The 70,862-nt window shown below is 47.2% G+C and overlaps 17 non-coding genes and 2 pseudogenes across 17 annotated transcripts; all 19 read left to right on the forward strand.

The window, feature by feature from the left end:
* Positions 1 to 25,402: 25,402 nt before the first annotated feature.
* Positions 25,403 to 25,566, forward strand: LOC134986740 (U1 spliceosomal RNA). The gene has a single exon (XR_010192567.1). It is a non-coding gene; the product is annotated as a U1 spliceosomal RNA (small nuclear RNA).
* A 152-nt stretch (positions 25,567 to 25,718) lies between these two features.
* LOC134986674 (U1 spliceosomal RNA) lies at positions 25,719 to 25,870 on the forward strand (annotated as a pseudogene).
* A 682-nt stretch (positions 25,871 to 26,552) lies between these two features.
* LOC134986728 (U1 spliceosomal RNA) lies at positions 26,553 to 26,716 on the forward strand. Its single transcript, XR_010192554.1, has one exon. It is a non-coding gene; the product is annotated as a U1 spliceosomal RNA (small nuclear RNA).
* Positions 26,717 to 26,868: 152 nt separating this feature from the next.
* LOC134986677 (U1 spliceosomal RNA) lies at positions 26,869 to 27,031 on the forward strand. The gene has a single exon (XR_010192505.1). It is a non-coding gene; the product is annotated as a U1 spliceosomal RNA (small nuclear RNA).
* Positions 27,032 to 27,702: 671 nt separating this feature from the next.
* On the forward strand, positions 27,703 to 27,866 carry LOC134986724 (U1 spliceosomal RNA). The gene has a single exon (XR_010192551.1). It is a non-coding gene; the product is annotated as a U1 spliceosomal RNA (small nuclear RNA).
* Positions 27,867 to 28,018: 152 nt separating this feature from the next.
* Positions 28,019 to 28,181, forward strand: LOC134986697 (U1 spliceosomal RNA). Its single transcript, XR_010192525.1, has one exon. It is a non-coding gene; the product is annotated as a U1 spliceosomal RNA (small nuclear RNA).
* Positions 28,182 to 28,855: 674 nt separating this feature from the next.
* Positions 28,856 to 29,019, forward strand: LOC134986745 (U1 spliceosomal RNA). The gene has a single exon (XR_010192572.1). It is a non-coding gene; the product is annotated as a U1 spliceosomal RNA (small nuclear RNA).
* Positions 29,020 to 29,171: 152 nt separating this feature from the next.
* LOC134986680 (U1 spliceosomal RNA) lies at positions 29,172 to 29,334 on the forward strand. The gene has a single exon (XR_010192509.1). It is a non-coding gene; the product is annotated as a U1 spliceosomal RNA (small nuclear RNA).
* Positions 29,335 to 30,008: 674 nt separating this feature from the next.
* LOC134986709 (U1 spliceosomal RNA) lies at positions 30,009 to 30,172 on the forward strand. Its single transcript, XR_010192537.1, has one exon. It is a non-coding gene; the product is annotated as a U1 spliceosomal RNA (small nuclear RNA).
* A 152-nt stretch (positions 30,173 to 30,324) lies between these two features.
* LOC134986702 (U1 spliceosomal RNA) lies at positions 30,325 to 30,487 on the forward strand. The gene has a single exon (XR_010192531.1). It is a non-coding gene; the product is annotated as a U1 spliceosomal RNA (small nuclear RNA).
* A 671-nt stretch (positions 30,488 to 31,158) lies between these two features.
* Positions 31,159 to 31,322, forward strand: LOC134986737 (U1 spliceosomal RNA). The gene has a single exon (XR_010192564.1). It is a non-coding gene; the product is annotated as a U1 spliceosomal RNA (small nuclear RNA).
* A 153-nt stretch (positions 31,323 to 31,475) lies between these two features.
* LOC134986686 (U1 spliceosomal RNA) lies at positions 31,476 to 31,638 on the forward strand. The gene has a single exon (XR_010192514.1). It is a non-coding gene; the product is annotated as a U1 spliceosomal RNA (small nuclear RNA).
* Positions 31,639 to 32,308: 670 nt separating this feature from the next.
* On the forward strand, positions 32,309 to 32,472 carry LOC134986738 (U1 spliceosomal RNA). The gene has a single exon (XR_010192565.1). It is a non-coding gene; the product is annotated as a U1 spliceosomal RNA (small nuclear RNA).
* A 960-nt stretch (positions 32,473 to 33,432) lies between these two features.
* Positions 33,433 to 33,594, forward strand: LOC134986671 (U1 spliceosomal RNA). Its single transcript, XR_010192502.1, has one exon. It is a non-coding gene; the product is annotated as a U1 spliceosomal RNA (small nuclear RNA).
* A 152-nt stretch (positions 33,595 to 33,746) lies between these two features.
* Positions 33,747 to 33,909, forward strand: LOC134986720 (U1 spliceosomal RNA). The gene has a single exon (XR_010192546.1). It is a non-coding gene; the product is annotated as a U1 spliceosomal RNA (small nuclear RNA).
* Positions 33,910 to 36,532: 2,623 nt separating this feature from the next.
* LOC134986743 (U1 spliceosomal RNA) lies at positions 36,533 to 36,696 on the forward strand. The gene has a single exon (XR_010192570.1). It is a non-coding gene; the product is annotated as a U1 spliceosomal RNA (small nuclear RNA).
* Positions 36,697 to 36,847: 151 nt separating this feature from the next.
* Positions 36,848 to 36,989, forward strand: LOC134986710 (U1 spliceosomal RNA; annotated as a pseudogene).
* A 695-nt stretch (positions 36,990 to 37,684) lies between these two features.
* On the forward strand, positions 37,685 to 37,848 carry LOC134986764 (U1 spliceosomal RNA). Its single transcript, XR_010192590.1, has one exon. It is a non-coding gene; the product is annotated as a U1 spliceosomal RNA (small nuclear RNA).
* Positions 37,849 to 38,000: 152 nt separating this feature from the next.
* LOC134986723 (U1 spliceosomal RNA) lies at positions 38,001 to 38,163 on the forward strand. Its single transcript, XR_010192550.1, has one exon. It is a non-coding gene; the product is annotated as a U1 spliceosomal RNA (small nuclear RNA).
* The last annotated feature ends 32,699 nt before the right edge of the window (positions 38,164 to 70,862 follow it).

Here is a 70,862-nt window from a genome sequence, read left to right on the forward strand (position 1 = left end):
AATTGTCAAGTCAAGCGGAACGTGACCCGTCAACAGCTCCTCCTTCACATTCTCCCGCAAGTGGGGGTTCGAGGAAAAGGCTAAGAATTCCGAGCCCACCCGCTGGCGGTGATGCAGGGCAGTCTGGAGTGAGTGCTGACATCTGGTCCGGACTGAAGGACCTGGCAACGATTACTGACATGTCATCTACTGTCACTGCATATGATTCTGTCACCTTTGAAAGAATGGTGGAGAATTATATGAGTGACTGCATCCAGGTAGGCACGTCAGTATGTATACTGGCAGGAAAAAGAGGCAATTTGGAGGCCCTTGCACAAACTGGCTTTATTCTACCTAAGTTGCCCTCCCTCCAGTGTGTACTCCAAAAGAGTGTTTAGTGCAGCCGCTCACCTTGTCAGCAATCGGCGTACGAGGTTACTTCCAGAAAATGTGGAGAAGATAATGATCATCAAAATGAATTATAATCAATTCCTCCGTGGAGACATTGACCAGCAATTGCCTCCAGAAAGTACACAGGGATCTGAGATGGTGGATTCCAGTGGGGACGAATTAATAATCTGTGAGGAGGGGGATGTACACAGTGAAAGGGGTGAGGAATCGGAGGATGATGAGGTGGACATCTTGCCTCTGTAGAGCCAGTTTGTGCAAGGAGAGATTGATTGATTGATTCTTTTTTGGTGGGGGCACAAACCAACCAGTCATTTCAGTCAGTCGTGTGGCAGACCCTGTCGCTGAAATGATGGGTTCATCAATGTTTTTCTTTTCAATCTAAGCCCCTGCAGTTTTCTGTAAGCATCTGCTTCGCTATGATGATCAACAAGTCACATGGGCAAACACTCAGGGCTGGAGGCGTAGATCTTAGGACCAGCTGCTACAAGCATGGCAGAGGTGTCACTATCACTGGTGACACCCAGAGAGGTGGCGAAGGAGATTGTAATGCAGTGCGCGCAGATAAGCAGCGCAATGGTAAAAAGGAGGCATGGTCTCATAGGTAGGGGCGTGGCCTGAATCACCATTTTGTTGCTCCGGGTATCCCGGGGGTTGGGGGCTGCACCCGGGGACTAGTGTGTGAGTGGTGCTGGCTCCTGCACAGTGACAGAAACTGGGTGTTGCACGTAATGTCACAATGAAACACCCATATTCTGTCACTGAAGAAGAGCCGGCACTTTGGTGTCACCGCCCTTGGCGGGTGACACTCGGGTGTGTGCCGCAACCCTGTTGTGATGCCACTGACCCATGGGAAGCTTTACGTGGCTTACCCATGTGTTAGTAGCCCCAAGCATCTTTTGTGTTAGTCCCTGAAGAAAAACTTCAAATATTGTTTACAATTTTGTAATCAATGGGCCTAATTCAGTAAGGATTGCAAATTCTGCTAAGTAACAGAATTTGCAATCCTTTGGTTCGCATGCTGGGGCCACCCATCACAGGGCATGGCCACCCAGCATGCCGCCTCCCTTCTTGACCACGCTGAAATTGCAGTCTCAGTGCAGTTCAGCGTGATCATAAAAAATGGGTTAGCCTCCTGTTAGTGCAGACTGTACGTGTGCGCAGGAAGCCGCCACCATTTTTGTGATCGCAGCGGCTGCATGTGATGTCATGCAGCCGCTCTGACCACGCCTCCTGTTTCTCCGTTGCCGACCCCATTTTGTAGCCCTGCCCCTGCACCGCTCCATCTCCGACTTTGAAATGGATTGTTGCTGACCCCCCCCCTGCACCGATTGACAGTCAGAGGTGATCGCATTATCTGCGGGGTGCCACAGAAAATGCAGGCGCATGCGTATGCTCTTAGCAATTTTTGCAGTTGGATTGCTTATTGCGATTACAATCCAACCTGAATCAGGCTCTATTACCTATCACAATGCACTGCAGGTAGTACAAAATGGGGTTAATATAGGAGAAAAACCCCCAGAGCTGTGCTCCTTAACTGTCCCTGGTGGCTAGTGGAGCAGCTGCCCAGTAATCAGTGTCCACGCCAGTGCGCACACGGCCCGCCCCCTACAGCCACGCTGGATCTCGGTATAGTGTGGGCACAGAAGCCCCTTACCTCCCTTTCATCAGCGGCCTCGTGATCCCGGAGGGCGGTGTGTGTGTGACTGACCTTAGGAAGAAACCGGAGCCTCCGCTGCAGTGACCCAGCAACCAGGGCACGGGAGTATACTGCGCCGCTGGGAGTGATGGAGCTGCAGTAAAGATGTCTATTAGACCTAGCCTGCTGCAGCCCTTGTTGATTCTTATAAAAAAAGTTCTTCTTTTCTTGTCAAAATTAATAGCTAAGAATAGGCTGCCTGAGGCAGCCCCCTGTTAAGTGGCCTGCTACTGAAGGCACCAACTACAAACTGAGCTCCCTGTTCATGGAAGCGAGGTTATAGAGCAGGGGGCGCTGAGCATCTTGGGAACAGTCAAAAGCTTTGAGCCTGTTGGTGCCTCAGATCAAGATCCTACTCTACACCCCAATGTGAATCCTTGTGGAGTCCAGTGTACCCCACAGAAGAAATGAATGTGTCACACCCATTGGCAGCAACATTAGAATAGCTGCTGATGGGCACAATTGAGAAAGGAAGGGGGGAAAACATTTGAATCCAGCACATATATGTAATTTGAATATGTAATTTGTACCTTCCTACTTTAAAATGTAATGGATGAACCTCACCCTGTGAGAACTATCTTTATGATCAAGAGATCTCATATGCAAGATAAGTATGTGTTGGCAGAGGCGCTCACTGGGCAGAGATGCTGATCGCATCTCTGGCATGTGCCGGTGCACTGCGGCACCAGCACACACACACACTTCAGACCTGATCTCCTGTTGTGTGAATATGCACAGCAGAGATCAGGTCTGAATTAGGCCCTATATACAGCTGCCAGTGAGGCAGGGATCTGCTGCTGCCAGTGAGGCAGGGATCTGCTGCTGCCAGTGAGGCAGGGATCTGCTGCTGCCAGTGAGGCAGGGATCTGCTGCTGCCAGTGAGGCAGGGATCTGCTGCTGCCAGTGAGGCAGGGATCTGCTGCTGTCAGTGAAGCAGTGATCTGCTGCTGTCAGTGAGGCAGTGATCTGCTGCTGTCAGTAAGGCAGGGATGTGCTTCTATAAGTGAGGCAGGTATGTGCTGCTGTCAATGAGGCAGGTATGTGCTGCTGTCAATGAGGCAGGTATGTGCTGCTGTCAATGAGGCAGGGATGTGCTGCTGTCAGTGAAGCAGGGATGTGCTGCTGTCAGCAAGGCAGTGATCTGCTGCCCACTATCTCCCTATCACCCCTGCCTGAGTCACACACTGTCCCTGTCCCCCCTGCCCCAGTTACCCACTATCTCCCAGTCACCGCTGCCTCAGTTAACCACTATACCTGCGACCCCTGCCTCAGTCACCCACTATACCAGTCACCCCTGCCTCAGTCAACCACTATCTCCATATCACCCCTGCCTCAGTCACCCACTATCCCTGTCACCCCTGCCTCAGTCTCCTACTGTCCCTGTCACCCCTGCCACAGTCATCCACTATATCCCTATCACCCCTGCCTTAGTCACTGACTATCTCCCAGTCACCCCGGCCTCAGTCACCCACTATCTCCCACTCATACATGCTTCAGTCACCCACTATCTCCCAGTCATCCCTGCCTCAGTCACCTACTGACACCAGTGCAGACATTTCTGCTGCGGCCTCTCCACTCTCCAGCGTGAACGTCCTGACGACTGAGGAAATCCGCTTCCCAGTTGAGGACTCCGGGAATGAACACTGCCGATATTGCTGGCAGATGACGTTCTACCCAACTGAGGATTTTTGATACTTCCAGCTTTGCTATGCAATTTCGAGTGCCGCCTTGATGATTTGTGTACACTACCGTGGTGGCGTTGTCCGATTGTACTTGAACAGGCCTGCAAGGTGATATCTAATTAGCACACAGGTAAGGAATTAAGAAAATCTTTATTTAAGGGTGAAGATGTTTCTCACAAAATCGTTGCCCCAATGCATCATTGAAATTCAAGCTGGAAAGATGATTTTAATATATCACTTGTACATTTTGTATTGCTCTTCTGGTGACAATGTAGTTTGTTTTTGTCAATTACCCTTTTAATAATAGGGTAAAGAAAATTAAGTGGATTTTTTAAAGAAAACTATACTGTCAATATACTATTAAAACAAATTAAAATGGTAAAAGTTATTGTACTTTAAGTAAAAATAAAAGAGCAAAAATATCAATCCCAGTTTTGATTACTTAAATTAACAAAAAAAAATGCATATAGCAGAGGATAGTTTCAATCTGCCTACCTCTGGGTTATGTGCCCAGCATGCTTCCATTGCTGTACTCTGCTGCACATGTAAGTGCAATAGATCCTGAAGCACTCACTCATCATGGGAAAGTACCAATGTGTTTCTTCGTTGGTTGATGGAAGAAACATCTTACAAAAACTCTCCAGATTATTGACTTTTTAAAGTTTTTCTAGGAAACGTTTTAGATGAATGCTTATTAGCCTTTGTCAGTATGGACTTTTGCAAAGTGTCTCTGTGGCGAAATCAGTTAGTGTGTACGGCTATAAACCAAAAGGTTGGTGGTTCAATCCCACCCAGGGACGTAATTGACCTTGTTATCAGATTTTGGTAATCTTTAAGTAGACAAGTCAAAATTTTAAACCCCCTCTTATGGTGTAGGGTACCTGGCCTTCTCTGATGTAATCAGAGTTAGATTTGATTCAGTGATTTTATAAAAACAGCTAGGAAGCACAATTTAGCAGTGGGTTGCAGAGAAAAAGAAATATGCTGGCAAAAAAATCCAATTGAGTGATTAAACAGCTCTTAATTTTCTGGCTTTATTTTTATGCTAACAAATTTGTTCTCTGAAAAGTGTCCACAAAGCCAAGTCTCTGATTAACACCTTTGTAAGGATGGTTTTTCACCTATTACTAAATTAAATTTGCTTCATTGGAAAGGCAGCAAGATGCATCCTCATTTCAATGTCTACTGAAATAATACGGGTTGACACCAGGAAACATTAACGCCACTGCATCCTTGCTGCTTTCTCATGTGGAAGTCTGTTTAATGTGAAAACAAGGTGATATCTAATTAGCACACAGGTAAGGAATTAAGAAAATCTTTATTTAAGGGTGAAGATGTTGCTAACAAAATCTTTGCCCCAATGCATCATTGAAATTCAAGCTGGAAAGATGATTTTAATATATCACTTGTACATTTTGTATTGCTCTTCTGGTGACAATGTAGTTTGTTTTTTGTCAATTACCATTTTACTAATAGGGTAAAGAAAATTAAGTGGATTTTTGAAAGAAAACAATACTGTCAATATACTATTAAAACAAATTAAAATGGTAAAAGTTATATTACTTTAAGTAAAAATAAAAGAACCAAAATATCAATCCCAGTTTTGGATTACTTTAATTAACAAAAAAAAAATGCATATAGCAGAGGATAGTTTCAATCTGCCTACCTCTGGGTTATGGGCCCAGCATGCTTCCATTGCAGTACTCTGCTGCACATGTAAGTGCAAGAGAACCTGAAGCACTCACTCATCATGGAAAAGTACCAATGTGTTTCTTCGTTGGTTGATGGAAGAAACATCTTACAAAAACTCTCCAGATTATTGACTTTTTAAAGTTTTTCTAGGAAACGTTCTAGATGTATGCTTATTAGCCTTTGTCAGTATGTACTTTTTGCAAAGTGTCTCTGTGGCGCAATCGGTTAGTGTGTTCGGCTATTAACCAAAAGGTTGGTGGTTCAATCCCACCCAGGGACGTAATTGACCTTGTGATCAGATTTTGGTGATCTTTAAGTAGACAAGTCAAAATTTCAAACCCCCTGTTATGGTGTAGGGTACCTGGCCTTCTCTGATGTAATCAGAGTTAGATTTGATTCAGTGATTTTATAAAAACAGCTAGGAAGCACAATTTAGCAGTGGGTTGCAGAGAAAAAGAAATATGCTGGCAAAAAAATCCAATTGAGTGATTAAACAGCTCTTCATTTTCTGGCTTTACTTTTATGCTAACAAAGTTGTTCTCTGAAAAGTGTCCACAAAGCCAAGTCTCTGATTAACACCTTTGTAGGGATGGTTTTTCACCTATTACTAAATTAAACTTGCTTCATTGGAAAGGCAGCAAGAAACACTAGACTAATTGGAGGTGCGCCCTAAAGCAAATTACAATGTTAGGATTAGGGGGTTCGGAAAGACCTCTAGTGTATACTGTCACGATCCGGGTATCTGGACGCCATAACTTACCTTTCAGATGCCTCCTAAGGCTGGCTCAGCGCTCCAGGACCGGATCCCATCTGTTATTCTGATGTCCCCATTCCTGCCTCCTCTCCTGTCACTCTGAGACGCTGTCACAGCGGCGCCATGTTACATCTTGAATGGCATCTCCCGCGGCCTCCGCCGCCATCCCTGAGTTTCTGCATGCAGGATGTCAGAGTGGCGCTTATGTCAGCCGCGGCCTCCGCTGTTGCCCGCGTGGTTCAAATGTGCACTCATCAGTCTGGCGTCTCCTGTTTACTGTGGCCGGCGCCGCCATTGCTGTTAAAGTTCCCACATGGATTATCAAACCAATCTTCCCTCCAAGTGTCTGCATGGGCGCAGCCATGTTGGATTCTGTCACCTGTTCATTTCCACCAATCCGCTGTTTCCATTGTAATCTGCATAATTGCCTAGCCAATCCCTTCCTTGCTGCAGGTATAAGTATTCTGTGCCTGAGCAAGGAAGGCGTCAGTGATTTGGTTGTCAAACCTAGTTCCAGTTTGTCTCTCTCCCGTGGTTGTTTTCCAGGTTCCAGTTACCATCTCCAAACCTCCACTAAAGAGACCCGCTCTAGTCTACCACCTGCGGTGCAGCCTGACTCTCCAGTCCTCTGGGACTCATCTGTTTCCAGTTACAGATTTACCTGCTTCCAGCCTAGCTTCCAGCAGAGATCAGCTCTTCTTAAAGTGCCGGTATCATTTCCGCAGATTACCACTCACCACCGGCACTATTATTTCACCGCTCTCAAACGCCATATATCAATCATATTTCATCGCTCTCAAGCTTCATTTATTATTTGGCTGGTTCCATCCAGCAATCCACTCCGTGCTTACATCAGTTTGGTTTCAGCCAGTACCCACAGCAGCCATTTTATCCACAGCAGCCCAGCTTTTCCTGGAACACCAGCTAGTATGATCCTGGGCTATCTCCATTGCTACAGTCGGGCCTGGTAAGGACTTTCCAACTAGAAGATAATAAGAACTGTCTCATACTACCAGAGCCCTGTGGTCCTTGTCCTCCTGTAGTACCCAGGAACTGTATTATTTCTCTGCTGATTTTATGTTTCTCTTTTATTACTGCTGTGATGCATGGAGTTTGTCAAAATAAACATCATTGACTTTTATCCTGGTTGTCGTGGGCACGCCTTCGGGCAATTCTTCTACATTTAACTTACATGTCCAGGGGTCTGATACAACCTCCCAGGTTCCACTACACCTCAGCCCCTACAACTGAGGCTGCCTCCAGTCAGCTCAGGCCCTCAGTTGTGACATATACACTGTATATACATTTTAAGATAGGAAGGTACAAATTACATATTCACATTGCATCTATGGGCTGGATTCAAATGTCCCTTTCCTCCCTCAATCGTGCCCGTCAGCAGCTATTCTATTCTATATAAGGAGCCACGAGTCGCCACCATTTTCACTTGTGCATTGGAGATGATAGGGAGAGGACGTGCAGCGTTTTCTCAGTTTCTGTGTTCAGTGTGCTGCAAATATCTGTGCTCAGTGTGCTTGCAAATATCTGTGCTCAGTGTGCTGAAAATATCTACGTTCTCTGCCTGAAAAATGCTCCATATCTGTGCTGCATTGTATTATATAGTATGAGGACAGGGCAGAATTTTGCTGACCACCAGTATATAATATATAGCAGTACGGTACAGTAGGCCACTGCTCTACCTACCTCTGTGTCGTCAAGTATACTATCCATCCATACCTGTGGTGTATTTTAGTAGTTGTGCGCAGTATATATAGTAGGAGGACAGGGCAGAATTTTGCTGACCACCAGTATATAATATATAGCAATACGGTACAGTAGGCCACTGCTCTACCTACCTCTGTCGTCAAGTATACTATCCATCCATACCTGTGGTGTATTTTAGTAGTTGTGCGCACTATATATAGTAGGAGGACAGTGCAAAATTTTGCTGACCACCAGACTTCTACTTAAGTCCAATGGTGTAGGATGTGCAAAGCTGTTTGGCTGTGCATTTATTGATCTAAGCATGCATTTTTATCAAAGCGTGATAAAATTGACACAACGCAGCGTTCAATCAGCGTTAATTTATCTTCAGCTGATATCGATTGTGAATTGACGTTTCTTCTCTTCTTGTCACCTACAGGTAATTACAATTGACTACAACCACCAATCTATTCTGCTGCACTATATCTATATATGCAAAGCTAATTCTGCTGGGTAATTACAATTGACTACAACCACCAATCTATTCTGCTGCACTATATCTATATATGCAAAGCTAATTCTGCTGGGTAATGCAAATTGAAACATTATTGCATAGTATGTTATTTTGAAGTACTTTTTTAAAGTTTTGAATGATATAGACCCAGTTTAATCTTTGTGGAATGCCTGGTTGTTGTTTTTAAGGTAATTTATTGCCTGGCATTTGAGGGGGTGGGGTGTGGTTACAGATTTCAATTATTGGTTTCACTTGTAATAGTCTTCTACTAAAGTCCAATGGTGTAGGCTGTGCAAAGCCATTTGGCTGTGCATTTATTGATCTAAGCGTGCATTTTTATAAAAGCGTGATAAAATTGACACATAACAGCAGTGTTCAATTAGCGTTCAATCGAAGTGAAAAAAGAAGGAAAACAGAAGCACACCAATCTAACAAAACAAAGAAAACTGAAGAACTAATAACAAATGTGAGTCACTTACTCCTCAGATCACTCACCTCCTGATTGTTGCATCTGATTACATAGCACAGAACTACCTTACTTGGACATTTCATAAACCATCCATTTCACCTACAAATGCCTGTATCTGTATTATTGTAATTTTGTTTTTTAAGCACAGCTGCACCAATGCAATTTTACCTGCAAACACTTAAAACATCTAACATAATTACCATTGCTTCTTAAACCTCTCACAATCCTTTCATTTCTTACACTCCAAATACATTTCTGCACCCACTTTATCTACGCTTTTGACTCATTTCATACTAAATCTACACCCCTTGAGCCTACACTGCTTTTCTCACCTGCATTTCTACAATTCTTCTGCTCGGATTCCCTTACAGTCTCCTCTCCTACTTCCACTTTCCCTCAACCTATTTACCTACTTAACACTATGTGAATGCTTTCTTATACTCCCCACATCACTCAGTGTCTACCTAATAATGTATCTTTATCCTTCCCCCCTAGTCTACTCCACCTCCTCCTCTGTCTCCCCTCCATCCCTCTGTTTCCTTCCCCCACCTTTCCTGTTACCCCACTTTCATTCACCTCTGCCCCATGGTCCTGCTACCCCACAACTCAGCCCTGCTCCCTCTCTCCCTTCCCTGTCACCTCCCCACACCCCATCCACATCACACTGACCTCCCTCCCTGCCCACCTCCTGCAGTTTCCCCTCCTATCTCAGGCACCCGTACCATCACTACTCTCTCATCCCTGCCCTCAAAGTTAATCCCACCTCATCGCTACAGCAACCCTGAAAATCTAATTCACATCTCTCCCACAAACTCATACCCCCTATCCTGTGCCCTCTGGAATGCCAGATCCGTTTGTAACAAACTGGTCCCCACTCATGACCTTTTCATTTCCAACTCCCTACACCTACTAGCCATTACTGAAACTTGGATTACGCCCTCTGACACTACTTCTGCTGCTGCTCTCTCTGCTGGGGGCCTTACATTCACACACACCCCCCGACCTGGGGGTCGCCATGGGGGTGGTGTTGGGGTCCTTTTACCTTCTAGTTACTCCTACCAACTCATACCACCAGAACCATCCCTTATATTATCTACATTTGAGGTCCACTCCATATGTCTTTTCCAACCAGTCCATCTTAGAGTAGCTGTCATTTACCGCCCCCCTGGCACTGCTTCCAAATTCATCGACAACTTTGCTTCCTGGCTTCCTCACTTCCTCTCTTCTGACATTCCCACCATTATCCTAGGCGATTTCAACATCCCTATTGACATCCCCACACAATCCCCTGCCTCTAAACTCCTTAACCTCACCTCTTCACTTGGTCTCTCCCAGTGGACCTCCTCACCCTCCCATGTGAATGGGAGCTCACTGGATCTGGTCTTCACTCACCGCTGTGATATTTCTGATTTTTCCAACTCCCCATTTCCCCTCTCTGACCACCACCTGCTCTCCTTCAACCTATCTCTCTCGACTTCCCCATCTCAACCTCCTAAGGCTACCATCACTAAGCGTAACATTGAAGCTATTGACACCACATTCCTTTCCTCCCTGTTTGACTCACTTCTCTCTCCTATTCTCTCTCTCTCTCATGCCCTGAACAAGCCACTTCCACATACAATGCTTCCCTTACTTCTGCTCTTGACTCTGTTGCTCCACCAACCACTGTTCACCCTCGCAAATTAACACCTCAACCCTGGCACACCAAATGCACCAGATATCTGCAAAAATGCTCACGTACTGCTGAGCGACACTGGAGGAAATCACGCTCTAAGGCAGACTTCCTCCATTTCAAACTTATGCTCTCATCCTTCAGTGCTGCCCTTTCTCTTGCTAAACAGTCATACTTCAAGAACCTCATCTCCTCCCAGTCTTCCAACCCCCGGCGCCTCTTTGCCACTCTCAACTCACTCCTCTGCCCACCTCCACCTCATCTCCCTTCCTCACTCTCTGCTCTTGACTTTGCCACTTACTTCACATCCAAAATTGACTCCATACGTCAGGACATCACATCACACCAGACTATCAGAAACCAGCCTTCTCCCATCCCTTACCAACCCTCCCCATCCCTCGCACCAACTCTGTCATCTTTCTCCCATGCATCTGGAGAGGAAGTCATGGCCCTCATTCGTTCCTGTTCCCTCACCACCTCCCCACTTGACCCTAACCCCCCCGCCTCCTCTGCCACATCTCTTCTTCTGCTTGTTCACATCTTTCCCACCTTCTCAATCTCTCCCTCTCATCAGGCACTGTCCCCTCTGCCTTCAAGCACGCTCTCATCTCTCCTATTCTTAAAAAACCTACCCTTGATCCAAACTCTCTCTTTAACTACCGACCCATCTCTCTTCTCCCTTTTGCCTCCAAACTCCTTGAGCGTATTGTCTACAACCGCCTTACTTCCTTTCTTTCCTCACACTCACTGCTTGACCCATTCCAGTCTGGCTTCCGTCCTCTCCACTCCACTGAAACTGCCCTTACAAAAGTATGCAATGACCTCCATGCTGCTAAATCTAAGGGACACTACTCTCTACTTATTCTACTTGATCTCTCTGCTGCTTTTGACACTGTGGACCATCCTCTCCTACTGCAAATCCTTCACTCCATTGGTCTGCGTAACACTGCCCTCTCTTGGTTGTCGTCCTACCTTTCTGACCGTTCATTCTCTGTCTCCTCTCATGACTCCACCTCCCCCTCACTTCCACTAACTGTAGGGGTACCCCAAGGTTCTGTCCTTGGTCCTCTTCTCTCTCTATACGTCCTCACTAGGTAAGCTCATTAGTTCTTTTGGTTTCCAATATCATCTCTATGCTGATGACACTCAAATCTATCTTTCCTCTCCAGACCTCTCCCCTACTCTCCTCACTCGTATCTCCAACTGTCTCTGCTATCTCTTCCTGGATGTCCCAGCTCTTTCTTAAACTTAACATGTCTAAGACCGAGCTGATCATCTTCCCTCCCTCCCGCATAACCTCACCTCCTACAATCTCATTATCTATTGATGGCACTACTATCTCCTCTACCCCCCAAGTGCGCTGTCTTGGAGTAATCCTTGACTCCTCCCTCTCCTTCAAACCACACATTCAGCACCTCTCACAAACCTGCCGTTTTCATCTAAAAAATATTTCCAGGATCAGACCCTTTCTGACCCAGGATGCTACTAAGACTCTTATCCACTCACTGGTCATCTCCAGACTGGACTACTGTAATCTCCTCCTGACTGGCATTCCTGACAAATACCTCTCTCCACTCCAATCTATCCTCAATGCTGCTGCCCGGCTAATTTTCCTCACCAAATGCACTACGTCCACCTCTCCTCTCTTACTAGTCCTTCACTGGCTCCCCTTCCCTTTCAGAATCCATTTCAAGCTTCTCACACTTGCTTACAAAACCCTCACCCACTCCTCTCCCATCTACATCTCTGATCTTATCTCGCTTTACACTCCCACCCGTCCTCTTCGCTCTGCTAATGCACGCCGACTCTCCTGCCTACGGATTACTTCCTCCCACTCCTACCTCCAAGATTTTTCACGTGCTGCACCACTTCTCTGGAATTCCCTACCTCTCCCCCTCAGACTCTCCACCTCTCTACAAAACTTCAAATGGGCTCTCAAGACCCACTTCTTCACCAAACCCAGCCAAATCTCATCCTAAACCTCTGTTCCACGCTCTCTATGTACCCCATCTGTCTCACCCCTGTCTGTCTACCCCTCCCCTTTAGAATGTAAGCTCTCATGAGCAGGGCCCTCTTCCCTCATGTGCTTACTCTTTTCTTACTTTAATAATCTTCAGCTGCACCAAATCCAGCAGTCTTCTGCCACCTGATACTTATTCCAGTGTCATCTGCTGATGTAGCTATGTTTATTTACCCTGTACTTGTCCTATATTGTCATCAACTGTAAGTTGCTGTTTTCCTGTTTGATTATTTGTTTATGTACTCTGTAATTTGGTGCTGCGGAACCCTTGTGGCGCCATATAAATAAAGGATAATAATAATAAATAATATATTATATAGCAGTACGGTACAGTAGGCCACTGCTCTACCTACCTCTGTGTCGTCAAGTATACTATCCATCCATACCTGTGGTGCATTTTAGAAAAAAAACATATCTCAGCAGAGCAATCTATATATCCATCATTTTTCAGACAGCAACAGTGGGTATTGTAATAGTCACCCAATCCATCACTTTTATAGGGTTACATGCATCCACATGCTACAGCCTGTCTCAATAATTTTACTGTCACGGTGTGTGTGTTTGTGTTTTTATTTGGGTATTTTTTGTTGTTGTAGAACTACAGGTACCAGCGAGCCCGTTATTTCCCCGCCTGCTGGTACTTGAGGTTCTCCAAGTACCAGCAAGTGGGGGAGGCTTGCTGGGCCTTGTAGTTCCACAACAAAAAAACAATATTCTTTTTTTACACATATGGCTATCAGCCCGGCACCCACCACACAGGGGTGCTGGGGACAGCCTCGGGCTTCACCCCTGGCCCTTGGGTGCCTCGAGGGGAGGAACCTCTTGATTTAAGGGATCCCCACTCCTCCAGGGAACCCCGGCCAGGGGTGACTAGTTGGAGGGGTAATGCCAGGGCCGCAGGGACCTACATAAAAGTGTCCCCTGGCTGTGGCATTATCTCTCTGGCTAGTGGAGCCCGGTGCTGGTTTTAAAAATATGGGGGACCCCTACATCTTTTGTCCCACGTATTTTTTGGAACCAGGACCCGTCTAAGAGCCCGGTGCTGGTTGTCTAAATACGGGGAACCTCTGTCCAATTTTTCCCCAAGTATTTAAATAACCAGGACCGGCTCAAAGAGGCTGGTTATACTAAGGAGGGGGGACCGCACACATTTTTTTTAACCCATTCAGACCCTTCTCCTTTAAGTTAATGGAAGCCCTGGACAACAAAATTGCATTCATGTCCTCCTCCCTCACCCTTCCCAGTCCCAAACACTCATTTTTTTTTCTTTAAAAATTTATAATATATCACAAGAACAATGAGCAGGCAGGCAGCGGGCATTGGCGGCATCGGACTGATATAGAAATTAGTGGTGGAGGGCTGGGTCAGTTGATTGTGGGAGAGTTTGTAAGCCATTGGCGGTGGCAGTGGGTATCGGCTCAGAGGCAGTAGCGGGCATTGGCTAAGGGTCATCGGCAGGATTCGGCGGACATTATGGCTGTAGTGCCTCACTAGCCACTGACCTCACCGCACGCCACTGTGGGACAGATGTAACATGCAGAGAGAGGTAGATTTTGGGAGAAGGAATGTCCTAGCATAACTGTTAATTGCAGTGTAATACTGTAATTCAACTGTGCAGCATTTGTGGCTAAATGTCAAAGAAGCCAGTATTTACCCTGCATGCAAAACAATAAATGTATTTGCACATACCTCCAAACTAACCCAATTTTTGCAGGACAGTCACTTTTTTTGGGAATGTCCAGCTAACCCAAATAACCCCCCCCCCCCAGTGTCCCATAGTCATGGGGAAGGGGGGGGTGGAAGGCTCCCTGTAGCTTGTTGCTCTGCAAATATGCACATTGTGGGTAATTCAGACCTGATCGCTAGGGTGTGTTTTTTGCATCCCTGTGATCAGGTGGTTGCCGCCTACAGCGGAAGGGAAAATTTGCTGTGCAGGTGTGTGATCACATGTGCACAAGAGCTGCACAGCTCAGCACTTACTCAGCCATTGAGGTGACGTCACAAATCCTCCCACAAAACGCCGGGTCCCTCCAGTATTTTTCCGGACACTCCCTAGAAACATTCAGTTGCCACCCACACAAACACCCTCTTCTTGTCAATCTTCTTGTGATCTCCGGACCGTCGCACCTACGCATTGTGGCGCATACGCATGTGCAGTGCAGACCTGATTGCCCGCTGGGTGAAAATAAATTGAAGCGATCTGGTCTGAATAAGCCCCAATGTCTATTCACGGGAGACAGAGGGGCTGGGGTATGGTCAGCAGCTCACAGAGCACCTATAATGACAAAAATGGGAGACATGGCTCATGATCGCGATATACCTGCGAAGGTACGCCCTCTATTGATTGACAGGCAGAGGCATTCGCATTTTCTGCGGAGCACCCGGAGAAAATGTAGGCACATGCACAGGATGGACCCTGCGTATATGCCCCCATCCTCTTCATAGTTTTTGGGGTTGGAACGAGCAGTGTGAAAACATCAATCGATGGGGGTAATTCCAAGTTGATCGCAGCAGGAATTTTGTTAGCAGTTGGGCAAAACCATGTGCACTGCATTTACGAACAGATGATTTTTTATATAAATTTTAAAATGTTAGTAAATGTGTGTTTTTTTCAACCTGGAAGCCCAACATCGATTAAGATCGATCTTAAATAGACCCCTGGGTTTTAAGGATAACCATGGTTGAGTCCAATAATTAATTCACATTGACCGAAGTTCTAATTAAGTAGTGATGTGCACCGGAAATTTTTCGGGTTTTGGGTTCGGTTCCGCGGCCGTATTTTGGGTTCGGACGCGTTTTGGCAAAACCTCACCGAAATTTTTTTGTCGGATTCGGGTGTGTTTTGGATTCGGGTGTTTTTTTCAAAAAACCCTAAAAAACAGCTTAAATCATAGAATTTGGGGGTCATTTTGATCCCACAGTATTATTAACCTCAATAACCATAATTTCCACTCATTTTCAGTCTTTTTTGAACACCTCACACCTCACAATATTATTTTAATTGGTATTTGGTACCGGGGACACAGTACCTCAATCAAGTCTATAGTTGGCTCTGAAATCAGCATTAAACTGGATCCACACTTAGATTATCTGTCCAATTTTTTTTTCTAGTTGAAACAAAATTATGCTAATATGTGGCAGCAAATGACAATTGACCATTTGCTCCCAAACACTGGAAAACATCCAAAAATGGTCATTTAGATAAATTGGTTAAATCCATTTCATTTAGCTAATTTATCCAAACTACCTTTATTGTATCTTTGTGGGTGAATGATGTGTGGGTCAGTGTTGAGGGTGGTGGAGGAGATGGGTAATAGGCACAGCAGGGTGTGGACAGTCAAATAGTGTGCTTAGAGGTGCAGATAAATAGGGATATCTAATAATTCACCCACTATTCTATAGAATTATTAGATATCCCTATTTATCTGCATTACTCACCTAACACTCAGCATTTATCTACATGCTGATGCTATTCATAGCACTTAGCTTGCAAGTATTTTACCCATAAGAAGACACATTAGATGTTCCCTCTCTTTTCATTAAAGACGTCCCCAGCAACCATACTGTACTATACTACAACAGGAATAATTACTGTGGGGGATTATACCATTTGATCTGGAATAAAGGGAAAATATTGTGGAAAGAGTGCTGTAAGTGTATGATATGTAGAACTATTGCCAGGTTCTGACATTTGTCAAGTGAATTACTAATATACATTCAACTAATATTACATAGTGTCCAGTAATTCAGTATCAGACTAATTGATAAAGTCAATTTGGATCAATAATAAAGACACAACACAGGTAGCGAACCTTGATATTAATAAATGTATTTCCATTTATTATATATGGTAATTACATTATACAAACTTATTGTACTTTATCTCGTGTTTAGACAATTTTAACGAATTTATTAAAAGTACATTTTTAAATCATCATTTGTGCGCCAGCAAAAGAGACATTCTTTTCTCTTCTCCTTTCCTGCATAACATTACTTGTCTCTGGTAGCACCCCCGAACGTCCTACAATTAATATTTAATATAACTGATGGACATTTATTGGGGCCTCTTCATACAAATATTTAGAATTTAATAGCTGGTGCAGAACACATCCCCTTCCCCCCATTCCCTGTATATCTGGATTCACCAAGGAAATGCTGATACTGACTCCAAGAAGAAAGGGAGTCTCTTCCCTATGAAGGTGAAGCCTTGTTTGGCGACGGCCTAGTTAATTTGATCTCGGCAGCTCCCGCAGGTAAGTCAACCTTCTTGCACTATGTTCCCTCTCAACGGATAAAGACGCATCATTATCTGATGCAGTCATTTCGGCCCAATAGATATGCAAGAAGTTAAGATTCCCCTTTCTTTGCAGGTAGAGGAAGAAGAAGAGGGAAGAGGTCTGTAGCCTCTTCAAGATTGCAGGAGCAGAGATTGTCCTCTGCTTCTGCCAAATCAACTGCATGACGCTAGGGCTTTCTTGCAGGAGCCCGCACCAGTGGGGGCACGTCTAAAACTCTTCAGTCAGTTCTGGATTCATTCGGACCTGGACTCGTGGGTTTTATAAATAGTGTCCCAAGGGTACAAACTGGGGTTTCAAGACGTTCCCCCTCACCGATTGTTCAAATCAGCCTTAGACAGCAGGGAGAAGGTTTTTATTCAAGCCACTTCGTGGTCCCGAAGCCGGACGGCTCAGTCAGACCAATCTGAAATCTGAAATCCCTCAATTTCTACCTAAAGAAATTCAATTTCAAGATGGAATCTCTCACGGTAGTGATCTCCAGTCCGGAGGAAGGAGATTTCATGGTTTTGGTAAACTTAAAGGATGCCTACTTACATGTTCCCATTTAGCCACTGCATCAAGCTACCAGAGGTTTGCAATTCAGGATTGTCATTACTAATTTCAGACGTTGCCATTTGGTCTGTCCACGGCTCCGAGGATTTTCACCAGGGTGATGGCGGAAATGATGGTTCTCCTTCGCAAGCAAGGAGTCACAATTATCCCGTACTTGGATAATAGTTTGCTGTCTGTTTCCACTTCTCTTTTCTTGAGCCGCTCCCTTCTATGCCCTTGCGCACTATCCTAACTTCTCCCGTCTGCTTACTTTGTGCCTTCCAACGCACAATGCGAACTACAGGTAGTGCTGCAGGGCCCACACCTTTTTACTTGCCTTACAGAGCAGCTCTGGAGCTGTTACAGTGCCCAGCTGCTGCAAGAAATCAGCTTGAATGCTTCAGGGGCTGGGGCATAGCCAACATGAGCCCCACACCGAAGGAGGGTGGAGGTGTTTAATGCGAACTAGGGGTCATCCAAGCGCCGCAAAAGGCCGCCATGCCCTGCATAACCCTTTTCTCTTTTCATATGCAGATGAGGGTTCCAGCCAACTTTGGCCCACTGCTTGGATGACATCACCGTATGCAAATCCGTCTTCTGCAGACCTTCTCCCAGGAATGCTTTTACTAGTTGTTGCATTTGGTTTGTTGTTTGGGGGTGCTTCAGTATTAGGCAGCCTTCTACCCTCCCATGTTCATCTCACCTGCCAGGTGAGATACTATGATCATGAAGTTGCTTCTCCCAGGGCAAGGCTCACCCATTGCCAGGCTGATGCAAGAACTGGCAGCCCGACTAGAACATCAGGAGGCTGCACAGGGCCACATCATCCGCTGTCTCCAGGATCTCTCTACTCGGCTGGATGGGATTCAGACAACTCTCCGTGGATCAGGCGCGTCTGGTGCGTCAACCACAGTGACTCCAGCTATAACCCCACCCACCTTACCCATTTCTGCTCCACGTCTTCATCTTCCAACGCCAGCAAAATTTGACGGATCTCCAAGATTCTGCAGGGGATTTCTCAACCAGTGTGAGACTGCAAGGGATATTGGACTCTTGAGTTCACGGGCCAATTTCATGGCAGTCTCGGATAGGAGGGCATTGTGGATTCACCAAGGGAATGCTGATGCTGACTCCAAGAAGAAAGGGAGTTTCTTCCCTATGAAGGTGAAGCCTTGTTTGGCGACGGCCTAGTTAATTTGATCTCGGCAGCTCCCGCAGGTAAGTCAACCTTCTTGCCCTATGTTCCCTCTCAACGGATGAAGACGCATCATTATCTAACGCAGTCATTTTGGCCCAATAGATATGCAAGAAGTTAAGATTCCCCTTTCTTTGCAGGTAGAGGAAGGAGAAGAGGGAAGAGGTCTGTAGCCTCTTCAAGATCGCAGGAGCAGAGATCGTCCTCTGCTTCTGCCAAATCCACTGCATGACGCTGGGGCTCTCTTGCAGGAGCCCCCACCAGTGGGGGCACGTCTAAAACACTTCAGTCAGTTCTGGATTAATTTGGACCTGGACTCGTGGGTTTTACAAATAGTGTCCCAAGGGTACAAACTGGGGTTTCAAGACGTTCCCCCTCACCGATTGTTCAAATCGGCCTTAGTCAGCAGGGAGAAGGCTTTTATTCAAGCCTCTTCGTGGTCCCGAAGCCGGAAGGCTCAGTCAGACCAATCTGAAATCTGAAATCCCTCAATTTCTACCTAAAGAAATTCAATTTCAAGATGGAATCTCTCAGGGTAGGGATCTCCAGTCCGGAGGAAGGAGATTTCATGGTTTTGGTAGACATAAGGATGCCTACTTACATGTTCCGTTTAGCCACTGCATCAAGCTACCTGAGGTTTGCAATTCAGTATTGTCAAAACCAATTTCAGACGTTGCCGTTTGGTCTGTCCACGGCTCCGAGGATTTTCACCAGGGTGATGGCGGAAATGATGGTTCTCCTTCGCAAGCAAGGAGTCACAATTATCCCATACTTGGATGATCTCTTGATAAAGGCGAGACCCAGGGACCAGTTGTTGCAAAACATTGCACTCTCCCTGACCGTTCTTCAACAACATGGTTGGCTCCTAAACTTGCCAAAATCGCAGTTGGTCCCAATGACGCGGTTGTTGTTTTTGGGAGTGATACTGGACACAGAAGAGGTTTTCTTCCAGTGGAAAGGCTATGGAGATCCAGAGTCTGGTCAAACAAATTCTGAAACCAGCAAGAGTGTTAATCCATCAATGCATTCGGTTGCTGGGGAAGATGGTTGCGGCCTACGAGGCCATTCAGTTTGGCAGGTTCCATGCTAGAGTGTTCCAGTGGGACCTGTTGGACAAGTTGTCCGGATCCCACCTACACATGCACCGGAGGATAATCCTGTCTTCCAAGACCAGAATATCACTCCATTGGCGGCTGCACAGTTCTCACCTCCTAGAGGGGCGATGGTTCGGGATCCAGGACTGGATCCTAGGGACCACGGATGCAACCCTCCGAGGCTGGGGAGCAGTCACACAGGGGGAAAACATCCAAGGAAGATGGTCAAGTCGGGAAAGTTGTCTCCACATAAATGTTCTGGAGTTAAGGGCCATTTAATAACTGCAGACACAGTACGCACTGGGACGGGTGCCAAGCATCCTCTACGGACTAAGAGAAAAGGATTTACCGGTAGGTATTAAAATCCTATTTTCTCTAACGTCCTAGAGGATGCTGGGGACTCTGTAAGGACCATGGGGATAGACGGGCTCCGCAGGAGACATGGGCACTTTAAGAAAGACTTTAGTTCTGGGTGTGCAGAGGCTCCTCCCTCTATGCCCCTACTCCATACCTCAGTTTGATACTGTGCCCAGTGGAAACTGTGTGCTTTTCAGGAGCTCTCCTGAGCTTTCTGACAGAAAGTATTTTGTTAGGTTTTTAATTTTCAGGGAGCACTGCTGGCAACAGACTCCCTGCATCGAGGGACTGAGGGGAGAGAAGCAGCCCTACTCTCTGAGTTGCAAGGTCCTGCTTCTTAGGCTACTGGACACCATTAGCTCCAGCGGGATTGGTACGCAGGATCTCACCCTCACCGTCCGTCCCACAGCCGCGCCGCCGTCCCCCTCGCAGAGCCGGAAGATAGAAGCCGGGTGAGTATGAGAAGAAAAGAGACTTCAGCGGTGGCAGAAGACTTCATGATCTTCACTGAAGTAACGCACAGCACTGCAGCTGTGCGCCATTGCTCCCATACACCTCACATACTCTGGTCACTGTAAGGGTGCAGGGCGCCCTGGGCAGCAATATAAACCTCTTTTTGCCAAAAATATAACATATATACAGCTGAGCACTGTATATATGTATGAGCCCCCGCCAATTTTACAGTTTAAGCGGGACAGAAGCCCGCCGCCGAGGGGGCGGGGCTTCTCCCTCAGCACTCACCAGCGCCATTTTTTCTCCACAGCACCGCTGAGGCAGCTCCCCAGACTCTCGCCTGCTGAAACCACGGTAGACAAGAGGGTTGAAAAGAGGGGGGGGGCACATAATTCGGCGCAAATTACATACAGCAGCACTACTGGGCAAACATTAAGTTACTGTGTTATTCCTGGGTTATATAGCGCTGGGGTGTGTGCTGGCATACTCTCTCTCTCTGTCTCTCCAAAGGGCCTTGTGGGGAAACTGTTTTCAGAAAAAGCATTCCCTGTGTGTGTGGTGTGTCGGTACACGTGTGTCGACATGTCTGAGGAAGAAGGCTATATTAGAGAGGAGCGGGAGCAAATTAATGTGGTGTCTCTGCGACAGCTGATTGGATGGATATGTGGAATGTTTTAAATGCTAGTGTAAACTCAGTGCACAAAAGATTAGACAAGGCTGAAGCTTCGGGACAGTCAGGGTCTCAACCCATGCCTGATCCTATGTCGCAGGGACTGTCAGGGTCTCATAAGCGCCCACTATCCCAGATTGTTGACACAGATACTGACACGGATTCTGACTCCAGTGTCGATTACGATGATGCAAAGTTACAGCCAAAATTGGCAAAATCCATTCGATATAGGATTATGGCAATAAAAGATGTTTTGCACATCACAGAGGAACCCCCTGTCCCTGACAAGAGGGTACATAAGTACAAGGGAAAGAAGCCTGAGGTAACCTTTCCCCCCTCACACGAGCTGAACGAGTTATGTGAAAAAGCTTGGGAATCTCCAGATAAAAGACTGCAGATTTCCAGAAGGATTCTTATGGCGTATCCTTTCCCATCAATGGATAGGTTAAGATGGGAATCCTCCCCTAGGGTGGACAAAGCATTAACACGCTTATCCAAGAAGGTAGCCCTCCCGTCCCAGGATACGGCTACCCTCAAAGAGTCTGCTGACCGCAAACAGGAGATAACCCTGAAGTCCATTTATACACATTCGGGTACCTTACTCAGACCGGCAATTGCGTCGGCCTGGGTGTGTAGTGCTGTAGCAGCATGGACGGATACCTTATCTGAGGGGATGGATACCCTAGATAAGGATACTATTTTATTGACCCTGGGGCATATAAGAGATGCTGTCCTATATGTGTGTATGCAAAGTACAGGTGGTGCTGCAGGGCTCACACCCTTTTACTTGTCTTGTAGAGCAACTCTGGAGCTGTTATTGGATCCATCTGCTGCAGGCCTTCCCCCAGGAATGCTTGCACTAGTTGTTGCATTTGGTTTGTTGTTTGGGGGTGCTTCAGTATTAGGCAGCCTTCTGCCCTCCCACATTCATCTGAAAATGTGTTCTCCCTGCAGTTGTTGTCCCCAGATGAGAGTTCCCTTGTGCTTCCTCAGTTGAATCTCCTTAACTTGACGGGGGTGTGCCCGAGCAGCCGCCCTCCACAGCCCTATCCCAACACATACTTATCTTGCATATGAGATCTCTTGATCATGAAGATAGTTCTCACAGGGTGAGGTTCATCCATTACATTTTAAAGTAGGAAGGTACAAATTACATATTCGAATTACATATATGTGCTGGATTCAAATGTTTTCCCCCTTCCTTTCTCAATTGTGCCCATCAGCAGCTATTCTTATGTTGCTGCCAATGGTTGTGACACATTTTTTTCTTCTGTGGGGTACACTGGACTCCACAAGGATTCATATTGGGGTGTAGAGTAGGATCTTGATCTGAGGCACCAACAAGCTCAAAGCTTTTGACTGTTCACAAGATACTCAGCGCCCCCTCCTCTATAACCTCGCTTCCATGAACAGGGAGCTCAGTTTGTAGTTGGTGCCTTCAGTAGCAGGCCACTTAACAGGGGGCTGCCTCAGGCATCCTATTCTTAGCTATTAATTTTGACAAGAAAAGAAGAACTTTTTTAATAAGAATCTACAAGGGCTGCAGCAGGCTAGGTCTAATAGACATATTTACTGCAGCTCCATCACTCCCAGCGGCACAGTATACTCCAGTGCCCCGGTTGCTGGGTCACTGCAGCGGAGGCTCCGGTTTCTTCCTAAGGTCAGTCACACACACACCGCCCTCCGGGATCACGAGGCCGCTGATGAAAGGGTGGTAAGGGTCTTCTGTGCCCGCTTTATACTGTGATCCAGCGTGGCTGTAGGGGGCGGGCCGTGTGCGCACTGGCGTGGACACTGATTACTGGGCAGCTGCTCCACTAGCCACCTGGGACAGTTAAGGAGCACAGCTCTGGGGGTTTTTCTCCTATATTAACCCCATATTGTACTACCCGCAGTGCATTGTGATAGGTAATAGGGCCTGATTCGGGTTGGATTGCAATCGCAATAAGCAATCCAACTGCAAAAATTGCTAAGAGCATACGCATCCGCCTGCAGATAATGCGATCGCCTCTGCCAGTCAATCGGTGCAGGGGGGGGGGAGGGGGGTCAACAACACTCCATTCCCAAGTCAGAGATGGAGCGGTGCGGGGGCAGGGTTTCAATATTGGGTCGGCAACGGAGAAACAGGAGGCGTGGTCAGAGCGGCTGCATGACATCTCATGGGCCGGACTCCGCCAGTGGAGCCCCAGCGTCATGCAGTAGATTTTGTAGAGGCCGGGGAGGACTTCTGTTCCTGGGAGCTAGCTGTGTTGTGCATCTTTTTTCCTCTGCCCCTACCTCTGGCAAGAAAGGACGCACCTCACACTTTCTTGTTTCTTTGTGACCGAAAGGACTGCATTTGATAATGCAGAGCTTTCTTATGCTGTGAGGGAACATAAGGTAAAAAATTTGATTTTCCAGCTGTAGCTGTGCGTGTTAATGCTTTGTCCATCCTAGGGGAGGATTCCCATCGTAACCTATCCGTTGATGGGAAAGGATACGCCATAAGAATCCTTCTGGAAATCTGCAGTCTTTTATCTGGAGATTCCCAAGCTTTTTCACATAACTCGTTCAGCTCGTGTGAGGGGGGAAAGGTTACCTCAGGCTTCTTTCCCTTGTACATATGTACCCTCTTGTCAGGGACAGGGGGTTCCTCTGTGATGTGCAAAACATCTTTTATTGCCATAATCCTATATCGAATGGATTTTGCCAATTTTGGCTGTAACTTTGCATCAACGTAATCGACACTGGAGTCAGAATCCGTGTCGGTATCTGTGTCAACAATCTGGGATAGTGGGCACTTATGAGACCCTGACAGTCCCTGCGACATATGATCAGGCATGGGTTGAGACCCTGACTGTCCCAAAGCTTCAGCCTTGTCTAATCTTTTGTGCAATGAGTTTACACTAGCATTTAAAACATTCCACATATCCATCCAATCAGGTGTCGGCGGAGACACCACATTCATTTGCTCCCGCTCCTCTCTAATATAGCCATCTTCCTCAGACATGTCGACATACGTGTACCGACACACCACACACACACAGGGAATGCTTTTCTGAAGACAGTTTCCCCACAAGGCCCATTGGAGAGACAGAGAGAGAGAGCATGCCAGCACACACCCCAGCGCTATATAACCCAGGAATAACACAGTAACTTAATGTTTGTCCAGTAGCGCTGCTGTATGTCATTTGCGCCGAATTATGTGCCCCCCCTCTCTTTTCAACCCTCTTGTCTACCATGGTATAAGCAGGGGAGAGTCCGGGCAGCTTCCTCTCTGCGGTGCTGTGGAGAAAAAATGGCGCTGGTGAGTGCTGAGGGAGAAGCCCCGCCCCCTCGGCGGCGGGCTTCTGTCCCGCTTAAACTGTAAAATTGGCAGGGGCTCATACATATACAGTGCCCAGCTGTATATATGTTATATTTTTGCCAAAAAGAGGTTTATATTGCTGCCCAGGGCGCCCCCCCTGCGCCCTGCACCCTTACAGTGACCGGAGTATGTGAGGTGTATGGGAGCAATGGTGCACAGCTGCAGTGCTGTGCGTTACCTCAGTGAAGATCATGAACTCTTCTGCCGCCTCTGAAGTCTTCTTTTCTTCTCATACTCACCCGGCTTCTATCTTCTGAATCTGCAAGGGGGACGGCGGCGCGGCTCTGGGACGGACGGCGAGGGTGAGATCCTGCGTACCAATCCCTCTGGAGCTAATTGTGTCCAGTAGCCTAAGAAGCAGGACCTTGCAACTCAGAGAGTAGGGCTGCTTCTCTCCCCTCAGTCCCTCGATGCAGGGAGTTTGTTGCCAGCAGTGCTCCCTGAAAATTAAAAACCTAACAAAATACTTTCTGTCAGAAAGCTCAGGAGAGCTCCTGAAAAGCACCCAGTTTCAAATGGGCACAGTATCAAACTGAGGTATGGAGGAGGGGCATAGAGGGAGGAGCCAGTGCACACCCAGAACTAAAGTCTTTCTTAAAGTGCCCATGTCTCCTGCGGAGCCCGTCTATCCCCATGGTCCTTACGGAGTCCCCAGCATACTCTAGGACATTAGAGAAACTAGAATTTTAGTTTGGGGGTGCTTCAGTATTAGGCAGCCTTCTGCCCTCCCATGTTCATCTAAAAAAGATGTGTTCTCCCTGCAGTTGTTGTCCCCAGATGAGAGTTCCCTTGTGCTGCCTCAGTTGAATCTCCTTTACTTGACAGAGATGTGCCTGAGCAGCGGCCCTCCCCAGCCCTATCCCAAATCATACTTATTTTGCATAGGAGATACCATGGTCATGAAGATTGTTCTCCCAGGGTGAGGTTCATTCATTGCATTCTGGGTATGCTGACTCCTGTGATTTCCCCAAATGGGGGAAACTCGACTGCATTATTTGTGGTAGTGGGGGACTGTGTTTGTGCTTTCCTCTGGTCAGCTCTGGTAAAAGTCAGATTTCTTTGTCTCAGATCTTCCTCTAGCCTTGTTTTTCTTTCGAGAGTTCCCTTGTGCTGCCTCAGTTGGATCTCCTTCACTTGACAGGGGGGTGCCCGAGCAGCGACCCTCCCCAGCTCTAGCCCAACTCCTACTTACCTGCCAGGTGAGATACTATGATCATGAAGGTGCTTCTCCCAGGGCAAGGCTCACCCATTGCACTCTGGGTGTGCTGCTCCTGCGATTTCCCCAAATGTGGGAAACTTGACTGCATAATTTGTGTTTCCCGTGGTCGGATCTCGTATAATTCAGATCTCTTTGTCTCAGGTCTCTCTCCAGCCTAGTTTGCTGTCTGTTTCCACTTCTCTTTTCTTGAGCCGTTCCCTTCTATGCCCTTGCGCACGATCCTGACTTCTCCCGTCTGCTTACTTTGTGCCTTCCAATGCACAATGCAAACTACAGGTAGTGCTGCAGGGCCCACACCCTTTTACTTGCCGTACAGAGCAGCTCTGGAGCTGTTACAGTGCCCAGCTACTGCAAGAAATCAGCTTGAATGCTTCAGGGGCTGGGGCATAGCCAATATGAGCCCCACACCGAAGGAGGGTGGAGGTGTTTAATGCAAACTAGGGGTCAGCCAAGCGCCGCAAAAGGCCGCCATGCCCTGCACGCCCCTTTTCTCTTTTCATATGCAGACGAGGGTTGAAGCCAACTTTGACCCACTGCTTGGATGACATCACCATATGCAAACCCATCTGCTGCAGGCCTTCCCCCAGGAATGCTTGCACTAGTTGTTGCATTTGGTTTGTTGTTTGGGGGTGCTTCAGTATTAGGCAGCCTTCTGCCCTCCCATGTTCATCTGAAAATATGTGTTCTCCCTGCAGTTGTTGTCCCCAGATGAGAGTTCCCTTGTGCTGCCTCAGTTGAATCTCCTTTACTTGACAGAGATGTGCCTGAGCAGCGGCCCTCCCCAGCCCTATCCCAAATCATACTTATTTTGCATAGGAGATACCATGGTCATGAAGATTGTTCTCCCAGGGTGAGGTTCATTCATTGCATTCTGGGTATGCTGACCTCTGTGATTTCCCCAAATGTGGGAAACTCGACTGCATTATTTGTGGTAGTGGGGGACTGTGTTTGTGCTTTCCTCTGGTCAGCTCTGGTAAAAGTCAGATTTCTTTGTCTCAGATCTTCCTCTAGCCTTGTTTTTCTTTCGAGAGTTCCCTTGTGCTGCCTCAGTTGGTTCTCCTTCACTTGACAGGGGGGTGCCCGAGCAGCGACCCTCCCCAGCTCTAGCCCAACTCCTACTTACCTGCCAGGTGAGATACTATGATCATGAAGGTGCTTCTCCCAGGGCAAGGCTCACCCATTGCACTCTGGGTGTGCTGCTCCTGCGATTTCCCCAAATGTGGGAAACTTGACTGCATAATTTGTGTTTCCCCTGGTCGGCTCTCGTATAATTCAGATCTCTTTGTCTCAGGTCTCTCTCCAGCCTAGTTTGCTGTCCGTTTCCACTTCTCTTTTCTTGAGCCGCTCCCTTCTATGCCCTTGCGCACTATCCTGACTTCTCCCGTCTGCTTACTTTGTGCCTTCCAACGCACAATGCAAACTACAGGTAGTGCTGCAGGGCCCACACCCTTTTACTTGCCTTACAGAGCAGCTCTGGAGCTGTTACAGTGCCCAGCTGCTGCAAGAAATCAGCTTGAATGCTTCAGGGGCTGGGGCATAGCCAACATGAGCCCCACACCAAAGGAGGGTGGAGGTGTTTAATGCAAACTAGGGGTCAGCCAAGCGCCGCAAAAGGCCGCCATGCCCTGCATAACCCTTTTCTCTTTTCATATGCAGACGAGGGTTGAAGCCAACTTTGACCCACTGCTTGGATGACATCACCATATGCAAATCCATCTGCGGCAGGCCATCCCCCAGGAATGCTTGCACTAGTTGTTGCATTTGGTTTGTTGTTTGGGGGTGCTTCAGTATTAGGCAGCCTTCTGCCTTCCCATGTTCATCTGAAAATATGTGTTCTCCCTGCAGTTGTTGTCCCCAGATGAGAGTTCCCTTGTACTGCCTCAGTTGAATCTCCTTTACTTGACAGAGATGTGCCTGAGCAGCGGCCCTCCCCAGCCCTATCCCAAATCATACTTATTTTGCATAGGAGATACCATGGTCATGAAGATTGTTCTCCCAGGGTTAGGTTCATTCATTGCATTCTGGGTATGCTGACCCCTGTGATTTCCCCAAATGTGGGAAACTCAACTGCATTATTTGTGGTAGTGGGGGACTGTGTTTGTGCTTTCCTCTGGTCAGCTCTGGTAAAAGTCAGATTTCTTTGTCTCAGATCTTCCTCTAGCCCTGTTCTTCTTTCGAGAGTTCCCTTGTGCTGCCTCAGTTGGATCTCCTTCACTTGACAGGAGGCTGCTCGAGCAGCGACCCTCCCCAGCTCTAGCCCAACTCCTACTTACCTGCCAGGTGAGATACTATGATCATAAAGTTGCTTCTCCCAGGGCAAGGCTCACCCATTGCACTCTGGGTGTGCTGCCCCTGCGATTTCCCCAAATGTGGGACACTTGACTGCATAATTTGTGTTTCACCTGGTCGGCTCTCGTATAATTCAGATCTCTTTGTCTCAGGTCTCTCTCCAGCCTAGTTTGCTGTCTGTTTCCACTTCTTTTTTCTTGAGCCCCTCCCTTTTATACCCTTGTACACTATCCTGACTTCTCCTCCCGTCTGCTTACTTTGTGCCTTCCAATGCACAATGCAAACTACAGGTAGTGCTGCAGGACCCACACCCTTTTACTTGCCTTACAGAGCAGCTCTGGAGCTGTTACAGTGCCCAGCTGCAGCAAGAAATCAGCTTGAATGCTTCAGGGGCTGGGGCATTGCCAACATGAGCCCCACACCGAAGGAGGGTGGAGGTGTTCAATGCAAACTAGGGGTCAGCCAAGCTCCGCAAAAGGCCGCCATGCCATGCACGCCCCTTTTCTCTTTTCATATGCAGACGAGGGTTGAAGCCAACTTTGACCAACTGCTTGGATGACATCACCATATGCAAATCCATCTGCGGCAGGCCTTCCCCCAGGAATGCTTGCACTAGTTGTTGCATTTGGTTTGTTGTTTGGGGGTGCTTCAGTATTAGGCAGCCTTCTGCCCTCCCATGTTCATCTGAAAATATGTGTTTTCCCTGCAGTTGTTGTCCCCAGGTGAGAGTTCCCTTGTGCTGCCTCAGTTGAATCTCCTTTACTTGACAGAGATGTGCCTGAGCAGCGGCCCTCCCCAGCCCTATCCCAAATCATACTTATTTTGCATAGGAGATACCATGGTCATGAAGATTGTTCTCCCAGGGTTAGGTTCATTCATTGCATTCTGGGTATGCTGACCCCTGTGATTTCCCCAAATGTGGGAAACTTGACTGCATTATTTGTGGTAGTGGGGGCCTGTGTTTGTGCTTTCCTCTGGTCAGCTCTGGTAAAAGTCAGATTTCTTTGTTTCAGATCTTCCTCTAGCCTTGTTCTTCTTTCGAGAGTTCCCTTGTGCTGCCTCAGTTGGATCTCCTTCTCTTGACAGGGGGGTGCCCGAGCAGCGACCCTCCCCAGCTCTAGCCCAACTCCTACTTACCTGCCAGGTGAGATACTATGATCATGAAGTTGCTTCTCCCAGGGCAAGGCTCACCCATTGCACTCTGGGTGTGCTGCCCCTGCGATTTCCCCAAATGTGGGAAACTTGACTGCATAATTTGTGTTTCCCCTGGTCGGTTCTCATATAATTCAGATCTCTTTGTCTCAGGTCTCTCTCCAGCCTAGTTTGCTGTCTGTTTCCACTTCTTTTTTCTTGAGCCCCTCCCTTCTATACCCTTGTGCACTATCCTGACTTCTCCTCCCATCCGCTTACTTTGTACCTTACAATGCACAATGCAAACTACAGGTAGTGCTGCAGGGCCCACACCCTTTTAATTGCCTTACAGAGCAGCTCTGGAGCTGTTACAGTGCCAAGCTGCTGCAAGAAATCAGCTTGAATGCTTCAGGGGCTGGGGCATGGCCAACATGAGCCCCACACCGAAGGAGGGTGGGGGTGTTTAATGCGAACTAAGGGTCATCCAAGCGCCGCAAAAGGCCGCCATGCCCTGCATACCCCTTTTCTCTTTTCATATGCAGATGAGGGTTCCAGCCAACTTTGGCCCACTGCTTGGATGACATCACCGTATGCAAATCCGTCTTCTGCAGACCTTCCCCCAGGAATGCTTGTACTAGTTGTTGCATTTGGTTTGTTGTTTGGGGGTGCTTCAGTATTAGGCAGCCTTCTGCCCTCCCATATTCATCTGAAAATATGTGTTCTCCCTGCAGTTGTTGTCCCCAGATGAGAGTTCCCTTGTGCTGCCTCAGTTGAATCTCCTTTACTTGACAGAGATGTGCCTGAGCAGCGGCCCTCCCCAGCCCTATCCCAAATCATACTTATTTTGCATAGGAGACACCATGGTCATGAAGATTGTTCTCCCAGGGTGAGGTTCATTCATTGCATTCTGGGTATGCTGACCCCTGTGATTTCCCCAAATGTGGGAAACTCGACTGCATTATTTGTGGTAGTGGGGGACTGTGTTTGTGCTTTCCTCTGGTCAGCTCTGGTAAAAGTCAGATTTCTTTGTCTCAGATCTTCCTCTAGCCTTGTTCTTTTTTCGAGAGTTCCCTTGTGCTGCCTCAGTTGGATCTCCTTCATTTGACAGGGGGGTACCCGAGCAGCGACCCTCCCCAGCTCTAGCCCAACTCCTACTTACCTGCCAGGTGAGATACTATGATTATGAAGGTGCTTCTCCCAGGGAAAGGCTCACCCATTGCACTCTGGGTGTGCTGCTCCTGCGATTTCCCCAAATGTGGGACACTTGACGGCATAATTTGTGTTTCCCCTGGTCGGCTCTCGTATAATTCAGATCTCTTTGTCTCAGGTCTCTCTCCAGCCTAGTTTGCTGTCTGTTTCCACTTCTCTTTTCTTGAGCAGCTCCCTTCTATGCCCTTGCGCACTATCCTAACTTCTCCCGTCTGCTTACTTTGTGCCTTCCAACGCACAATGCGAACTACAGGTAGTGCTGCAGGGCCCACACCTTTTTACTTGCCTTACAGAGCAGCTCTGGAGCTGTTACAGTGCCCAGCTGCTGCAAGAAATCAGCTTGAATGCTTCAGGGGCTGGGGCATAGCCAACATGAGCCCCACACCGAAGGAGGGTGGAGGTGTTTAATGCGAACTAGGGGTCATCCAAGCGCCGCAAAAGGCCGCCATGCCCTGCAAAACCCTTTCCTCTTTTCATATGCAGATGAGGGTTCCAGCCAACTTTGGCCCACTGCTTGGATGACATCACCATATGCAAATCCATCTGCAGCAGGCCTTCCCCCAGGAATGCTTGCACTAGTTGTTGCATTTGGTTTGTTGTTTGGGGGTGCTTCAGTATTAGGCAGCCTTCTGCCCTCCCATGTTCATCTGAAAATATGTGTTCTCCCTGCAGTTGTTGTCCCCAGATGAGAGTTCCCTTGTGCTGCCTCAGTTGAATCTCCTTTACTTGACAGAGATGTGCCTGAGCAGCGGCCCTCCCCAGCCCTATCCCAAATCATACTTATTTTGCATAGGAGATACCATGGTCATGAAGATTGTTCTCCCAGGGTTAGGTGCATTCATTGCATTCTGGGTATGCTGACCCCTGTGATTTCCCCAAATGTGGGAAACTCGACTGCATTATTTGTGGTAGTGGGGGACTGTGTTTGTGCTTTCCTCTGGTCAGCTCTGGTAAAAGTCAGATTTCTTTGTCTCAGATCTTCCTCTAGCCTTGCTCTTCTTTCGAGAGTTCCCTTGTGCTGCCTCAGTTGGATCTCCTTCACTTGACAGGGGGCTGCTCGAGCAGCGACTCCTCCCCAGCTCTAGCCCAACTCCTACTTACCTGCCAGGTGAGATACTATGATCATGAAGTTGCTTCTCCCAGGGCAAGGCTCACCCATTGCACTCTGGGTGTGCTGTCCCTGCGATTTCCCCAAATGTGGGACACTTGACTGCATAATTTGTGTTTCACCTGGTCGGCTCTCGTATAATTCAGATCTCTTTGTCTCAGGTCTCTCTCCAGCCTAGTTTGCTGTCTGATCCACTTCTCTTTTCTTGAGCCGCTCCCTTCTATGCCCTTGTGCACTATCCTGACTTCTCCCGTCTGCTTACTTTGTGCCTTCCAACGCACAATGCAAACTACAGGTAGTGCTGCAGGGCCCATACCCTTTTACTTGCCTTACAGAGCAGCTCTGGAGCTGTTACAGTGCCCAGCTGCTGCAAGAAATCAGCTTAAATGCTTCAGGGGCTGGGGCATAGCCAACATGAGCCCCACACCGAAGGAGGGTGGAGGTGTTTAATGCGAACTAGGGGTCATCCAAGCGCCGCAAAAGGCCGCCATGCCCTGCATAACCCTTTTCTCTTTTCATATGCAGATGAGGGTTCCAGCCAACTTTGGCCCACTGCTTGGATGACATCACCATATGCAAATCCATCTGCGGCAGGCCTTCCCCCAGGAATGCTTGCACTAGTTGTTGCATTTGGTTTGTTGTTTGGGGGTGCTTCAGTATTAGGCAGCCTTCTGCCCTCCCATGTTCATCTGAAAATATGTGTTCTCCCTGCAGTTGTTGTCCCCAGATGAGAGTTCCCTTGTGCTGCCTCAGTTGAATCTCCTTTACTTGACAGAGATGTGCCTGAGCAGCGGCCCTCCCCAGCCCTATCCCAAATCATACTTATTTTGCATAGGAGATACCATGGTCATGAAGATTGTTCTCCCAGGGTTAGGTGCATTCATTGCATTCTGGGTATGCTGACCCCTGTGATTTCCCCAAATGTGGGAAACTCGACTGCATTATTTGTGGTAGTGGGGGACTGTGTTTGTGCTTTCCTCTGGTCAGCTCTGGTAAAAGTCAGATTTCTTTGTCTCAGATCTTCCTCTAGCCTTGTTCTTCTTTCGAGAGTTCCCTTGTGCTGCCTCAGTTGGATCTCCTTCACTTGACAGGGGGCTGCTCGAGCAGCGACCCTCCCCAGCTCTAGCCCAACTCCTACTTAGTTGCTTCTCCCAGGGCAAGGCTCACCCATTGCACTCTGGGTGTGCTGCCCCTGCGATTTCCCCAAATGTGGGAAACTTGACTGCATAATTTGTGTTTCCTCTGGTCGGCTCTCATATAATTCAGATCTCTTTGTCTCAGGTCTCTCTCCAGCCTAGTTTGCTGTCTGTTTCCACTTCTTTTTTCTTGAGCCCCTCCCTTCTATACCCTTGTGCACTATCCTGACTTCTCCTCCCGTCTGCTTACTTTGTGCCTTCCAACGCACAATGCAAACTACAGGTAGTGCTGCAGGGCCCACACCCTATTACTTGCCTTACAGAGCAGCTCTGGAGCTGTTACAGTGCCCAGCTGCTGCAAGAAATCAGCTTGAATGCTTCAGGGGCTGGGGCATAGCCATCATGAGCCCCACACCGAAGGAGGGTGGAGGTGTTTAATGCGAACTAGGGGTCATCCAAGCACCGCAAAAGGCCGCCATGCCCTGCATGCCAATTTTCTCTTTTCATATGCAGACGAGGGTTGAAGCCAACTTTGACCCACTGCTTGGATGACATCACCATATGCAAATCCATCTGCTGCAGGCCTTCCCCCAGGAATGCTTGCACTAGTTGTTGCATTTGGTTTGTTGTTTGGGGTTGCTTCAGTATTAGGCAGCCTTCTGCCCTCCCATGTTCATCTGAAAATATGTGTACCTCCTGCAGTTGTTGTCCCCAGATGAGAGTTCCCTTGTGCTGCCTCAGTTGAATCTCCTTTACTTGACAGAGAAGTGCCTGAGCAGCGGTCCTCCCCAGCCCTATCCCAAATCATACTTATTTTGCATAGGAGATACCATGGTCATGAAGATTGTTCTCCCAGGGTGAGGTTCATTCATTGCATTCTGGGTATGCTGACCCGTTATTTCCCCAAATGTGGTAAACTTGACAGCATTATTTGTGGTAGTGGGGGACTGTGTTTGTGCTTTCCTCTGGTCAGCTCTGGTAAAAGTCAGATTTCTTTGTCTCAGATCTTCCTCTAGCCTTGTTCTTCTTTCGAGAGTTCCCTTGTGCTGCCTCAGTTGGATCTCCTTCACTTGACAGGGGGGTGCCCGAGCAGCGACCCTCCCCAGCTCTAGCCCAACTCCTTCTTACCTGCTAGGTAAGATACTATGATCATGAAGGTGCTTCTCCCAGGGCAAGGCTCACCAATTGCACTCTGGGTGTGCTGCTCCTGCGATTTCCCCAAATGTGGGAAACTTGACTGCATAATTTGTGTTTCCCCTGGTTGGCTCTCGTATAATTCAGATCTCTTTGTCTCATGTCTCTCTCCAGCCTAGTTTGCTGTCTGTTTACACTTCTCTTTTCTTGAGCCACTCCCTTCTATGCCCTTGCGCACTATCTTGACTTCTCCCGTCTGCTTACTTTGTGCCTTCCAACGCACAATGCGAACTACAGGTAGTGCTGCAGGGCCCACACCCTTTTAGTTGCCTTACAGAGCAGCTCTGGAGCTATTACAGTGCCCAGCTGCTGCAAGTAATCAGCTTGAATGCTTCAGGGGCTGGGGCATAGCCAACATGAGCCCCACACCGAAGTAGGGTGGAGGTGTTTAATGCGAACTAGGGGTCATCCAAGCGCCGCAAAAGGCCGCCATGCCCTGCACGCCCCTTTTCTCTTTTCATATGCAGACGAGGGTTGAAGCCAACTTTGACCCACTGCTTGGATGACATCACCATATGCAAATCCATCTGCTGCAGGCCTTCCCCCAGGAATGCTTGTACTAGTTGTTGCATTTGGTTTGTTGTTTGGGGGTGCTTCAGTATTAGGCAGCCTTCTGCCCTCCCATGTTCATCTGAAAATATGTGTTCTCCCTGCAGTTGTTGTCCCCAGATGAGAGTTCCCTTGTGCTGCCTCAGTTGAATCTCCTTTACTTGACAAGGGAGGCATTTTGGATTTTTTCTTTGGGTACCCTTACACCTGATGGTCTGAATGAGAGCATCGAACAGAACAACATTGGCAGTCTCTGAAGATTTTATCTATTGATTTACCGAATATATTATTTATTGAATATCCATTTATTGTATGTTTAATAAATAAACAAAATTATTAGAAGTAGCTATTTTGGAAACAGCTTTCCTCTTAGGATGAAACTGTATAACCCTGTTGTGTGTATTTCTTTAAAGTTCCTTAGTAAAATCCACTAGTAATGATGAACATCAGATTTCTTCCTCCATCCTCTTTTTACACTTTCTCTTGGTTCTATATATATATTTTTTTTTCTATTTTTATTATTTTCCCCTCCTTCTCCCAAAAGGCCCCCCTCCCTCCCCCCCCTCCCTGTTTTAAATTTTAAAATCTTTAAATATTTAAATCTTCGAATCCTTAAATTGTCTGTTTAATATTTATTTTTTCTTCAATTCTTTTTGTTGTTTAAACAGCAATGTAATTATTCCAGGGGTTAAAATAATGAAATATAGAAATAATATTAACAAAAATTAAAGGTAAAAATGAATTGATAGAATGATCCCATTAAAAGTAAATAAATAATATTGATGTTAAGCTGAGCGGGTTGGATTCGAACATGGGACTAGCTGCATAGAATGCAGGTGATGTTTCCCCTGCGCCACAAGAACTGCTTTAGTAGTGGCCTGGATTTATGTTACCCTAAAAGGTTTTATATAAGTAAATGGGGATCCTTAGTGCTGAGTCTCTGAATTATGTATATGTGATTATAGATATGAGGTATTGATTGAAAGATTATAGGTTAATCTGTATATAGATTATATATTTTCTGTTATTTTTTAAACCACCTTGTTGCTTATTTTATTATTATTTTTAATCACCATGTTGCTTATTTTTATATTATGAAATGCCTTTATATGTGCAAATGCAATTAGAAAGTTGTTCCATATGTGAGTCATTACATGTATGCATCCAATTAGTACATGTATGTATCCAATCAACTAATTAGTAATACTATTGGTCCGGTGCATTTTAAAAAGAGCCTGCTAGGCTGCTGATGTATCCTCTGACGAAACCGCTCTTGGATAACAGCGGAGAAACGCGTAAGGAAGGTGATTACCGGACACTCTGATTGCTGAGATATAAGCCCGTTCATGAACGAGCTACATCACGGCGGACGTCTGATGTAAAGACAGCGGTGAAGGGGAAAAAGCAATTTGAGACCGAGCAAAAGGAGGTCTCTACCCACGGCAGGAAGAAATATCCCGACCGCGAGTGCCAATAAGATCCAGCCACGGTTAACGGGGGTCGTAGCATACCGCTGTGTTTCACCAACCATCACAGCGCTCTCCCCCTGTTTTCTTTCATTACTCACGTGAGTTACATATGAACTTTAACTGCAGTAAATAAGAGGCGTTGGTTACAACTGTTGCTGTTCATCCACAAGAAGGAATTTAATGTATCAATTACAATTGGAAAGTAACGATTAAATTACAACAGCTGTATCCAGGAGGATTTTTTGGACACTTTAATAAACATTCCGTTGTCATCAAGGGCAATATGAAATAGATCCTGATTACATTTAGATATGGATAGTGGTGCCTATATATGTTGACTCCATTGTATTTTATTGAATGTGGGTTTCTTCTGTCTATATATATTTTTTAAAAATAAAGAGCTTGTATATTTTATTTTTTGCGCTCCCTTGATAACAAGTGTGATTATCTTTAAAATTTGGTTTATTATTAGTAGAACAGTACTACCTATGGGAGCACCATTTTATAATATATGGTGAAAATTAATAGATGTATAAAGATTAAATAAGCAACAAATTGGTGAAATAGATAAGTTTTGATAGGAGCACTGGGTTCTATATATATATTGACATTTGGTTACATATATGTATAGACTTTATAAATTCTTGACAGAGATGTGCCTGAGCAGCGGCCCTCCCCAGCCCTATCCCAAATCATACTTATTTTGCATAGGAGATACCATGGTCATGAAGATTGTTCTCCCAGGGTGAGGTTCATTCATTGCATTCTGGGTTTGCTGACCCCTGTGATTTCCACAAATGTGGGAAACTCGACTGCATTATTTGTGGTAGTGGGGGACTGTGTTTGTTCTTTCCTCTGGTCAGCTCTGGTAAAAGTCAGATTTATTTGTCTTAGATCTTCCTCTAGCCTTGTTCTTCTATCGAGAGTTTCCTTGTGCTGCCTCAGTTGGATCTACTTCACTTGACAGGGGGGTGCCCGAGCAGCGACCCTCCCCAGCTCTAGCCCAACTCCACTTACCTGCCAGGTGAGATACTATGATCATGAAGTTGCTTCTCCCAGGACAAGGATCACCCATTGCACTCTGGGTGTGCTGCTCCTACGATTTTCCCAAATGTGGGAAACTTGACTGCATAATTTGTGTTTCCCCTGGTCAGCTCTCATATAATTCAGATCTCTTTGTCTCAGGTCTCTCTCCAGCCTAGTTTGCTGTCTGTTTCCACTTCTTTTTTCTTGAGCCCCTCCCTTCTATACCCTAGTGCACTATCCTGACTTCTCCTCCCGTCTGCTTACTTAGTGCCTTACAATGCACAATGCAAACTACAGGTAGTGCTGCAGGGCCCACACCCTTTTACTTGCCTTACAGAGCAGCTCTGGAGCTGTTACAGTACCCAGCTGCTGCAAGAAATCAGCTTGAATGCTTCAGGGGCTGGGGCATAGCCAACATGAGCCCCACACCGAAGGAGGGTGGAGGTGTTTAATGCGAACTAGGGGTCATCCAAGCGCCGCAAAAGGCCGCCATGCCCTGCACGCCCCTCTTCTCTATTCATATGCAGATGAGGGTTGAAGCCAACTTTGACCCACTGCTTGGATGACATCACCATATGCAAATCCATCTGCTGCAGGCCTTCCCCCAGGAATGCTTGCACTAGTTGTTGCATTTAGTTTGTTGTTTGGGGGTGCTTCAGTATTAGGCAGCCTTCTGCCCTCCCATGTTCATCTGAAAATATGTGTACCTCCTGCAGTTGTTGTCCCCAGATGAGAGTTCCCTTGTGCTGCCTCAGTTGAATCTCCTTTACTTGACAGAGATGTGCCTGAGCAGCGGCCCTCCCCAGCCCTATCCCAAATCATACTTATTTTGCATAGGAGATACCATGGTCATGAAGATTGTTCTCCCAGGGTGAGGTTCATTCATTGCATTCTGGGTATGCTGACCCCTGTTATTTCCCCAAATGTTGTAAACTTGACAGCATTATTTGTGGTAGTGGGGGACTGTGTTTGTGCTTTCCTCTGGTCAGCTCTGGTAAAAGTCAGATTTCTTTGTCTCAGATCTTCCTCTAGCCTTGTTCTTCTTTCGAGAGTTCCCTTGTGCTGCCTCAGTTGGATCTCCTTCACTTGACAGGGGGGTGCCTGAGCAGCGACCCTCCCCAGCTCTAGCCCAACTCCTTCTTACCTGCTAGGTAAGATACTATGATCATGAATGTGCTTCTCCCAGGGCAAGGCTCACCAATTGCACTCTGGGTGTGCTGCTCCTGCGATTCCCCCAAATGTGGGAAACTTGACTGCATAATTTGTGTTTCCCCTGGTCGGCTCTCGTATAATTCAGATCTCTTTGTCTCATGTCTCTCTCCAGCCTAGTTTGCTGTCTGTTTACACTTCTTTTTTCTTGAGCCGCTCCCTTCTATGCCCTTGCGCACTATCCTGACTTCTCTCGTCTGCTTAATTTGTGCCTTCCAGCGCACAATGCGAACTACAGGTAGTGCTGCAGGGCCCAAGCCCTTTTACTTGCCTTACAGAGCAGCTCTGGAGCTGTTACAGTGCCTAGCTGCTGCAAGAAATCAGCTTGAATTCTTCAGGGGCTGGGGCATAGCCAACATGAGCCCCACACCGAAGGAGGGTGGAGGTGTTTAATGCGAACTAGGGGTCATCCAATTGCCGCAAAAGGCCGCCATGCCCTGCACGCCCAGGGGTACAAGCTGGAATTCGAGATGTCTCCCCCCAGCCGTTTCCTAAAATATGCCTTGCTGACAACTCCCTCAGGCAGGGAGGCTGTGCTAGAGGCAATTAATAAGCGGTATTCCCAGCAGGTAATACTCAAGGTGCCCCTACTTCAATAAGGACGGGGTTACTATTCCACACGGGTTGGGGTACCGAAACCGCATGGTTCGGTGTGACCCATTTTATATTTAAAATCCTTGAACAAAAAAATTCAAGTTCAAGATGGAATCGCTCAGGGCGGTTATTCCAAGCCTGGACGAGGGGGATTACATGGTATCCTGGGACATCAAGGATGCTTACCTGCATGTCCCCATTTACCATCCTCGCCAGGAGTACCTCAGATTTGTGGTACAGGATTACCATTACCAAGTCCAGACACTGCCGTTTGGACTGTACATTGCACCGAGGGTGTTTTATTAAGGTAATGGCCGAAATGTTGATACTCCTTCAAAAAAAAGGGAGTTGTAATTATCCCGTACTTGGACAATCTCGTTATAAGGGCGAGGTCCAAGGAGCAGTTGGTAGTCGGGGTAGCACTATTTTGGAAAGTGCTACAACAGCATGGTTGGATTCTAAACAGTCCAAAGTCACAGCTGGTTCCTATGACACGTCTACTGTTCCTGGGGATGGTTCTGGACATAAACCAGAAATAGTGTTTCTCCCGGAGGAGAAAGCCAAGGAGTTGTCATCTCTAGTCAGAGACCTCCTGAAGCCAAAATAGGTAGCGGTGCATCATTGCACGCGAGTCCTGGGAAAAATGGTAGCTTCCTACGAAGCAATCCCATTAGGCAGGTTCCATACAAGAACTTTTCAGAGGGACCTGTTGGACAAGTGGTCCGGATCGCATCTTCCGATGCATAGGCTGATAACCCTGTCTCCAAGGACCAGGGTATCTCTACTGTGGTGGCTGCAGAGTGCCCATCTTCAAGAGGGCCGCAGGTTCGGCATACAGGACTAGGTCCTAGTGACCATGGATTCCAGCCTTTGAGGCTGGGAGGCAGTCACACAGGGAAGAAATTTCCAGGGACTTTGGTCAAGTCAGGTTATTTCCCTACACATAAATATTCTGGACCTGAGGGCCATTTACAATGCCCTGAGGCCGGCAAGTCCTCTGCTTCAAAACCAGCCGGTACTGATCCAATCAGACAACATCACGGCAGTCGCCCATGTAAACCAACAGGGCGGCACAAGAAGCAGGATGGCGATGGCAGAAGCCACAAGGATTCTCCGATAGGCGGAAAATCATGTGTTAGCACTGTCAGCAGTGTTCATTCCCGGAGTGGACAACTGGGAAGCAGATCTTCTCAACAGACACGACCTCCACCCGGGAGAATGGGGACTTCCTCCAGAAGTCTTCCAATAGGATTGTACACCATTGGGAAAGGCCACAGGTGGACATGATGGCGTCCCGCCTCAACAAAAAGCTATAAAAGATATTGCACCGGGTCAAGGGACCCTCAGGCGATAGCTATGGACGCTCTGGTAACACCGTGGGTGTACCAGTCAGTTTATGTGTTCTCCCCTCTGCCTCTCATACCAAAGGTACTGAGAATAATAAGAAGGCGAGGAGTAAGAACGATACTCGTGGATGGCCAAGAAGAGCTTGGTACCCAGAACTTCAAGAATTTATATCGGAGGACCCATGGCCTCTGCCACTCAGACAGGACCTGCGGCAGCAGGGGCCCTGTCTGTTCCAAGACTTACCGCGGCTGCGTTTGTCGGCATGGCGGTTGAACGCCGGATCCTGAAGGAAAAGGGCATTCCGGAGGAAGTCATTCCTACGCTTACTAAAGCCAGGAAAGAGGTTACAGCAACTCATTATCACCGCATATGGCGAAAATATGTTGCATGGTGTGAGGCCGAAAGGGCCCCAACAGAGGAATTTCAACTAGGTCGATTTCTGCATTTCCTGCAAGCAGGAGTGACTATGGGCCTTAAATTGGGTTCCATTAAGGTACAGATCTCGGCTCTGTCGATTTTCTTTCAAAAAGAACTAGCTTCAGTACCTGAAGTTCAGACATTTATAAAAGGAGTGCTGCAGAGTCAGCCCCCGTTTGTGCCTCCTGTGGCACCTTGGGATCTCAACGTGGTGTTGAGTTTCTTAAAATCACATTGGTTTAAACCACTAAAAACCGTGGATCTGAAATATCTCACGTGGAAGGTGGTTATGTTATTGGCCTTGGCTTCTGCCAGGCGAGTATCAAAGTTGGCGGCTTTGTCTTGTAAAAGCCCTTATTTGATTTTCCATATGGATAGGGCAGAATTGAGGACTCGTCCCCAGTTTCTCCCAAAGGTGGTGTCAGCGTTTCACCTGAACCAGCCTATTGTGGTGCCTAGGCTACTAGGGACTTGGAGGACTCCAAGTTGCTAGACGTTGTCAGGGCACTGAAAATATATGTTTCCAGAATGGCTAGAGTCAGAAAATCTGACTCGCTGTTTATCCTATATGCACCTAACAAGCTGGGTGCTCCTGCTTCTAAGCAGACTATTGCTCGTTGGATTTGTAGTACAATTCAGCTTGCACATACTGTGGCAGGCCTGCCACAGCCAAAATCTGTCAATGCCCATTCCACAAGGAAGGTGGGCTCATCTTGGGCGGCTGCCCGAGGGGTCTCGGCTTTACAACTTTGCCAAGCAGCTACTTGGTCAGGGGCAAACACGTTTGCAAAATTCTACAAATTTGATACCCTGGCTGAGGAGGACCTGGAGTTCTCTCATTCAGTGCTGCAGAGTCATCCGCACTCTCCCGCCCGTTTGGGAGCTTTGGTATAATCCCCATGGTCCTTACGGAGTTCCCAGCATCCACTAGGACGTTAGAGAAAATAAGAATTTACTCACCGGTAATTCTATTTCTCGTAGTCCGTAGTGGATGCTGGGCGCCCATCCCAAGTGCGGTTTATCTGCAATACTTGTACATAGTTATTAACTAAATCGGGTTATTGTTGAGCCATCTGTTGAGAGGCTCTATTGTTTCATACTGTTAACTGTGTTTCATATCACGAGTTGTACGGTGTGATTGGTGTGGCTGGTATGAGTCTTACCCGGGATTCAAAATCCTTCCTTATTGTGTACGCTCGTCCGGGCACAGTACCTAACTGAGGCTTGGAGGAGGGTCATAGTGGGAGGAGCCAGTGCACACCAGGTAGTCTAAGATCTTTCTAGAGTGCCCAGCCTCCTTCGGAGCCCGCTATTCCCCATGGTCCTTACGGAGTTCCCAGCATCCACTACGGACTACGAGAAATAGAATTACCGGTGAGTAAATTCTTATTATAGTAGTGTATACACTAGAGATGAGCGCCTGAAATTTTTCGGGTTTTGTGTTTTGGTTTTGGGTTCGGTTCCGCGGCCGTGTTTTGGGTTCGAACGCGTTTTGGCAAAACCTCACCGAATTTTTTTTGTCGGATTCGGGTGTGTTTTGGATTCGGGTGTTTTTTTCAAAAAACACTAAAAAACAGCTTAAATCATAGAATTTGGGGGTCATTTTGATCCCAAAGTATTATTAACCTCAAAAACCATAATTTACACTCATTTTCAGTCTATTCTGAATACCTCACAATATTATTTTTAGTCCTAAAATTTGCACCGAGGTCGCTGTGTGAGTAAGATAAGCGACCCTAGTGGCCGACACAAACACCGGGCCCATCTAGGAGTGGCACTGCAGTGTCACGCAGGATGTCCCTTCCAAAAAACCCTCCCCAAACAGCACATGACGCAAAGAAAAAAAGAGGCGCAATGAGGTAGCTGTGTGAGTAAGATTAGCGACCCTAGTGGCCGACACAAACACCGGGCCCATCTAGGAGTGGCACTGCAGTGTCACGCAGGATGGCCCTTCCAAAAAACCCTCCCCAAACAGCACATGACGCAAAGAAAAAAAGAGGCGCAATGAGGTAGCTGTGTGAGTAAGATTAGCGACCCTAGTGGCCGATACAAACACCGGGCCCATCTAGGAGTGGCACTGCAGTGTCACGCAGGATGGCCCTTCCAAAAAACCCTCCCCAAACAGCACATGACGCAAAGAAAAAAAGAGGCGCAATGAGGTAGCTGTGTGAGTAAGATTAGCGACCCTAGTGGCCAACACAAACACCGGGCCCATCTAGGAGTGGCACTGCAGTGTCACGCAGGATGTCCCTTCCAAAAAACCCTCCCCAAACAGCACATGACGCAAAGAAAAAAAGAGGCGCAATGAGGTAGCTGTGTGAGTAAGATTAGCGACCCTAGTGGCCGACACAAACACCGGGCCCATCTAGGAGTGGCACTGCAGTGTCACGCAGGATGTCCCTTCCAAAAAACCCTCCCCAAACAGCACATGACGCAAAGAAAAAAAGAGGCGCAATGAGGTAGCTGTGTGAGTAAGATTAGCGACCCTAGTGGCCGACACAAACACCGGGCCCATCTAGGAGTGGCACTGCAGTGTCACGCAGGATGTCCCTTCCAAAAAACCCTCCCCAAACAGCACATGACGCAAAGAAAAAAAGAGGCGCAATGAGGTAGCTGACTGTGTGAGTAAGATTAGCGACCCTAGTGGCCGACACAAACACCGGGCCCATCTAGGAGTGGCACTGCAGTGTCACGCAGGATGTCCCTTCCAAAAAAACCCTCCCCAATCAGCACATGATGCAAAGAAAAAGAAAAGAAAAAAGAGGTGCAAGATGGAATTGTCCTTGGGCCCTCCCACCCACCCTTATGTTGTATAAACAAAACAGGACATGCACACTTTAACCAACCCATCATTTCAGTGACAGGGTCTGCCACACGACTGTGACTGATATGACGGGTTGGTTTGGACCCCCCCCAAAAAAGAAGCAATTAATCTCTCCTTGCACAAACTGGCTCTACAGAGGCAAGATGTCCACCTCATCTTCACCCTCCGATATATCACCGTGTACATCCCCCTCCTCACAGATTATCAATTCGTCCCCACTGGAATCCACCATCTCAGCTCCCTGTGTACTTTGTGGAGGCAATTGCTGCTGGTCAATGTCTCCGCGGAGGAATTGATTATAATTCATTTTAATGAACATCATCTTCTCCACATTTTCTGGATGTAACCTCGTACGCCGATTGCTGACAAGGTGAGCGGCGGCACTAAACACTCTTTCGGAGTACACACTTGTGGGAGGGCAACTTAGGTAGAATAAAGCCAGTTTGTGCAAGGGCCTCCAAATTGCCTCTTTTTCCTGCCAGTATAAGTACGGACTGTGTGACGTGCCTACTTGGATGCGGTCACTCATATAATCCTCCACCATTCTATCAATGTTGAGAGAATCATATGCAGTGACAGTAGACGACATGTCCGTAATCGTTGTCAGGTCCTTCAGTCCGGACCAGATGTCAGCATCAGCAGTCACTCCAGACTGCCCTGCATCACCGCCAGCGGGTGGGCTCGGAATTCTGAGCCTTTTCCTCGCACCCCCAGTTGCGGGAGAATGTGAAGGAGGAGATGTTGACAGGTCGCGTTCCGCTTGACTTGACAATTTTGTCACCAGCAGGTCTTTCAACCCCAGCAGACCTGTGTCTGCCGGAAAGAGAGATCCAAGGTAGGCTTTAAATCTAGGATCGAGCACGGTGGCCAAAATGTAGTGCTCTGATTTCAACAGATTGACCACCCGTGAATCCTTGTTAAGCGAATTAAGGGCTGCATCCACAAGTCCCACATGCCTAGCGGAATCGCTCCCTTTTAGCTCCTTCTTCAATGCCTCCAGCTTCTTCTGCAAAAGCCTGATGAGGGGAATGACCTGACTCAGGCTGGCAGTGTCTGAACTGACTTCACGTGTGGCAAGTTCAAAGGGCATCAGAACCTTGCACAACGTTGAAATCATTCTCCACTGCACTTGAGACAGGTGCATTCCATCTCCTATATCGTGCTCAATTGTATAGGCTTGAATGGCCTTTTGCTGCTCCTCCAACCTCTGAAGCATATAGAGGGTTGAATTCCACCTCGTTACCACTTCTTGCTTCAGATGATGGCAGGGCAGGTTCAGTAGTTTTTGGTGGTGCTCCAGTCTTCTGTACGTGGTGCCTGTACGCCGAAAGTGTCCCGCAATTTTTCTGGCCACCGACAGCATCTCTTGCACGCCCCTGTCGTTTTTTAAAAAATTCTGCACCACCAAATTCAAGGTATGTGCAAAACATGGGACGTGCTGGAATTTGCCCATATTTAATGCACACACAATATTGCTGGCGTTGTCCGATGCCACAAATCCACAGGAGAGTCCAATTGGGGTAAGCCATTCCGCGATGATCTTCCTCAGTTGCCGTAAGAGGTTTTCAGCTGTGTGCGTATTCTGGAAAGCGGTGATACAAAGCGTAGCCTGCCTAGGAAAGAGTTGGCGTTTGCGAGATGCTGCTACTGGTGCCGCCGCTGCTGTTCTTGCGGCGGGAGTCCAAACATCTACCCAGTGGGCTGTCACAGTCATATAGTCCTGACCCTGCCCTGCTCCACTTGTCCACATGTCCGTGGTTAAGTGGACATTGGGTACAACTGCATTTTTTAGGAGACTGGTGAGTCTTTTTCTGACGTCCGTGTACATTCTCGGTATCGCCTGCCTAGAGAAGTGGAACCTAGATGGTATTTGGTAACGGGGGCACACTGCCTCAATAAATTGTCTAGTTCCCTGTGAACTAACGGCGGATACCGGACGCACGTCTAACACCAACATAGTTGTCAAGGACTCAGTTATCCGCTTTGCAGTAGGATGACTGCTGTGATATTTCATCTTCCTCGCAAAGGACTGTTGAACAGTCAATTGCTTACTGGAAGTAGTACAAGTGGGCTTACGACTTCCCCTCTGGGATGACCATCGACTCCCAGCGGCAACAACAGCAGCGCCAGCAGCAGTAGGCGTTACACGCAAGGATGCATCGGAGGAATCCCAGGCAGGAGAGGACTCGTCAGACTTGCCAGTGACATGGCCTGCAGGACTATTGGCATTCCTGGGGAAGGAGGAAATTGACACTGAGGGAGTTGGTGGGGTGGTTTGCGTGAGCTTGGTTACAAGAGGAAGGGATTTACTGGTCAGTGGACTGCTTCCGCTGTCACCCAAAGTTTTTGAACTTGTCACTGACTTATTATGAATGCGCTGCAGGTGACGTATAAGGGAGGATGTTCCGAGGTGGTTAACGTCCTTACCCCTACTTATTACAGCTTGACAAAGGGAACACACGGCTTGACACCTGTTGTCCGCATTTCTGGTGAAATACCTCCACACCGAAGAGCTGATTTTTTTGGTATTTTCACCTGGCATGTCAACGGCCATATTCCTCCCACGGACAACAGGTGTCTCCCCGGGTGCCTGACTTAAACAAACCACCTCACCATCAGAATCCTCCTGGTCAATTTCCTCCCCAGCGCCAGCAACACCCATATCCTCCTCATCCAGGTGTACTTCAACACTGACATCTTCAATCTGACTATCAGGAACTGGACTGCAGGGGGCGTGCAAATGGTGGAAGGCGCATGCTCTTCACGTCCAGTGTTGGGAAGGTCAGGCATCGCAACCGACACAATTGGACTCTCCTTGTGGATTTGGGATTTCGAAGAATGCACAGTTCTTTGCTGTGCTGCTTTTGCCAGCTTGAGTCTTTTCATTTTTCTAGCGAGAGGCTGAGTGCTTCCATCCTCATGTGAAGCTGAACCACTAGCCATGAACATAGGCCAGGGCCTCAGCCGTTCCTTGCCACTCCGAGTGGTAAATGGCATATTGGCAAGTTTACGCTTCTCCTCCGACAATTTTATTTTAGGTTTTGGAGTCCTTTTTTTACTGATATTTGGTGTTTTGGTTTTGACATGCTCTGTACTATGCCATTGGGCATCGGCCTTGGCAGACGACGTTGCTGGCATTTCATCGTCTCGGCCATGACTAGTGGCAGCAGCTTCAGCACGAGGTGGAAGTGGATCTTGATCTTTCCCTAATTTTGGAACCTCAACATTTTTGTTCTCCATATTTTAATAGGCACAACTAAAAGGCACCTCAGGTAAACAATGGAGATGGATGGATTGGATACTAGTATACAATTATGGACGGACTGCCGAGTGCCGACACAGAGGTAGCCACAGCCGTGAACTACCGCACTGTACTGTGTCTGCTGCTAATATATAGACTGGTTGATAAAGAGATAGTATACTCGTAACTAGTATGTATGTATAAAGAAAGAAAAAAAACCACGGTTAGGTGGTATATACAATTATGGACGGGCTGCCGAGTGCCGACACAGAGGTAGCCACAGCCGTGAACTACCGCACTGTACTGTGTCTGCTGCTAATATATAGACTGGTTGATAAAGAGATAGTATACTCGTAACTAGTATGTATGTATAAAGAAAGAAAAAAAAACCACGGTTAGGTGGTATATACAATTATGGACGGGCTGCCGAGTGCCGACACAGAGGTAGCCACAGCCGTGAACTACCGCACTGTACTGTGTCTGCTGCTAATATATAGACTGGTTGATAAAGAGATAGTATACTCGTAACTAGTATGTATGTATAAAGAAAGAAAAAAAAACCACGGTTAGGTGGTATATACAATTATGGACGGGCTGCCGAGTGCCGACACAGAGGTAGCCACAGCCGTGAACTACCGCACTGTACTGTGTCTGCTGCTAATATATAGACTGGTTGATAAAGAGATAGTATACTCGTAACTAGTATGTATGTATAAAGAAAGAAAAAAAAACCACGGTTAGGTGGTATATACAATTATGGACGGGCTGCCGAGTGCCGACACAGAGGTAGCCACAGCCGTGAACTACCGCACTGTACTGTGTCTGCTGCTAATATATAGACTGGTTGATAAAGAGATAGTATACTCGTAACTAGTATGTATGTATAAAGAAAGAAAAAAAAACCACGGTTAGGTGGTATATACAATTATGGACGGGCTGCCGAGTGCCGACACAGAGGTAGCCACAGCCGTGAACTACCGCACTGTACTGTGTCTGCTGCTAATATATAGACTGGTTGATAAAGAGATAGTATACTCGTAACTAGTATGTATGTATAAAGAAAGAAAAAAAAACCACGGTTAGGTGGTTTATACAATTATGGACGGGCTGCCGAGTGCCGACACAGAGGTAGCCACAGCCGTGAACTACCGCACTGTACTGTGTCTGCTGCTAATATATAGACTGGTTGATAAAGAGATAGTATACTCGTAACTAATATGTATGTATAAAGAAAGAAAAAAAAACCACGGTTAGGTGGTATATACAATTATGGACGGGCTGCCGAGTGCCGACACAGAGGTAGCCACAGCCGTGAACTACCGCACTGTACTGTGTCTGCTGCTAATATATAGACTGGTTGATAAAGAGATAGTATACTCGTAACTAGTATGTATGTATAAAGAAAGAAAAAAAAACCACGGTTAGGTGGTATATACAATTATGGACGGGCTGCCGAGTGCCGACACAGAGGTAGCCACAGCCGTGAACTACCGCACTGTACTGTGTCTGCTGCTAATATATAGACTGGTTGATAAAGAGATAGTATACTCGTAACTAGTATGTATGTATAAAGAAAGAAAAAAAAAACCACGGTTAGGTGGTATATACAATTATGGACGGGCTGCCGAGTGCCGACACAGAGGTAGCCACAGCCGTGAACTACCGCACTGTACTGTGTCTGCTGCTAATATATAGACTGGTTGATAAAGAGATAGTATACTCGTAACTAGTATGTATGTATAAAGAAAGAAAAAAAAACCACGGTTAGGTGGTATATACAATTATGGACGGGCTGCCGAGTGCCGACACAGAGGTAGCCACAGCCGTGAACTACCGCACTGTACTGTGTCTGCTGCTAATATAGACTGGTTGATAAAGAGATAGTATACTCGTAACTAGTATGTATGTATAAAGAAAGAAAAAAAAACCACGGTTAGGTGGTATATACAATTATGGACGGGCTGCCGAGTGCCGACACAGAGGTAGCCACAGCCGTGAACTACCGCACTGTACTGTGTCTGCTGCTAATATATAGACTGGTTGATAAAGAGATAGTATACTCGTAACTAGTATGTATGTATAAAGAAAGAAAAAAAAACCACGGTTAGGTGGTATATACAATTATGGACGGGCTGCCGAGTGCCGACACAGAGGTAGCCACAGCCGTGAACTACCGCACTGTACTGTGTCTGCTGCTAATATAGACTGGTTGATAAAGAGATAGTATACTACTAATATTATATACTGGTGGTCAGGTCACTGGTCACTAGTCACACTGGCAGTGGCACTCCTGCAGCAAAAGTGTGCACTGTTTAATTTTAATATAATATTATGTACTCCTGGCTCCTGCTATAACCTATAACTGGCACTGCAGTAGTGCTCCCCAGTCTCCCCCACAATTATAAGCTGTGTGAGCTGAGCAGTCAGACAGATATATAATATATATAGATGATGCAGCACACTGGCCTGAGCCTGAGCAGTGCACACAGATATGGTATGTGACTGACTGAGTCACTGTGTGTATCGCTTTTTTCAGGCAGAGAACGGATATATTAAATAAACTGCACTGTGTGTCTGGTGGTCACTCACTATATAATATATTATGTACTCCTGGCTCCTGCTATAACCTATAACTGGCACTGCAGTAGTGCTCCCCAGTCTCCCCCACAATTATAAGCTGTGTGAGCTGAGCAGTCAGACAGATATATAATATATATAGATGATGCAGCACACTGGCCTGAGCCTGAGCAGTGCACACAGATATGGTATGTGACTGAGTCACTGTGTGCTGTGTATCGCTTTTTTCAGGCAGAGAACGGATTATAAATAAAAGTGGTGGTCACTGGTCACTATCAGCAAAACTCTGCACTGTACACTACTGAGTACTCCTAATGCTCCCCAAAATTAGTAAATCAAGTGTCTAAACGGAGAGGACGCCAGCCACGTCCTCTCCCTATCAATCTCAATGCACGTGTGAAAATGGCGGCGACGCGCGGCTCCTTATATAGAATCCGAGTCTCGCGATAGAATCCGAGCCTCGCGAGAATCCGACAGCGTCATGATGACGTTCGGGCGCGCTCGGGTTAACCGAGCAAGGCGGGAAGATCCGAGTCGCTCGGACCCGTGAAAAAAAACATGAAGTTCTGGCGGGTTCGGATTCAGAGAAACCGAACCCGCTCATCTCTAGTATACACTAGAGGTCTTTCCGAACCCCCTAATCCTAACATTGTAATTTGCTTTAGGGCGCACCTCCAATTAGTCTAGTGTTTCGTATTTTCACATTAAATACTTTCTTGCATTGGTTGGTTAAAGATTAGATCGTATATTTTTCTAGATATAGCTGTGCATAGTCTACAAGGCTACATGCTTCTCCCCTAACTAGAGATGTGCAGCGGGCATTTTTCGTGTTTCATGTTTTGGTTTTGGTTTCGGATCCGCAGTTGTGTTTTGGATACGGACGCGTTTTGGCAAAACCACCCTTTTGGGTTTTGGATTCGGGTGATTTTTTTTTAAAACCTCAAACAGCTAAAATCATAGAATTTTGGGGTAATTTTGATCCTATAGTATTAAGCTCAATAACCATAATTTCTACTCCTTTCCAGTCTATTCTGAACACCTCACACCTCCCAATATTATTTTTAGTCCTAAAATTTGCACCAAGGTCCCTGGATGACTAAGCTAAGCGACCCAAGTGGGCAGCACAAACACCTGGCCCATCTAGGAGTGGCACTGCAGTGTCAGACAGGATGTCACTTAAAAAAATAGCCCCAAACAGCACATGATGCAAAGATAAATAAAAAAAGAGGCGCAAGATGAAATTGTAGTGTGTCTCTCCTGCTCAGTGTCAGTTCTCAGTAGTATCCTCATCAGTGCTCAGTATCACTGCTCATTGTCTTGTGCTGCATTGTGGTGCTCAGTATACTAGAGTACATTACTAATAGTCCAGTGCTGCATCTTGCTGCTCAGTGTCAGTTCTAGTATCCTCATCAGTGCTCAGTATCACTGCTCATTGTTTTGTGCTGCATTGTGGTGCTCAGTATACTACAGAACATTACTAATAGTCCAGTGCTGCATCTGGCTGCTCAGTGTCAGTTCTAGTAATCTCATCAGTGCTCCGTATCACTGCTCATTGTCTTGTGGTGCTCAGTATACTACATAACCAAATACCAGTTAACGGAATGAACCAAAATCAGCAACAGGCTGATCACAACTGAAACACAACTTTTGTGTAACATAAGCAATAACTATAGCAAGAACTGCAGATAGTGGAGGTCATTCCGAGTTGTACGCTCGCAAGCTGCTTTTAGCAGCATTGCACACGCTAAGCCGCCGCCTACTGGGAGTGAATCTTAGCTTCTTAGAATTGCGAACGACGGATTCGCAATATTGCGATTAGCACACTTCTTAGCAGTTTGAGTAGCTCGAGACTTACTCTGCCATTGCGATCAGTTCAGTCAGTATCGTACCTGTTTGACGTCACAAATACGCCCAGCGTTCGCCCAGGCACTCCCCCGTTTCTCCAGCCACTCCCGCGTTTTTCAAAAATACGTCAGCGTTTTTTCACACACACCCATAAAACGCTCAGTTTCCGCCCAGTAACACCCACTTCCTGTCAATCACACTCCGATCATCAGAACGAAGAGAAATCCTCGTAATGCCGTGAGTAAAATACCTAACTGCATAGCAAAATTACTTGGCGCAGTCGCACTGCGGACATTGCGCATGCGCGTTAGCGACTGATCGCTCCGTTGCGGAAAAAAAACAACGAGCGATCAACTCGGAATGACCCCCAGAGTCCGCACTGGGACGGGCGCCCAGCATGCTCTATGGACTAAGAGAAAAGGATTTACCGGTAGGTATTAAAATCCTATTTTCTCCTATGTCCTAGAGGATGCTGGGGACTCCAAAAGGACCATGGGGATTATACCAAAGCTCCAGAACGGGCGGGAGAGTGCGGATGACTCTGCAGCACCGATTGAGCAAACACGAGGTCCTCATCAGCCAGGGTATCAAACTTGTAGAATTTTGCAAAAGTGTTTGAACCCGACCAAGTAGCTACTCGGCAAAGCTATAACGCCGAGACCCCTCGGGCAGCCGCCCAAGATGAGCCCACCTTTCTGGTATGATTTGGGATGGTCAGCGCGCTCTGGGGGGGATATAAGGGAAAAATGGGAATATAGGGTATTGCGGGATGGGAGTGGTACTTGGATAAGTGATTGTGTTGACTGTTTGCGTCTAATTGTAGGTTTTGCACCAATGATCAATCTGATATGGGCCCTCATTCCGAGTTGATCGCTCGGTAATTTTCTTCGCATCGCAGTGAAATTCCGCTTAGTACGCATGCGCAATATTCGCACTGCGACTGCGCCAAGTAATTTTACAATGAAGATAGTATTTTTACTCACGGCTTTTTCTTCGCTCTGGCGAACGTAGTGTGATTGACAGGAAATGGGTGTTACTGGGCGGAAACACAGCGTTTTCGGGGCGTGTGGATAAAAACGCTACCGTTTCCGGAAAAAACGCAGGAGTGGCCGGAGAAACGGGGGAGTGTCTGGGCGAACACTGGGTGTGTTTATGACGTCAAACCAGGAACGACAAGCACTGAACTGAACGCAGATGCCGAGTAAGTCTGAAGCTACTCTGAAACTGCTAAGTAGTTTGTAATCGCAATATTGCGAATACATCGGTCGCAATTTTAAGAAGCTAAGATACACTCCCAGTAGGCGTAGGCTTAGCGTGAGCAACTCTGCTAAATTCGCCTTGCGAGCGATCAACTCGGAATGAGGGCCATGGTTTCTATCTGAACTCTTTATTTGTAAATTAGATATGATTAGGTCAGCATCCTAATTTCAATATTGTGTTTGGTCCTTGTCCCACAGTTCCTTCACCACTGTCAGGTGTGTCCTGCAGACTACCCGTTGCAAGGTATACCTTCCTATTGGTATACCGATTGGACCCCAGCTCAGGTAAATGTCAGGTGTACCCTGTGGGTCACCTTTACCATAGGTGTGGTGGATGCCTATGTGCCCTCTGAACTGCGTCCTATTTGAATGTTTGGGGTATGACTAGTGCGGCGTCCCGCCTGTCAGTCCCCTCTCATGTGCGGCTCTGGGTTGTGTGGTCATAGGCTGTGTGTCTTACACTTACCGCCGGGGGCAGGTAACTACCTGCCGCCGGTGACCGCGTCTCTTCCTTCCACAACCTCAGGCCTGGTCCTCTGTGTCCGCGTCCTCCGTCTCCTTCAGTCTGCCGCGTCTTCCTTCTCCTTCAGTCCGCGCGCTTCTCCTGCAGCAGCCAGTCTCCTCCGTTCCCGGGTCCCGTTCTGCCACTTCCTGGTTCGCGCACCATTACCATTTACAGCTTCCCTTCTCCGGCTGGAGAAGGTGACACAGCGGCATTCACCACAGACAGCGCGCTCCTGTGACATCGCACGTGACGCGCGAACCAGGAAGTGGCAGAACGGGACCCGGGAACGGAGGAGACCGGCTGCTGCAGGAGAAGCGCGCGGACTGAAGGAGAAGGAAGACGCAGCGGACTGAAGGAGACGGAGGACGCGGACACAGAGGACCAGGCCTGAGGTTGTGGAAGGAAGAGACGCGGTCACCGGCGGCAGGTAGTTACCTGCCCCCGGCGGTAAGTGTAAGACACACAGCCTATGACCACACAACCCAGAGCCGCACATGAGAGGGGACTGACAGGCGGGACGCCGCACTAGTCATACCCCAAACATTCAAATAGGACGCAGTTCAGAGGGCACATAGGCATCCACCACACCTATGGTAAAGGTGACCCACAGGGTACACCTGACATTTACCTGAGCTGGGGTCCAATCGGTATACCAATAGGAAGGTATACCTTGCAACGGGTAGTCTGCAGGACACACCTGACAGTGGTGAAGGAACTGTGGGACAAGGACCAAACACAATATTGAAATTAGGATGCTGACCTAATCATATCTAATTTACAAATAAAGAGTTCAGATAGAAACCATATCAGATTGATCATTGGTGCAAAACCTACAATCAGACGCAAACAGTCAACACAATCACTTATCCAAGTACCACTCCCATCCCGCAATACCCTATATTCCCATTTTTCCCTTATATCCCCCCCAGAGCGCGCTGACCATCCCAAATCATACAAGTCAATAGGAGGAAGGACGCCTCCAGGTCCAGCAGCACTCATAGCAGCTTTTTTCCTATTGTGAGCGCAGCCTCCATCCTAATTCACCTTTCTGGTAGAATGGCCCTTCACCGATTTCGGTAACGGCAATCCATCCATAGAATGCGCATGCTGAATCGTATTACATATCCAACGTGCAATAGTCTGTTTAGAAGCAGGAGCCCCAATCTTGTTGGGAGCATACAGGACAAACAGTGGCTCTGTTTTCCTAATACGAGCTATTCTGGCGACATAAATCTTTAAAGCTCTGACTACATCGAGAGAATTTGAATCAGCCAAAGCTTCAGTAGCCACAAGCACCACAATAGGTTGGTTCATGTGAAATGAAGAAACCACCTTTGGTAGAAATTGTTGACGAGTTCGTAATTCCGCTCTATCCACATGGCAGATCAAATAGGGACTCTTGTGAGACAAGGCCACTAATTCTTGCAGATGCCAAGGCCAATAGCATGACCACTTTCCAAGTGAGGAATTTTAACTCAACCTTCTGTAAAGGTTCAAACCAATGTGACATAAGGAACTGCAACACCACGTTAAGGTCCCATGGTGCCACCGGGGGCACAAATGGAGGTTGGATGTGCAGTACACCCTTCACGAAAGTCTGAACTTCCGGAAGGGAGGCCAATTCTTTTTGAAAGGAAATCGATAAGGCCGAAATATGGACTTTAATGGAGCCCAACTTTAGGCCCGCATCCACACTGGCCTGCAAAAAATGTAGAAAACGACCCAGCTAAAATTCTTCCGTAAGAGCCTTCTTGGCTTCACACCAAGACACATATTTTCTCCAAATACAGTGATAATGCTTCGTCGTTACCTCCTTTCTTGATTTAAGCAGTGTAGGGATGACTTCACCGGGAATACCCTTCCGGGCTAAGATCTGGCGTTCAACCGCCATGCCGTCAAACGCAACCGGCCCTTGCTGTAACAGATCCTCTCTTAGAGGAAGAGGCCAGGGATCTGCTATTAGCAGTTCCTGAAGATCCGGATACCAGGCCCTCCGTGGCCAATCTGGAACAAAGAGTATCGCCTGAACCCCTGTTCTTCTTATGAGGCTTATCACCTTTGGAATGAGTGGTAGTGGAGGAAACACATAGACCGACTGAAACACCCAGGGCGTCACCAGGGCGTCCACCGCACTGGCTTAAAGGTCCCTCGTCCTGGAACAATATCTCTGAAGTTTCTTGTTGAGGCGAGACGCCATCATGTCTATTTGAGGAATTCCCCAATGACTTGTCACTTCTGCAAAGACCTCTTGATGAAGACCCCACTCTCCAGATGGAGATCGTGTCTGCTGAGGAAATCTGCTTCCCAGTTGTCCATGCCTCGAATGAAGACCGCCGAGAGAGCGCCTGTATGTTTTTCCGCCCAGCGGAGAACTCTTGTGGCCTCCGCCATCGCTGCTCTGCTTCTTGTTCCGCCTTGGTGGTTTATGTACGCCACTGCTGTTATGTTGTCCAACAGGAGATGTTCCGCTTGTAGAAGGCCGTTGTAGATGGCTCTTAATTCCAGAATGTTTATGTGCAGACAAGCTTCCTGGCTTGACCATTTTCCGTGGAAAATTTCCCTCTGTGTGACCGCTCCCCAGCCTCGGAGACTTGCATCCGTGGTCACCAGGATCCAATCCTGGATCCCGAACCTGCGTCCCCCTAGGAGGTGAGAACTTTGGAGCCACCACAGGAGAGAAACTCTGGTCCTGGAAGATAGGCTTGTTTTCCAGTGCATGTGCAGGTGAGACCCGGACCACTTGTCCAACAGGTTCTACTGAAACACCCTGGCATGGAACCTGCCAAACGGAATGGCCTCGTAGGCCGCCACCATCTTCCCCAGCACCTGAGTACATTGATGAATCGACACTCTTGCCGGTTTCAGAATCCCTTTGACCATGTTCTGGATTTCCAGAGCTTTTTCCACCGGGAGAAAAACTGTCTGCAGGTCCGTGTCCAGAATCATGCCCAAGAATGACAGCCGTGTTGTCAGAACCAACTGTGACTTTGGCAAATTCAGGAGCCAACCATGTTGTTGCAGCACTGTCAGGGAGAGCGCAACATTTCTTAGTAACTGCTCCTTTGATCTCGCCTTTATCAGGAGATCGTCCAAGTACGGGATAATTGTGACACCGTGCTTTCGCAGGAGCACCATCATTTCCGCCATTACTTTAGTGAAAATCCTCGGAGCCATGGAAAGCCCAAACGGCAACGTCTGAAATTGGTAATGACAATCCTGAACAGCAAACCTCAGGTAAGATTGATGTGGAGGATATATGTGGACATGTAGGTTAACATCGACTGACACCATAAAATCCCCCCTTCCAGACTGGATATCACTGCTTGGAGAGATTCCATTTTGAATTTGAATCCTTCAAATACAGATTGAGGGATTTTAAGTTCAGAATCGGTCTGACCGAGCCATCCGGCTTTGGGACCACGAACAGGCGTGAATAAAACCCTTCTCCCCGTTGTGACGGGGGTACCGCGACAATGACTTGTTGTTGACATAGCTTTTGTATTGCAGCGCACACTACTTCCCTTTCCAGAAGAGAAGCTGGCAAGACCGATTTGAAAAATCGGTGAGGGGGCACGTCTTGAAACTCCAGTTTGTACCCTTGGGTCACAATTTCCAGCACCCAAGGATCCATGCCTGAGTGAGCCCAGATCCGACTGAAGAGCTGAAGACGTGCCCCCACTGGTGTGGACTCCCGCAGCGAATCCCCAGCGTCATGCGATGGACTTGGTAAAAGCCAGGGAGGACTTCTGCTCCTGGGGGCTTGCCACAGCCGGCAATCTTTTTCCCCTTCCCTTACCTCTAGCGGCAAGGAAGGAGGACCCTCGTCCTTTTTTGAATTTATTAGACCGAAAGGACTGCATCTGATACGGAGGCGTTTTCTTTTGCTGTGGAGGGACAAAAGGTAGAAAAGATGACTTACCCGCAGTAGCTGTAGATACCAGGTCCGCGAGGCCTTCACCAAACAAAACGCCACCTTTATAGGGCAGAGCCTACATAGCCTTTTTAGAGTCAGCATCACCATTCCATTGATGAGTCCACAACGCTCTCCTAGCTGAGATTGCCATGGCATTGGCCCTTGATCCCAAGAGGCCAATATCTCTCGCAGCCTCCTTTAAATAGACCGCTGCGTCCCTAATATGACCCAGCTTCAAATGCACGCTATCCCTATCCATGGTGTCTATTTCAGATGACAAGGTATCTGCCCACTTTTCAATAGCGCTACTCACCCATGCCGATGCCACGGCCGGCCTGAGCAGCATACCCATAGTGACATAAATAGATTTCAAGGTAGTTTCCTGCTTACGATCCGCAGGATCCTTTAGGGCTGCAGTGTCAGGGGACGGTAGCACCACCTTCTTGGACAACCGTGCTAGAGCTTTGTCCACCGTGGGTGTTGACTCCCACCTTATCCTATCCTCAGAGGGAAAAGTATATGCCATAGAAATTCTCTTGGGAATCAGTAACTTTTTGTCAGGAGTTTCCCAAGCCCTTTCAAAAAGAGAGTGTTCAGTTCATGAGAGGGAGGAAACGTTACCTCAGGTTTCTTTCCCTTATACATACAGACCCTTGTCTCAGGGATATGTAATACGTCCCTTATTGCCACAATCATGTACTGAATGCTCTTAGCCAGTTTAGGATTCAATTTGACATCACTATAGTCGACACTGGAGTCCGAATCCGTGGCGGTATCTGTGTCTGCTATCTGGGTAAACGATCGTTTCTGTGACCCCGAGGGGGTCTGAGTTTGTGACAAAACATCTCCCATTGATTGTCTCCATGCTTGGTTCTGAGACTCAGATTTATCTAATCTTTTATGCAACAAAGCCACACATGCATTTAAGACACTCCAGATATCTACCCAATCAGCAGTCGGCGGTGCGGACAGATTTACTCCTACATTCTGTTCCGCCCCCACACCAGCTTCCTCCTGGGAAGAGCATTCAGCCTCAGACATGTCGACACACACGTACCGACACCCACTAACACACTGGGCTATAGGGGACAGACCCACAGTAAGGTCCTTCAGAGAGAAAGTATGCCAGCTGACGACCAGCGCCTCACCCGGTCTGAAGGAATATACAATGTCCCAGACCTAGCAGCGCTTTTATATATAAATATATACAACACCAAATTTGCTGTGCACCGCCCCTGTTTTTGCACCCTGTTACTTGTGACAGAAGTGAAGGGCCATGACCAGCGTCTCTGCAGCTTGCTGTGAAGAGAAAATGGCGCTGATTAGAGCTGGAGGACGAAGCCCCGCCCCCTAAATGGCGCGCTAGTGTCCCCCTTTTATTTATACTGGCGGGGGTCTGTATACAGTGCCTATGCACTGTATACTGCTGTGCCTGTCCTTAAAAGAGGTTTAATTGCTGCCCAGGGCGCCCCCCCTGCGCCCTGCACCCATGTAGTGCCGCTTGTGTGTGGGAGGAATGGCGTGCAGCGTGACCGCTGCGTGATACCTCCGAAGATCTGAAGTCTTCTGCCGCCTTCACTGAAGTCTTCTTTGCTTCTGTTACTCACCCGGCTTCTTTCTTCAGGCTCTGTGAGGGGGACGGCGGCGCGGCTCCACGATGCAGGGAGCCTGTTGCCAATAGCGCTCCCTGAAAATAATAAACCTAACAAAAGTCTTTTCTAGAGAAACTCTGTAAAGTTCCCCTAGTGTGTGTCCAGTCTCTCTGGGTACAGAATCTAACTGAGGCATAGAGGGAGGAGCCAGTTCACACCCATTTAAAGTCTTAAAGTGCCCATGTCTCCTGCGGATCCCGTCTATACCCCATGGTCCTTTTGGAGTCCTCAGCATCCTCTAGGACATATGAGAGAGAGAGAGAGAGATAAATACTTACCATCTCTCCTCGCTGGCAGTCAGGCTCCTCGTGGTGGCAGATCCCGGGCAGCTGCTGGGAAGAAGGAGGAGGAGGGAGGGGGACAGGAGCCGCTGCAGCGCTATGTAATTGGTAGTAGACCACTGCAGCAGTCCCCTCTCCTTCCGTATTGGCTGGCCGCCGCTGTGAATGCTGGGATGAGGGAAGCGCATCCCAGCATTCACAGCAGCGCCGGGCAGCCAATGTTGAAGGAGAGGGGACTGCTGCAGCGGCACTACTACCAATGGCACACACGTAGTTACGGCGCTGCTGTACATCCCTACATCCGTACACTGCCGCTCTCATACATCCGTACACTGCCGCTCTCATACATCCGTACATTGCATCTCTCATACATCCACACACTGACGTTCTCATACATCCGTACGCTGACTCTCTCATACATCCGCACGCTGACGCTCTCATGCATCCGCACGCTGACGCTCTCATGCATCCGCACGCTGACGCTCTCATGCATCCGTACACTGCATCTCTCATACATCCGCACACTGACGTTCTCATACATCCGCACGCTGACTCTCTCATACATCCGCACGCTGACGCTCTCATACATCCGCACGCTGACGCTCTCATACATCCGCACGCTGACTCTCTCATACATCCGCACGCTGACGCTCTCATACATCCGCACGCTGACGCTCTCATACATCCGCACGCTGACGCTCTCATACATCCGCACGCTGACGCTCTTACATTCATACAGCCGCTCACTGACGCTCTCATACATCCGCATACTGACGCTCTCATACGTCCGCACTGACGCTCTCATACGTCCGCACTGACGCTCTCATACGTCCGCACTGACGCTCTCATACGTCCGCACTGACGCTCTCATACGTCCGCACTGACGCTCTCATACGTCCGCACTGACGCTCTCATACGTCCGCACTGACGCTCTCATACGTCCGCACTGACGCTCTCATACGTCCGCACTGACGCTCTCATACGTCCGCACTGACGCTCTCATACGTCCGCACACTGACGCACTCATACGTCCGCACACTGACGCACTCATACGTCCGCACTCTGACGCACTCATACGTCCGCACACTGACGCACTCATACGTCCGCACACTGACGCACTCATACGTCCGCACACTGACGCTCTCATACGTCCGCACACTGACGCTCTCATACGTCCGCACACTGACGCTCTCATACGTCCGCACACTGACGCTCTCATACGTCCGCACACTGACGCTCTCATACGTCCGCACACTGACGCTCTCATACGTCCGCACACTGACGCTCTCATACGTCCGCACGTTGACGCTCTCATACGTCCGTACGTTGACGCTCTCATACGTCAGTACGTTGACGCTCTCATACATCCGTACGTTGACGCTCTCATACATCCGTACGTTGACGCTCTCATACATCCGTACGTTGACGCTCTCATACATCCGTACGTTGACGCTCTCATACATCCGTACGTTGACGCTCTCATACATCCGCACGCTGACGCTCTCAAACAACCGCACGCTGATGCTCTTACATTCATACATCCGCACACTGACGCTCTCATACGTCCGCTCACTGACGCTCTCATACGTCCGCTCACTGACGCTCTCATACGTCCGCTCACTGACGCTCTCATACGTCCGCTCACTGACGCTCTCATACGTCCGCTCACTGACGCTCTCATACGTCCGCTCACTGACGCTCTCATACGTCCGCTCACTGACGCTCTCATACGTCCGCTCACTGACGCTCTCATACGTCCGCTCACTGACGCTCTCATACGTCCGCTCACTGACGCTCTCATACGTCCGCACACTGACGCTCTCATACGTCCGCACACTGACGCTCTCATACGTCCGCACACTGACGCTCTCATACATCCTTACCCTGACGCTCTCATACATCCTTACCTGACGCTCTCATACATCCGCACGTTGACGCTCTCATACATCCGCACGCTGACGCTCTCAAACAACCGCGCGCTGATGCTCTTACATTCATACATCCGCACACTGACGCTCTCATACGTCCGCTCACTGACGCTCTCATACGTCCGCTCACTGACGCTCTCATACGTCCGCTCACTGACGCTCTCATACGTCCGCTCACTGACGCTCTCATACGTCCGCTCACTGACGCTCTCATACGTCCGCTCACTGACGCTCTCATACGTCCGCTCACTGACGCTCTCATACGTCCGCTCACTGACGCTCTCATACGTCCGCTCACTGACGCTCTCATACGTCCGCTCACTGACGCTCTCATACGTCCGCTCACTGACGCTCTCATACGTCCGCACACTGACGCTCTCATACGTCCGCACACTGACGCTCTCATACGTCCGCACACTGACGCTCTCATACGTCCGCACACTGACGCTCTCATACGTCCGCACACTGACGCTCTCATACGTCCGCACACTGACGCTCTCATACGTCCGCACACTGACGCTCTCATACGTCCGCACACTGAGGCTCTCATACGTCCGCACACTGACGCTCTCATACGTCCAAACACTGACGCTCTCATACCGCCGCACACTGACGCTCTCATACCGCCGCACACTGACGCTCTCATACCGCCGCACACTGACGCTCTCATACCGCCGCACACTGACACTCTCATACGTCTGCACACTGGTGCACTTATACATACGTACTCTGACGCAATCATACATCCGCATATACCTATACCCATATATGCACACAGCCGTACATTTATACACATACATACATATATATATATATATATTTATATATACACACACAGCTGTACAAATATACAGTCACACACTTATACACACAGCCACACACTTATACCCATATATGCACACAGCCACACACCTATACACACAGCCACACACCTATACCCATATATACACACACAGCCACACACTTATACACATATATACTCACAGCCACACACTTATACACATATATACTCACAGCCACACACTTATACACATATATACTCACAGCCACACACTTATACACATATATACTCACAGTCACACACTTATACACATATATACTCACACCCACACACTTATACACATATATACTCACAGCCACACACTTATACACATATATACTCACAGCCACACACTTATACACATATATACTCACACCCACACACTTATACATACATGTTCACTTATAGATGGTGCCTCCCTTACCTTAACACATCACAATTACATGGCAGCATATCACAATGTTCAGTATTGCAGCTCAGAGCCATTCCTCCCCTCAGTTTCCCACATTGCAGGAAGGCAGCAGTGACCCGTGTAGCCACGCCCCCTGATCGGACTCCTCTGTAGTTTCACATTCAGCTGTGCTGACACTGACAGTAGTATGCCGTGCTGCTCTGCCTGCCCAGATGGCCCAAGGATTTCCCCATGCCCTAGGGCCAGGACTCTGGAGCATATGACGGGCGCTGACAGTGGGCATGTGTCCTGTGCCTCCTGCCCGGCACTCGCACCATAGTAACCCACCCACACCCAAAATACTGTCATCAGCAGGGGGCAGTACAGGTGGCCGGTGCCCTCCCGACTCTTGGAGCACATTGGTGTCAGGTAGAGGAGGAGCATAGAGCGGGAGATAGGGTCACAGAGGATCCCCAGTAGCTGCTGGTAACCTCCGATTCTCATGCCCCCGCAGGTAGTGGAAGCCAGTCACTGCAGATCCAGCGGGTTACACAGATCAGGCTACCCGCAGGCGAACTGCAGTCTTTGCACCGGGCCCAGCGAGCGCATGAATCACTAGTGCACAGCGCTGCTGGGAGCCTGGCCCAGGAACACTCTGCCGAGGTTGTCACCACTGAGAGGCAGTCGTGATGGGGACAGGGGCGACTAGCTGCCCGCTCTGTCTTCCCGTCAGATGTCCTGTGCTGCTGCTACTGTGTGCCAGCTTCAGGTGCAGCAGCAACAGGGCGGCCGGCCAGGCAGCAATGTACACAGTCACATAGAGTAGAAGAGCACATTTGAATTTGCCGCCCCATCTGGCATTGCGGCACACACATGAATAAATTAAGTGACGTCATCTAAACTGCCTGGCCACGCTCACAGCATAATACGGATGTAATATATTTTTACTGACACGACACCATAACTAAAAAAAGACTCAGACAGCATCCACTCAGTCCCAAAACACCCCCCAATCATTTTGTATAATACATATAGATCTAATTATTTTTATAATCACAAAATAAATTGGCTATGTGAGGAGTGATCAGCCATATTGCTCCACTCAAGTGAAGCTACTCTCTGTACACCCCCTGCTGGCGGCCACTGCGCAGGCGCAACAAATTGAAAAGCCCTATCTTTAAAATGGGGCATATTTTACTTAATTATAAAAAAACTATAACTTTCTCAAAAACCACAACCCCAAAAGGCACTACACTGGGACATACTCGGTCTAATAAAACAAACCCCAAGTCTTTCTTTGTCCTCTACCCTGAGTTATGCCTTCCCAAAAATCTCCTCATTCACTCTATAGGAAAACGTTGTCAAAAAGCCATACAGGAAGTTGCAGAAAAAAACTGACAGTTGAAACTTTAGGTTACTACCAATTCCTCAGTTTTTATTATTTTGCCCTGAAATTTGGCATGCAGCACCGGGTGACGATTCTACGCGTCCATGCCAAATTTCAGCTCGGTACGTCTAATCACGTTTGAGGTGTAGCCCCTCAAACACCATGCCCCCATCTCTGAAGTTCCCTATGGGAGAATTCCGTTTGTTCGATTCAGCCTTAATATAAGGGCACGACCGTGCCCTTATAATATATATATATATATATATATATATATATATACATATACTTTACAATAAACTATTAGACCGGTCAAATAAAATCACTAACAATATATTTGCATAGCTATAGGAGGTGGATCTTAGATAAACTCTGTGCACAGAGAAATTTTCAAAAATAAAAATCAGTCCATATATTGGATTAAAAAAATAAGAATTTACTTACCGATAATTCTATTTCTCGTAGTCCGTAGTGGATGCTGGGGACTCCGTCAGGACCATGGGGAATAGCGGCTCCGCAGGAGACAGGGCACAAAAGTAAAAGCTTTAGGATCAGGTGGTGTGCACTGGCTCCTCCCCCTATGACCCTCCTCCAAGCCTCAGTTAGGATACTGTGCCCGGACGAGCGTACACAATAAGGAAGGATCTTAAATCCCGGGTAAGACTCATACCAGCCACACCAATCACACTGTACAACCTGTGATCTGAACCCAGGTAACAGCATGATAACAGCGGAGCCTCTGACAAGATGGCTCACAACAATAATAACCTGATTTTTGTAACAATAACTATGTACAAGTATTGCAGACAATCCGCACTTGGGATGGGCGCCCAGCATCCACTACGGACTACGAGAAGTAGAATTATCGGTAAGTAAATTCTTATTTTCTCTGACGTCCTAAGTGGATGCTGGGGACTCCGTCAGGACCATGGGGATTATACCAAAGCTCCCAAACGGGCGGGAGAGTGCGGATGACTCTGCAGCACCGAATGAGAGAACTCCAGGTCCTCCTCAGTCAGGGTGTGCCCCTGACCAAGTATGAGCTCGGCAAAGTTGTAAAGCCGAGACCCCTCGGGCAGCCGCCCAAGATGAGCCCACCTTTCTTGTGGAATGGGCATTTACATATTTTGGCTGTGGCAGGCCTGCCACAGAATGTGCAAGCTGAATTGTACTACACATCCAACTAGCAATCGACTGCTTAGAAGCAAGAGCACCCAGTTTGTTGGGTGCATACAGGATAACAGCAAGTCAGTCTTCCTGACTCCAGCCGTCCTGGAAACTATATTTTCAGGGCCCTGACAACATCTAGCAACTTGGAGTCCTCCAAGTCCCTAGTAGCCGCAGGTACCACAATAAGCTGGTTCGGGTGAAACACTGACACCACCTTAGGGAGAAACTGGGGATGAGTCCGCAGCTCTGCCCTGTCCGAATGGACAATCAGATATGGGCTTTTTGAGACAAACGCCGCCAATTCTGACACTCGCCTGGCCGAGGCCAGGGCCAACAGCATGGTCACTTTCCCTGTGAGATATTTCAAATCCACAGATTTGAGCGGTTTAAACCAATGTGATTTTAGGAATCCCAGAACTACGTTGAGATCCCACAGTGCCACTGGAGGCACAAAAGGGGGTTGTATATGCAGTACTCCCTTGACAAACTTCTGGACTTCAGGAACTGAAGCCAATTCTTTCTGGAAGAAAATCGACAGGGCCGAAATTTTAACCTTAATGGACCCCAATTTGAGGCCCATAGACACTCCTGTTTGCATGAAATGCAGGAAACGACCGAGTTGAAATTTCTTCATGAGGCCTTCCTGGCTTCACACCACGCAACATATTTTCGCCACATGTGGTGATAATGTTGTGCGGTCACCTCCTTCCTGGCTTTGACCAGGGTAGGAATGACCTCTTCCGGAATGCCTTTTTTCCCTTAGGATCCGGCGTTCAACCGCCATGCCGTCAAACGCAGCCGCGGTAAGTCTTGGAACAGACATGGTACTTGCTGAAGCAAGTCCCTTCTTAGCGGCAGAGGCCATGAGTCCTCTGTGAGCATCTCTTTAAGTTCCGGGTACCAAGTCCTTCTTGGCCAATCCGGAGCCACGAGTATAGTTCTTACTCCTCTACGTCTTATAATTCTCAATACCTTGGGTATGAGAAGCAGAGGAGGGAAGACATACATCGACTGGTACACCCACGGTGTTACCAGAACGTCCACAGCTATTGCCTGAGGGTCTTTTGACCTGGCGCAATACTTGTCCAGTTTTTTGTTCAGGCGGGACGCCATCATGTCCACCTTTGGTCTTTTCCAACGGTTCACAATCATGTGGAAGACTTCCCGATGAAGTCCCCACTCTCCCGGGTGGAGGTTGTGCCTGCTGAGGAAGTCTGCTTCCCAGTTGTCCACTCCCGGAATGAACACTGCTGACAGTGCTATCACATGATTTTCCGCCCAGCGAAAAATCCTTGCAGTTTCTGCCATTGCCCTCCTGCTTCTTGTGCCGCCCTGTCTGTTTACGTGGGCGACTGCCGTGATGTTGTCCCACTGGATCAATACCGGCTGACCTTGAAGCAGAGGTCTTGCTAAGCTTAGAGCATTGTAAATTGCCCTTAGCTCCAGTATATTTATGTGGAGAAAAATCTCCAGACTTGATCACACTCCCTGGAAATTTTTTCCCTGTGTGACTGCTCCCCAGCCTCTCAGGCTGGCCTCCGTGGTCACCAGCATCCAATCCTGAATGCCGAATCTGCGGCCCTCTAGAAGATGAGCACTCTGTAACCACCACAGGAGAGACACCCTTGTCCTTGGAGATAGGGTTATCCGCTGATGCATCTGAAAATGCGATCCGGACCATTTGTCCAGCAGATCCCACTGAAAAGTTCTTGCGTGGAATCTGCCGAATGGAATCGCTTCGTAATAAGCCACCATTTTTCCCAGGACTCTTGTGCAATGATGCACTGACACTTTTCCTGGTTTTAGGAGGTTCCTGACTAGCTCGGATAACTTGTGACCAGAAAAAGAGTTTGAGTGACAATGTGACAAATTGCGCAGAAATGGGCAGCTCAAGCAAATGATATCCAAATAAGTGTCTCTCCAGTACACTAAGTCAAACGTACAGTGCAAAATGGGTGGTATCAATTTACACAGAGCGCCACATGAGAGCCAACTTCTCTAACGCTTGGTCAGAAGATAGTGCAATACAGTAGCATATAATACTTAAGTGCACTTCCCTTTTTTTTTTGGAAATTGCTCTTCGCAGTATTTTCCTCTTCTCCCGTGTATTCAAATTATATAGGGAGAAAACAGAATAGTGCAAAAATGTGTAGTACAGTACTTTTAATTTCAACAAAACATACACACATAGAGTTTGATTGGTTTGTGCAAATTAGCAAAATACTTCAGAACAACATTATCCACTGCATTCAGAGGAAAAATGGATAAAATGTACAATTACCAGAAAAAATTGAGAACCGGTGGAAAACAGTTCTCAATATACGTTCTTAATGAATCACCAGTCCGTTCCTCCCGGGTGGATCGTCAGGGATACGTTCCTGGTAATGGTAAGTCCTCCGTCTTTCTCCAACCAGACTGCAGGGTATGTTGTCCTTAATGGGAGCCAACGCGTTTCTACCCTGTACCTAGGGTCTTTTTCAAGGCAATGAACCAAATCCTAAAATTTCTTCCTTTTAAATACCGTTTAACCAATCATAAAGTCTTATCCATCCACATTATTAGTCCGTCCAATGAGGAGTATCCTTCTTTGGTTGCTAAGCAACCTCCTGTTTGTGACGTGGCCATCTCCGGACTGCCGTGACGTCACTTCCGCTGTCCCGCGGGTACACGTCATCGGCGCCGTTACCATGGTGATCCTGGGGGTTCTCTAAACATCTCCGGCTCTCCGCGACGTCACTTCCGCAATCAAGCGGAAATGTGTCTTCTGAACCGTTTCCATAGCGATCGTTGTTGTTACATGGATCTCTCCACCGTTACTTTGTTGCTATGGTTTCCCCTTTGTTGTAAACCAATCGTCTAGGAGACCAGGGCGCCGTCATGAGTATACACTTCTGGCGTTTCCCGTCTCCTTCAGATCTTTTCTCTACACATGGAATTCTCAATCATGGGGGCCACGTCTTGAATTTTATTCTTTTTTTACCTTAAAAATGACACAGAATATCATATAAATATCACATTATAATGTAAGGTTTAAATCTATTTACACTTTAAAATTACCTAATAAATCTAAATCATGTGAGAGACACTTAAATCATATTAAAATATACAAAAGTTCTTTATACTGAAGGGGATTTCTTTAAGTGCAACTTGATATCTCATTTAGAATCATAAAATTTAGAATGGCGTTTCCAATAAAATTATAAAAACCATTTTAATTCGAAATCATTGTTGAGTCCATGCGGATGCAACGTATCAAAATCATAGATATATTGCATTTCACATCTAGCAAGAAGAGAGGCCAGATCTTTTTGTCTGGAATTTCCCCTCACTAGCCGCAGTCCTGCAGATCCGAGAGGTTAGAAAAGATCGAATATAGGGAAAGAGTACCCCAATATACAAACAGAAGGAGAATGGGGAATAAGGAATACAACAATACATATAGAACCGAAGGACAGAGAGATAACAGATATGAAGACAACAGATTCGATAGGAATACACAGAGAATGAGCCCAAGGGATAGAAGAACATACAGAACACCCATACGGACCAACAATAGATATGAAATATTGGAAGAAAACACAAAGAATGCACGTTTTTTAGAGAGTGGGAGAAGAGATCAACGATGGAGATAAGAAGAAAAACTCACAGAGGGAAAAGAGGAGGAGGGAAGAAGAAAACGAAACGAAGAAAAAGACCACCCCGAAAAAAACGAGAATTTAAGAAAATCCCAGGGGATACACAAGCGACATCAGGTGAAAATGAGGGGGATAATGAGATCCAGATCCCCACGGACACTCTCAACAAAGGGGTAAAGATCTTTAACTTAAGCTCACATATATTAACAGAACCCGAGAAGAGGGTCCTGGAGAAAGGTTTGAAATATGCGCCTGCAACCACAATTAATAAATTTGAGTCTTTTGTTGACATCCACAAGTTCACCAGAAAATTATGTCTCAAAAAATTCTTCCTCTCAAAAGAAGAAGAAAATAATCAGGAAATCATAAATTCCATTACAAGAACCCCTTTCAAACCTAAGTCTATATTTTTTCCCTCACATGTTAAGGGCAAATTCATAGACACTTTCTGTGAGTTAGTGCAAGATGATTTACGGAAAATTAAACCTACAGGTCTGAAACATAATCTTAGTTTCAAAGAGAGAGCTGCTCTCAAGAATTTAAGCAAAAATCAAGAAATCACTATAAAGCCGACAGATAAGGGCGGAGGAGTTGTACTATTGGACACGGACCGCTATATTAAGGGAGTAGAGGATCATATTAATGATAGGGATACCTATTCAAAACTCCGATCAGACCCTACGGAAAGAATCCTTGCAGAATTAAAAGCACTCATTGAAAAATATGAAGACCCAGGAAAATTAGAAGAAAAGGAGGCAAAATTTCTATTCAATTCTCACCCAGTGGTACCCACAATATATTTGTTGCCAAAAATACACAAGGATGCCACCAATCCCCCGGGTAGGCCTATAGTGTCAGGGATTGGATCGGTAACGGCCAACCTATCAGAATACATTGATCATTTTTTGCAACCATTGGTGTTGGAGAATGTATCGCACTTAAAGGACACAAAAGAATTTTTAAATTTTTTAACATCTGTTCATTGGGAAGAGGGAATGATAATGGTTACTGCTGACGTCAGGTCATTATATTCCATAATTCAACATGAAGCAGGCATAAAGGCATTAACATCGTACCTTAGAAACAGCACTTTAGAAGAATGGATGCAAAGTTTTATTATTGAAGGTGTCCATTTTATTCTTCATAACAATTATTTTTTATTCAATGGGGATTTTTATATTCAAAAAATGGGCACAGCCATGGGCACCAGGTTCGCTCCGAGCTATGCTAATATTTTCATGGGCCAATGGGAACAAGATACGATCTGGGAGAACAACCCATTTGGAGCGAACCTGGTGTCATGGCGCAGATACATAGACGATGTATTTTTTATATGGAGGGGAGACAAATCTCTTTTAGATGATTTCTGTATATATCTGAACACTAATTGTTTAAATATCAACTTCACGTTTAATATAAACGATACAAGTGTGGACTTTTTGGATATTACGGTCTTCATAAAGGATAACACAATACAAACCAAAACCTTTACTAAAGAAACCGATTCTAGGTCATATATACAATATGACAGTTGCCACCATACGAATTGGTTGGATTCCATCCCTTATGGCCAACTAAAAAGATTGAAGCGAAACTGCACGGAAGAATCAGTTTACAAACAACAGGCGGTAGAATTAAAAAATAGATTTAGCAACAATGGATATAAAAAGGAAAAGGTGGAGTTAGCCTTTCAAAAAACAAACGAAATAGAGAGAAAAAATCTTTTGGATCAACGAACAGATCAAAGATCGAAACAGAACAAATACGAGTGGGCATTCATTACAAGTTTTAATTCTCAATATCGCATATTAGAAAGATCAATTAAAAAAAACTGGAGTCTTCTGAAAAAAGACCCAATAATTGGCAAAGAAATTCCAGATCGTCCAATTTTTATCTATAAAAAAGCACCCAATATCAAACAAAAGCTAGTTAACAGTTTTCTCAAACCAAAAAAACGTGAAGGAAGGATTGCAACTACTGGTTTTCATCGATGCGGCTCATGTATAGGGTGCAGAGAGATAAAAAGCGATGGCACCAAAAAATTAGAAAACATAACCATAAATGGTAAAAGTTTTAAACTCACTGATTTTATCACATGCAATATGACCAATATGGTATATTTTATTGAATGTAAATGTCATCTCTTTTATATCGGGCGTACATCCCGAACGTTAAAAATTAGGATTGGAGAGCACTGCCGCAATATCCGCAAAGGGCTGGAAACACACGCTTTGTCCAATCATTTTAAGAAATACCACAATAGCTCAGTGAAGGAAATCGTACGATTTGCAGGACTGCGGCTAGTGAGGGGAAATTCCAGACAAAAAGATCTGGCCTCTCTTCTTGCTAGATGTGAAATGCAATATATCTATGATTTTGATACGTTGCATCCGCATGGACTCAACAATGATTTCGAATTAAAATGGTTTTTATAATTTTATTGGAAACGCCATTCTAAATTTTATGATTCTAAATGAGATATCAAGTTGCACTTAAAGAAATCCCCTTCAGTATAAAGAACTTTTGTATATTTTAATATGATTTAAGTGTCTCTCACATGATTTAGATTTATTAGGTAATTTTAAAGTGTAAATAGATTTAAACCTTACATTATAATGTGATATTTATATGATATTCTGTGTCATTTTTAAGGTAAAAAAAGAATAAAATTCAAGACGTGGCCCCCATGATTGAGAATTCCATGTGTAGAGAAAAGATCTGAAGGAGACGGGAAACGCCAGAAGTGTATACTCATGACGGCGCCCTGGTCTCCTAGACGATTGGTTTACAACAAAGGGGAAACCATAGCAACAAAGTAACGGTGGAGAGATCCATGTAACAACAACGATCGCTATGGAAACGGTTCAGAAGACACATTTCCGCTTGATTGCGGAAGTGACGTCGCGGAGAGCCGGAGATGTTTAGAGAACCCCCAGGATCACCATGGTAACGGCGCCGATGACGTGTACCCGCGGGACAGCGGAAGTGACGTCACGGCAGTCCGGA

The sequence above is a fragment of the Pseudophryne corroboree genome (assembly GCF_028390025.1).
Source record: "Pseudophryne corroboree isolate aPseCor3 chromosome 7 unlocalized genomic scaffold, aPseCor3.hap2 SUPER_7_unloc_5, whole genome shotgun sequence".
Classification (NCBI taxonomy): Eukaryota; Metazoa; Chordata; class Amphibia; order Anura; family Myobatrachidae; genus Pseudophryne; species Pseudophryne corroboree.